Genomic DNA, 72,089 nt, shown 5'->3' on the forward strand with positions numbered 1-72,089 from the left:
GTTCTCCTGGTTTAGTACCACACCAAGGTGTATGCACTGCAGGGGACTGAGTGACTGACATCTTGATGCATCTTAGACTGGGGGGAGGGGGGGTGTCACAGGTGCCAGTTGGTGTGATGGACGGTTGAACCAATCACCTGCTGGAGTTGCATCCAGGCACTCCATTCACCTCAATTAATCTATCACTTCATTCAGTGCTCTTGGTTGTCTGTATACTGTACTGTGCTTTTGCTGTGATTCTGACCTTTTGCTTGTACCTTTTGACTATTCTGCTACCTTACAATTTTGTACCTCACTAACATATTGGTTTTTACTTGGTTTAACTGACCTCTCTCTTACCTGTCTTTCACTCTTGTTTGTTTGTCTTACTGTTCTGTGCAAGAAGTGTAGGGCTTGTGCTTCGTCTATGTCTTGATAACAAAACATGTAAGAGAACATGGTGGTCTTAAAAACGTACTATTGTCATTATCTTCATGCTGGTGTACCTCATTATTTACTATCTATTATACAATGAATGGAGCCATTGGCTTCTAGAACAGCTAATTATTATGGGATTCAAATGTCTTATAGACAAGACAACCAAAATGTCTTATTGTCAATCACAAGAATCAGAAATAATGGAACCATAACCATCTTGGCCAAATAATTTTTTTTGTAATTTTTTTCTGATATGTGATTTTTAAGAGTGCTTTCCCAAAGACTATTTTAATACAGCTGCAATTTTTATAGCCAAAAATCTTGTTGAATCTACCTGTGGTTTCGGTTGAAAGAAAAACTGTATTAAAGACCATGGTCACAATTTTCAAGAAATGTCCATAACATATATAATGCTATTTAAAACAAAGTTATAAGCATACATACCTGATGCCCAGCAATTAAACAGCATAACAAAAGTTCCCCCTTTAGCAGTTGAAGTGCGCCCTCCACTGGTAATTTGTAGGCTCAACTGGTAACGACCTATAACTGCAGTCACTGGAGGGTTGATGGTTACAGTCAAAGAGTTGCCACTGCTGGGGCCACGTACTGCACTCCATCTCGTTGAATTGGTAGAACTGGAAAGTGGCATCACAACCCTAGTATTTCCAGATTCAGTTGGCCTGGAACCTGTCAAATACAGTTATCAAAGATCCACTGAGTTCACCTGTACAGAAATTGTCCTCAACAGTCATATGTGCATGTCTGGTTTACACAGTAGAGTTTCAATATTTTCAGATGATACTAAGCACTGTAAAGTAATTAATACTGAGGCTGTAAGTATAAAAATACAGAGGGATTTGTGAAAGCTTGAGGATTGGGTGGAGAAATGGCTGATGAAGTTTATTGTAGATGAATGTAAGGTTAACAACTTGGGCCATGAAGACAAAAAGGACAATTATGTCTAAAAAGTCAACCATTTGGTAAAACTGCAGCTGAAAAAGACTTGGGGGGAGTATTGGTGGATGTAAAACTTAATTTTAGTGATTAGAGCCAGGCAGCAGCTGCTAAACCCAAAAAATTATGGGATGTATCAAGAGAGGAATTGATTCTCATGATAAGGACATATTTTTACCCTTATACACGTGACTGGTCAGACCACACATGAAATATTGTGTACAGTTTTGGGCACCAGTGTATAGAAAGGACATAGCAGAACTGGAACGGGTGCAGAGGAGAGCAACCAAGATTATTAGGGGAATGGGGGAACTAGAATTCGATGATAGATTTCTAAACTCATTACAATGTACAACTACCTGAATTGACTTTATAGCAATCTTATAGTAGACTTTTAAAACCTAGACGTGTGACCAAAACAAGGTGCTTCCTCTACACCTAGAGGAGAGGCAGTTCTACCATCACCATATGGGGGTGGCATCCTCTACACCTGGAGGAGAGGTGGTTCTTCCATCACCATAGACACGGGGTATCCTCTACACCTAGAGGAGAGGTGGTTCTACCATCACCATAGACAGGGGACATCCTCTACACCTAGAGAGGAGGCGGTTCTACCATCACCATAGACAGGGGACATCCTCTACACCTAGAGAGGAGGCGGTTCTGCCATCACCATAGACAGAGGGCATCCTCTATACCTAGAGGAGAGGCAGTTCTACCATCACCATAGACAGGGGCCTCCTCTACACCTAGAGGAGAGGTGGTTCTACCATCACTATAGACAGGGGGCATCCTCTACACCTAGAGGAGAGACGATTCTACCATCACCATCGACAGGGGCATCCTAAAACCTAAAGGAGAGGCGGTTCTACCATCACCATAGACAGGGAGCATCCTCTACACTTAGAGGAAAGGAGGTTCTATCATCACCATACATAAGGGTACTCCTCTATGCCTACACAGGAGGTGCTTCTACCATCACCATAGACAGAAGGCATCCACTATACCTAGATGAGAGGTAGTTCTACCATTGTCATAGACAGGGGTCCTTAGAAAAATGCCCAGGTACCTACACAACATCTACAAAGGCTTGAAGGGGAAATTGATGTTGGATACCATCAGGAGCAGACTTTTGACCTTCATGCTTTGATTTCATAACACATTATAATTTCTATAAGGAAACCCTTTAAGATGGATTTAGTTTTTATTGGTACTGAAGACATTATGACAGTCAGCAGTCTCAATAATTTTTTCTAGGAGAGTAGAGTAAGGTCAGGTAAGAGGTGTAGTCTGTGAAATACTGGATAACGCCTTACTGCACAACAGGTAATTATCTAGCTGCGCGGCTTGTCAAAGAATGAATTATTGGAGTCTGATGAAATGCCATTGTAGCTGTTTATAAACTATTCTAGATCAGTTTTTATTACTATTGCAATATAATGATTTATGAGGAAATGTGGGAAACAGGACTGTTTGAGACAATGCAAGGATATAATTGGTAACTGTGTTACCATTTACATCAGACAATACACATTAATGGACTACATGAAAGCTTTGCAGTACCCAAATGTGGATTCCAAGCTACCCGTTCCAGTACTGCTTCTCCTGTATTCAACATGTGACTTCTGTAGACAATCAGTAGCCATAGTGATCACATGCTTTACCATTGGCATTGTGGATCTGTGATTGCAGCCGTGATGAAAGTCAAATGACACCTGTCTCCCATGCACTCTCATTGGTTGCAATGGTCATATCATATATGCATATAATAGAGTCTGAAAGAAACCCAGAACTGGATGCAAGGTGGAACGAGTTTCCCATTTGTTTGCAGAGTGTTAAAAAAATTCAGCACTTGGATAACTCCCTTCAAATACTAATTTGTAATATAACTGTTCTGTAAGAATATTTTTTTTGTACTGTGATATAAATGGTCCAATAAATGATATAATGAAAAATACTACTAATACTACTAACATGTAATAATAACAGATGTACTATAATATTGTGTATATTGTAGAGCGGTCTAATGGGAAGCAAATCCATTGCCAGTATTTGTTACACACAAACCAACGAGGGCCTATTCTCTAATGCCTTGTTTGCTACTGGTCATATGAAGTACCCCTGTACAGGAGAGTTTTGCAAAGGATCTCGCATCCAAGGACAAAGGGAATAAGGTCACTCCGAAAGAGACCACAAAAGAACTGCTACTTCTTCAAACTCTATACTTACACCCAATTATCTGTGTAACTCCCTACTGGAATTTTTGAGTTGCACCAAATATTTTTTAAAATCGGGTTCCACACAGATTATGATTTGACTATCATATTATATCATATATTACTATATAATGATATACTATCATCATTGATAATATGTTCTTAAGACTAAACCTACTTTACACAAGGATGGTATAATCACCCTGCAAGTCATGAACTGCTGTATCCCCTCTTTATTCATGGTGTATTGTTTGTTTTGTTACCAGTATACCTTTATTTACCTCCTATGTGTATACCATATTTTTGTGTATTGGTTTTTGGGTTTGAGGACGGTGCTCATTACAGGGCTCTATAGGAGGACATTGGCATTGTCAGGTGCCCTGGCTCCTCCTACGTTACTTTGGTATAGGGTCACGGCCAAAATTTTTGTTTTGGTGAGTTGTCTTACATGTATTATTTATTAATAAAGATTACAAACTTTTTGCTACCTGACACATGTTTTTGTGTACGTTTTTCATTTGGTTGTTGTTCATGTGTGTAGCGAGCTATACTATTGTATTGTTTTAGTTTGGTTCCCATTGCCTTGTGTCTATTAATTATGATGACTAGTTCCAATCATAAATAAGAAAGTGTTTTTATTGAGAAAAAAAGAGGATGATTAACAGTCCTTATAATGCATTTCAGGTCGCTAGGACCCTTTCTCAAGTAATGGACAATTAAAAAGAGGGAAAACCCTGTATACAACAATAAGGATCACCACCGGGGGACCCAGGGGCTGGATAAATGGACTCAGGGGGTGGCATAAAGCCCCTGGTCTAGTTCAATAAGCCAGAAATTTACAAAAATTTGGTTAGTTTACCAAAACTGTCTTTGTTGTCCAATCACCAAAGCTTCCATTTCCTCAAAGCAGTGAGCTGTGATTGGCTGTTGTTCGCAACAAAGAGAATTTGTAATTTAGACCATGTTAGGATGTGGAGCTGTTTATGGAAGAATGGAAAGCAAAGTGAAACGCCTATATGCACTTAATGCTCTTTACATAGAGACCAGGTCCACCATACATAGTCCAAGCATGATTAGAAGATGTAGGTGCTCACCTGTTTCTGCAATAATGGTGAAACCATCTCCAGACTGAACAGATCTATTGAAGTTCAAGATAATCGAAAATCCTTGGCCTCTTCTGAGGACCGGTTCTGCGGTATCATAGTCGATGGTTCTGTGAGTTACTGCATTTCTACTCTGCTGGAAGTCTACATTTCTCAGCTGTAGGCCTAAGAACAAGAAATATGATTTACAAACTTGGAAATTCTTATTTTTACGTATAAAAAAACAAAATAAAAAAGCATGATATATTATGACTCTAGAACTCATCTTGGTGCAGCTGTAGGTGCCCACCACTCATGTTCATGGCCAACGTCTACAAGATTGTGGTCACACAATGCTCCATAGAACTGAGCAGTACACAGGAGAGATTGTATCTTTTCAATACACCCAAACTGTTGGTAGCAGTCGAAACTGGTGTGTCTCAGCATTACTAGGAATTACGCATCATTACTGAAACTTGGCATCAAAATCAAAGAAATCATAATTCCTGGTACTGTGTCCAATTAAAGATAACTGTTAAGGAGTTTTATAGGCTTACTATAGGTCCATTACTCAATGTAAGGGTTGTGTCCACTGAAGTCTATTCACAGTTGTACGTTCACACATACAGAAACCACATAAAATTAAATTACACAGTCCAGAAAACAAAAATCTTTAAAAAAATGTTAATAAGTCGGAGATCCTGTGCATCTATAATTAAGACTTGTTGGGTAATATTATTCCTAATATATCAAATTTGGCAGCTATAAAGAAACAAGGTGTGGTTTTTATGGCTAGGTAGGGAGTAAACATGTTTTCTGGAGCATATATGTGATTTTTTTGGTTGATACTTCTTAAAGGACATCTCCACCTACACTCTTTTTTGGTTAGAATAAGGATAAGGTGACCAAAAGTAAATACAAAGGCATATTTAGATATCATATATACATATTTGTTCAATAAATTCAAGGCATAAATATGCTCAATAAATTCAAGGCATATAAACAAAAACAGCAGAAATTACCATGTAAAATAACTGAACATGCAATAGCACATAGAATTAGAATAGAGCATTTTATACTTTTAAGCAAAAAAGCACATAAATGAATAATACAGATGATAATAGGAGACTTCCCTATATATAAAGCTTCTTTGTTCAGTTTTTTTCTTCCTGTCTTCATTATTAAGCCTAAAAAATCTTTACTTTCCCACTCACCAAGACAGCAGATAGATAGTAAGTTGTTTAAGTTTTTAACTTATTACAGACACTGGTAAGAATTAGACACTGGTCTATTATCTGTAGTAGAATTTTCTTTAGTTATGTAAGGAGTTAAGCTTTATGCTCCTCTCCTAATCCACTTCCTGTGTACCAACTACAGAACTGCTTACATATACAAGCATACTAGCATACATACTAGATAGGTTCTTTAGGTTTGTTCTTAAGTTGAATTTGTATGTACCGGTAAGTTGGAACTTTATATTTTATCATTATAGCTCCAGACAAATATTTTTTTTGTCCCTGTGACAATTGGATTTTCAAAATATTTTGCTGTAAGGGGAACAAAGATTATCAATAAAGCTTCATTACAGGCACTTTACAGCTCATTATTGCAGCCAGGGCTAATGTAAAAAATCTAGAGAACTTCGCCAGATGTTACATTGGGTAGAGTAGTCTGTCTGTAGCTGGGGGTTGTCTGTAAGCCGGGTGTCATTAAGTTAGGGACCGCCTGTACATTGATCGCTGCATATATATATTAGATTGATTACAAAGTTTACTATTATCACTTGCACGATTCATTTCTGAAATGAATAAAATAGTTGACTTATTCCAGATAACAAATGTAACTTTAGACCATTCATCAAACATGTAAATTGATTTAAAGGACATCTACCACCAGGATGAAGGATTGTAAACCAATTGCACTGACATACTGATGTGCACCCCCTCTGGCAGGATCTGCTCTTCTTTTAGCTTCTTGTGTCCTTGTTTTTAAGAAAAAAAAGCCTTCCCAATTATGCAAATGAGGGGCTCCATGCTCAATTAACACATACAGAGCCTGGAGCCTCTCAGGCTCATTTGCAGAATTTTAAAACCCTTTTTATGTAAAAACCAGGGCATAAGAAGCTAAAAGTAGGGCACACGCTAGTATGTCAGTGTGCTTGGTTTACAATCCTTCATCCTGGTGGTAGATTTCTTTTAACTGAACACATTTCAGATAAGAAAAGGTAAATCTCAACAAGTAATTCTGGCTGTAAACAATTCCTAAATATTAATTATTCATTACAAGCATTAGCAGAAATAAGGGCAGAAATGTTTCAACTGAAGTCAAAATTCTAAGGTATAACATTTACTAAAATGTGATATACTATAAATAAAATTCTAGAAAATACAATTTTGGATAATTCTACAGGTATCTATAGAGACAATAACATATACATACTAGTCATCTTGAGTCTGTATCTCTCCTGGCTTTACTGATGTTGTAGTGAAGAATGATCAGTCCTGGATGAGTTTCTAGCATTTATATCTCACAACTGTGGCTTCTTCTGACAATGACTTACATATGCAAATCATATGGGAGAGGTTTCCCTGATCATTTACATGCTATTCACATATGTGGGCACATATTGAGGTTGCTTCATTTTGGGTGTGTGCAGAACCTTGCATGAGAAGCAATTAGAAGATCCTGTCTGGGGACATGCCAGTCACAGCGACTCAGAAATCTGGAGCATTTCCTATGTTATATACAGAGGGCTAGGGGATAATTATGGAAAAAACAAGTTATTTTGCTATTAAGTGTATGCAATTACAGTATGACAAAAGATGTTGCTTGCCCCACCAAGGTATTGTATTGTGGCTTTCATATGGAAGGTAATTCTTTAGTACTATATTTTTTTTTATATAAATTTTATTACATTTTTAAAACTGTAAAAAAAGATCAAACAGAAGGAAAGGGGAGGGGATATTCAAGATGAAAAGAACATTGGTTACAAGATTGTAGCCGTTATGGGGGGTTACAAATAAGAGTAACATTAATATTCCAATTTAAAGTGCAAATACTCTTCACAGCAACAGAAAAAGGGGCGTAACTTTAGGGGGTGCAGAGGTTGTGATCGCACCTGGGCCCAAGAGGTTTAGGGGGCCCTTATGTTGTCACTTTCCCATATGAGAAGACTATTACCATAAACCTATACATTACAGTCGGGGGCCTGGCATAGTCTTTGCACTGGGGCCCATCAGCTTCTAGTTACGCCACTGAACAGAAATATAATAAATTGTCATTCAGTGGTACTGCAATTATCCAGAATATCCTCACTAACCCGACATTCTTAATTATTTACCAAAGCTAACTCTGAAATAAATGGGGGGGGGGGGGGGGGGGGGGGAAGGGGACAGAGGTGGAGGGTCACAAAGAGGAAAAAAGAAAGAAAAGGGGTGCGGGAGGATTAAAGAAGGAAAAAAAGATGGCGCCGTGCCTCCCCCTACCTGGTGCTCAGATCTCCATAAGTTCACCATCCTGCAGCCGAACCGGAACTGTACTGGTCAATTCCAGATAGCGAGGGGATGCCACAAAGATCGTCTAATGGAACCAAGTCTTTTGAGAGCGAGCGGCTCTCTTAGGATCGGTATTCAAGAGGCTCTCTATCCGGGGCAGCTCACTGACAAGGCCCCACCACTGATGCAAGGAGGGAGGATCAGGAGAACTCCAGCAGGCTGGTATACAAGCCTTTACTGCATTAAGGCGATAGCACAGCAGGGACTTTCTGTACGTCCAAAGAAGAAAGGAGAGGTAGAGGGACACTGTGCTTACGCGACCAAACAAATCATGTCCATCTATGTCACGATCGTAGAATCTGAAAGCATAGACGAATAAAAGGGACGGGGGTGCTCTAGCTCAGCAAAAGTCCAAAAGGTGCATAAACAGTATTATATGGAGAAAAGAGAAAATGTACTTTCTGTACGTGGCAAGGGAAATCTCATGATGGTGGAGCAGAACCCTAGCGGGATCATCCCACAGTTCTCTGCCCGTCAACTCGCAAATCACCCCCAGCACCGACGTTCAGTATGAAGCAAGTGAAGGACAGCTCCAAAAAATGCGTAGAAGTGTGCCCACCTCTTTACCGCAGCGCCAACTGTTTCAGGAGACCTCAGAGAACATAAGGCACCCTGTACCATCTGGTCAGTAACTTATAGTTTGTCTCCTGATAGGCCGTGCTTAGTGAGGCCTTGTGTGCAAGTTCATATATCTTGTCCCTTTGCTCAGTAGAGAGATTCAGTGTCAGATCTTGTTCCAATTTGGCCATAAAGGATGGGATGTGATCCTGCGGGGGAGATACAAGGATATTTGAAGGATATGTCTACATTTAAAAACATAATCAACTCATATGAAACATTAAAAGGGTTGTTCACTTTAAAGGGAAACTGTCATCAGAAATTGGACTAATAAACCACTAGCAGTATGTTGTCAAGCAGCTGAGAAGCTTCCAGATTCAGTTTGTTTAATGGCCTGGTGTGGTGGCATACCATGCGACACAAATTACGGGGCGTGCCATCAGACGGTCCAACTGATTCAGACCGAGCGCCGTATTTAACTTTTCAATTGTGTTGCAAGGCCTATGTTTAAGATGCACCACAAAAAAGATGGTGAACTCCGGTGGACCTGAGCGGGGAAGTGACACATTTGGGCGCACAATCTCGCTGCACAGTGCATTATAGAAGGATAATGCACTTTCAGTAAACTCTAGTGACCGGGTAAGTACATGTGCTCCATTGAAAAATGATGAACTAAAAAATAACAGTTTGTTATGCAGGATCTGAGTACGGACAGAAGACACAGACAGAGACAAGGGGCCCTGAAACTAAACCTCCTCACGAGCTGTCCATGCCGACTGCCTCGACTACCTTAGTGGAAGGGACAAGTAATCGATGTTCACGTGCAGAACAAGGCAAGAGCAGATGAAGACAAGAAAGTACAAACAGAAAGGAATACTCACCAGAACACGGGTCAGAACCAAGAGGACAAACACAGTACACAATTACACGGATTATCTTAATACAAGCAAGGTGTCAAAATGATGAGAATACATGATAACAGGATACACAACAAGACAAGGATCCTAGGACAGCGATACCATCTATGGGGCAGCACAGCGGCTTGGTAATGAACATTGCAGCCTTGCAGCGCTGGGGACCTTGGTTCAAGTCCCAGCATCAACATCTGCAAAGAGTTTGTATGTTTTTGTGTGGGTTTCCTCAGGGTCCTCCGGTTTCCTCCCACACTCCAAAACATACTGGTAGGATGATTAGATTGTGAGCCCCATTGGGGACAGGGACTGATTTGGCAAGTTCTGTGGAGCACTGTGTAATCTGCGTGCGCTGTATAAATAATGAATTATTATTATTATTATTATGTGAGTTCGAGTTCAGGAGGTTATTGTACCAGGACTCTGAAATCCAGACAAGACAGGAGAGCAAGGGATTAATATAAGTGGATGGAGACTCTGTCAGTAACAATGTGTTAACTATTGATGAACCACAGCCCAGCTTAAGGAGACTGACAGGTGTGGTGCAATTAAATCAAAGCAGTCAGGGGAAGGAATACACCAGTGTTCACACAAACGGCATGAAATATACCAACAAATCAGCGTGTCTTCAGCCATACGTTCAGAGCAGGATAGCATAGGCACATAAGTAACATAGGGGGTCATTTACTAAGGGCCCGATTCGCGTTTTCCCAACGTGTTACCCGAATATTTCCGATTTGCGCCGATTGGACCTGAATTGCTCCGGGATTTTGGCGCACGCGATCGTACTGTGGCGCATTGGCGCCGGCATGCTCGTGACGGAAATCGGGGGGCGTGGCCGAGCGAAAACGCGACGTATTTGGAAAAACTGCCGCATTTAAAAAACGAAAATGTGTCGCTTGGGGAGCGCTTACCTTCACCTGGTCCAGTTCAGATGATTCTCATCTGCGCGTTCAGATGATTTTCAGCGCAGCAGCGCCACCTGGTGGACGGCGGAGGAACTACCTTCATAAATCCCGTCCGGACCCGAATCCTGTGCAGAGAACGCGCCGCTGGATCGCGAATGGGCCGGGTAAGTAAATCTGCCCCATAGTCTCTGAACTTCACAGTCCCACTGGATAGGAAACTGTGACCACTTAGCCAATCACTGGATAGCACTAATAACCCGTATACGTTTTATATTATATAACATTTTAACATTGTAATCTTCCTTATAAGTCTTAAATCTACAACAATTAAAGGGATTTAGCAAGTCTACATTACGTAAAACATAACCTTCTCTGTTTTAATAACACTAATCCTTGGAAACTCTCATCTTCTAGGAATTTGCATAATGCTAGTGTTCCTATTATTTTGACTGGAGCACACCTTCATCTACAGACTATTAATAGACTTTAACAAGGATGCCCCAATTACCGCAACCACTACTGTCTGTTATAGAGTCTCTGTGTAGTCAGCCTGTTCGAGTACATACAGGATTGTGCATAGTCATGGAACAGAAGAACTTCCTCATGGTCAGACATGGTCTGACTAGGACCACATGGTCTGACTAGGACCACATTGTCAATTAAGAGAATGTAGAAAGGGATCCCTGATCAAGCAATGGTTCATCACCTGCCCTCCCACTGCTGATTGACAGTTTTCTCCCCATGAAGCTGTCAAGCAGAGGATAGTAACCAAAAAGAAATTCAGATGGCTCCCAAAAATACCACTCGGCGCCCAAATGTGTAAAAAACTGGTCCGGTGCATTGAAACACATCTCATAGTTCATATTATACATTCAGCGTGTTTTAACCCCTTAACGACCGGGCCCTTTTTTGTTTTTCATTTCCATTTTTCACTCCCCACCTTTAAAAATCTATAACTTTTTTTTATTTTTACCTGTAAAGATCCCTGGGTCGGCTTGTTTTCTGTGTAACAAATTTCACTTCTTAGAGACGGTATTTAATATTCCATGCCATGTACTGGGAAGTGGGAAAAAATTGTGAAAGAAAGCATTTGGGCCATTTTCTTGTGGGCTTGGATTTTACGACTTTTACTATACACCTCAAATTCTTTCGGTCGGTATGATCACGTGGCTACAAAATTTGTATAGGTTTTATAATGTTTTCATACATTTACAAAAATGAAAACCAACTGCACAAAATTTATTTGTTTTTTGATTTCGCCATCTTCCGGCGCTAATAACTTTTTCATACTTCGGTGTACAGAGCTGTGAGTGGTGTCATTTTGTGCAAATTTTGATGAAGTTTTCAATGCTATAATTTTTAGGACTGTACAACCTTTTGGTCACTTTTTGGATGCTATTTTACGTTACGGGGTTAAACGCATTCAAAAATTGTTATGATATCCTGATAGATCGGACATTTTCGGCAAAAACTTACCGGCTATGCAGAGGGCTCAGCCCGTCAGCCCTCTTCCTGTACCTGCACCCGACGTGCGCCTTGCTATTACGCCGGGAGTCATTAAGGGGTTAATAAAATTTTAATCATATGTTTATAGACACATTTTATTTTTTTTGTAAATAAAATCCACTAATTTCTTCTATGTTTGGGCGTCAAGTGGTATTTTTGGTAGCCACCCCAGTTCTGAATTTCTTCTTGGATACCAGTCTCCAGTATTGGACAAAGCAAGGCTGCCCCGTGGCTAAAAGATATGAAAAAAGCTAAATAAATTGCATGTGGTTTTTTCACAACCTAAGAAGGTGAGCATTCACTCATCTCTATACTGAATTGGACATAGTTATAAAATCACACTGCACAATATGAGCGCTTTCCTGCTTTTTTGTATATATGAATAAATCAGCAAATTCAGATGGAACATCATTGTGAACTTCAAGTTTTGAATAGTATATATCAATAAGACCTCTACAAAACCTCGCAACACAGGTGCATTAAAATTCCAAAGATACAGCAATTGTTACCAATTCCAGAGAATCACTGGAAAGATAATAAAGAGGTTACTCCCATCTTCCCTCTTCCTCTTTACTTCCTCTTACTTCTGTACAAAATGTATAAAATCATTAAGAAGTGTCCACACCTAATATGAGCTGTATGACTGTCCATCCACTACAGGCTCCTCCAATTCATTGTGACGATTTCTACTTTGTAATGTCGAAACTTAGCCAAAGGTTACAGTAGTTTTATCAGGAAATGATACTGGGAAATTCTCAGACTGCACTTCATATTAACTGCATGAAACCTCTGGATTATTATAGAGGGGTATTCCAATTATTTGTACCCCATTATAGATGAGCAAATCATTAAACATTTGCTTCTCTAAAGCTTTACCAAACTTTAAAAGGATTCAGTTTGTGTCCGAATCTATGCAGTCCAAACTGATGTTGTGCTGGAAATTTGGATATAAATCCCCCTCTAGTCCAGTAAAACACAGATTTTTCATGAAAAGCTAGGGTTTTTTATGTTTAAAAGCTAAATTTAAAAAATTTGTCCCTTGCCCGTCTCCCCTATTCTTGCCGAATAGTGGTGTTTTGACTGCAGGGATACTCAACTTAATGAGAATGGGGTGAGCTTTTACACTCCTAATGCATATAACATCCAATGCCTCTCCATTAATTTGGGCAAAGTCAACCAAGTACAGCCCTATAGAGATAGAATGGAGCCGCAGTGCGACCAGACACTCTTCTTTGTGCCATCTTTCTTTGATGGCAAGTCAATGTTTTACGTTTGGGTTTGATTAGACTAAAAGAAAGACTGAGCACATTGGTTTGGGCATAGGATGCTATATTCAGTGTAATGCTTGTGCACTGGCGTATGTATGATAGCCCTGCCAACCCCTCGGCCTCTTGATGTATTTGACAGGTGCAAAGTTACTGACTGCAGCGAGCGTGCCGGTGTGGGGACAAGAATGCTCAACATTGGCCATGTCGTGAACGTAGCGTAAAGGGGAAAATAATCGCAAGTGCTGGTGATACTCTATTGTTTATGTTTATTTTGGGGTTTTTATGACAGTGTCCTGGCATAAAAGCCCTGATAAATTTACAGCCTTTTCTGATTCAGGGTTCCTGCGCCCATTAGTAAAATTCATTCTTCTAACTCCTGAAACAAACAGACAAACATTTTCGCAGTAGCAGAAATCTGCTTAGCCCTTGTTTCTGACTACGTCTTTCATGGGGCCCTGGTCAGTAGCCTGCTGCCAAGCACTTGAGTCTGACTAGATGTGTTATGGGGGCACGGTTATAATCCTACTACCAAGCCCTTGAGTCTTACCATATCTGTTATGGGGGTACTGTTAGAATCCTACTGCCAAGCCCTTGAGTCTGACTAGATGTGTTATGGGAGTCCTGTTATAATCCTACACCCAAGGCCTTGAGTCTGACTAGATGTGTTATGGGGGCACGGTTATACTCCTACTACTAAGCCCTTAAGTCTTACCATATCTGTTGTGGGGGTACTGTTAGAATCCTACTGCCAAGCCCTTGAGTCTGACTATATCTGTTTTGTTGTCCCTGTAAGAAGTCTAATAACTCCCTCTTTCCTCTAACCCACTCCCCATCGTATCGCTGAGCCAGAAATCCATTCTTACACAGAGCAAGATAACTTGCCTCAGGGGCCAGGTACTACATCAATAAAGTTAAAACCAGATAGAGAGGATGGTAGTAGGCTTGTCTTTGGATCTACATCACTAGCACAAAGGTTGCCACGTCCGGTAAGAAAAGGGATACTGGTACAGGATCACTCGATTATAAGAAGCTTATAGGTTGCCAGCCCTTTCTTCAGAAGAACATGGATGTCTAGTGGTGTTTTCAGTAACCCGATGTGAGCATACATTCATAAACTAGATGGGACGTTGGTTTGTTTATTTAATGGTTGCTTAGGCTTGTTGAGATGCTTCACGTTGTCATGTTAATCAGTTGAACTTTAGAGTCAACATTTAGGGACTTCAGGGATCCACTTTCTGGCTGGACCTATGAATGGCATTTCCCCTCTGAGTAGCTAAAACCACTGTGAATCTATGTCCTTTACATGTAAAAATAAAGACCTTTCTTCAACTGTTTGGGACTATGACCCAAGAACCATAGAATCAGTGTGTTCTGTGAATTCTGCCCCAGCCCTCATGGATCTATATTATGCACTAATTATACAGTCACAAAAAGATTTCAACATTTTTATCATTAACATTCCAAAGTCTCTGCCCTTTTTCTATGCTCCGGGGCTCTTACTGCAAATACAGCAACTCCCTTGAAGGTAAGACAGGAGAAATCAGATTTTTTGGCAAAATAAACAGCACGGGGTGCTCCTAGGTCAATATATCACATGAAGAAAATCTGATTCACCGATGCAAAACAACTGACAGAAATTTATTAGTTTCACTGAGTCAATACTGAAAAAAATTGACAAATATGAGTCACTAAAGACAGTGATTATAGCAAAACCAATCTTTGTTTAATGAAATCCACCTACTTGTCAGGATACGTGATCAGTGGATCCTCTGGACCACCGGGGGAGGTGGTACTAGCCGCACCTGGGACCGGAATCTAAGTGGCTCCTGGAGTGCCACCAGGTCATTCCACAGGAGGTCCAGGCAGAAGATATAGGGAACACAGGAACACACAGGAACACACAGGAGCACGGGAACAGGAACACAGGAATGCAGGAACACGGGAACTCAGGAGCAGGAACACACACAGACGCACTGGCCCTTTAAATTTTACAGAGCCGGCGCGCGCGCCTAGGAGATTAGAACACGAGCGCCGACATCGCAGGGACTGCCGCTGGAGCCAGGATAGTTGGCTGGCAGGCAGGCTCCGGGGGCCGTGTAAGGCACAGGGGTGCGCTTGCGACCCACGTCCTGGGTTGCAGGGGCACCCGTGGCCATGATACTAGTGACACAATGGCTGATCTTATGTGCTGCTCTACATCCCAAAAAACTATGGGGCAGATTTACTTACCCGGTCCATTCGCGATCCAGCGGTGCGATCTGTGTGGAGGATTCGGGTTCTGCCGGGATTCACTAAGGCAGTTCCTCTGACATCCACCAGGTGTCGCTGCTGCACTGAAGTTCATCGGAATGCACTGAACTTCACCAAGCCGGGCCGGGTGCAGGTAAGCGCGTGTCAAGCAACACTTTTTTTTTTAATGCGGCGGTTTTTCCGAATCCGTTGGGTTTTTGTACGGCCACGCCCCCCGATTTCGGTCCCGTGCATGCCGGCGCCGCTGCGCCATAATCCCATCGCGTGGGCCACAAACCCGGGGTAATTCAGGAAATATCGGTGCAAAACGGAAAAATTCGGGTAACCCGCCGTAAAAACTCGATTCGGGCCCTTAGTAAATGACCCCCTATGTATTTCATATTATAGAGGCCATAATAATGTACTTTATATTTAAGTATAAGTTGACCCAAGTATAAACTGAGGTACCTAATTTTACCACAAAAAAATGGGAAAACCTATTGACTTGAGTATAGTCCCGTACTTAAGAACACCCGACTTACAGATGACCCCTAGTTACAAACGGACCTCTGGATGTTGGTCATTTACTGTACTTTAGTCCCAGGCTACAATAATCAGCTATAACAGTTATCACAGGGGTATGCAATTAAGATTTATTGCTAATCCTGGTTCTTATGACAATCCAACATTTTTAAAATACAATTTTCATAGGGACCAAAAAAAATGTTGGCTGGGGCTACAATTATAAAATATACAGTTCTTAAACTGAAGAACAAACCTATCTTGTACGTAACCTGGGGACTACCTGTATAAGCCTATGGTGGGAAATGCAGCTGCTAATAAAATGTCCAGTGGTCTCCCCTCATGAATGAAATGTCCACAGCAGCCCCTCCCATTAATACAATGATGTCCTTTAATATACTGTATGTTGGATGTCTGGCATTGTTAGATGCTGATGTTGTAATCTCTTTCTCAGTATAAGGGTGCGGCTATTATATATAATAAAATTCCTCTGAAATCTTGTAAACATAAGAAAAGTAATGATGGCATTATTGCACATGTTTTCATTAATTTTACCTGTGGTTTCACTAAGACAGTGAGTAGTTGTATCATCATACTTTCAGAAAAGTTTATTTTCATAAAATAAAACTGAAATTTCTCTATAGAAACAGATTGCTGGCAAACTAGAATGGTATGATAGGAAATCTTAAAAGGTGCCCTAAACTTTACTAGTTTTACTTGTGGAGTGATTGTAGAAAATATTTAATAGTAACATCACAAATAAGGAAAAGAGGTGCATTTTAAAATTTTCAAATTTTGTGTACAGTTAATCTGGAAACTCTGAACGCAAAACAATGTAAATGTTCGACATTCTGACGGTAAACCTGTATGTAGAGGGCTCATGGTCAGCCATTTTGATCCCTATTGTTCTCTTTGTGATATCAGATTAGTTGCTATGATAGAGTGGAGGCTCTGAGAGGTTCCCATGGCTGTTACACAGCAGTGAGTCTGCCTAACAGTCTAACAGTCTGCCAGAAGCAAGCTGTTATAGTAATGCAGTATATTAGTAATATACAGGCGGTCCCCTACTTAAGAACACTCGACTTACATACGACCCCTAGTTACAAACGGACCACTGGATATTGGTAATTTATTGTACTTTAGTCCTAGGCTGCAATGATCAGCTGTAACAGTTATCAAAGGTGTATGTAATGAAGCTTTATTATTAATCCTGATTCTTATGACAATCCAACATTTTTAAAATCCAATTGTCACAGAAACCAAAAAAGTTCTGGCTGGGATTACAATGATAAAATATACAGTTCCGACTTACATACAAATTCAAACACTTTTATGAGGGATAAGAACTCCTAGAGGGAAAAACTTTAAAACATTTTTTACAACTTTAAAAATTTGTAAAAAAGAAAAAATCTAGAAAGCTGTGACAAAACTCCCACTCTCGAGGTACGTTAAGGGGGGGGGGGGGTGCATCTATCCTAGAGAGCCTCAAATTTAGCCCATAAAACCCGCCCATCTACTCAAGATGGCACCTTTATTCGAATTTTTACCCTTAGCCATGGTACTCAATACAATCCTACTGCCAGCAACTATCGTTCTATTGATAATTAATATTAATAAGGTAAATAGGTGCCTGTCTACAAGTCCCTCAACAACTTACAGATTAACTACTATGTAAATTTTCTACATGATTGCTAAAAAAATGTATCCTGCTGCTTCTCCAGTTAAAAATTTAATATACAAAAGTACTGTGCACATATAAAAATATACAATTGTCAGATGAAAAGGTTATAAAACATAATACATACTATACTTACAAAAAAACAATTAAACACATTGTTTAGGTGAGATTATTTTAAACCAGAATTCTTTCCAGAAAATGATTATATTGAGGAAACCACCTTTAAGTGACTGGATACCTCATCCTTTATCACCATATACAAATCTTTGGGTGGCTAGGCTTAAGATTGGGAGTGTTACGTCATGTCATCTAACCCTGATAATAAAGAGCTAGAGTTCTCAAATTTAGGAGTCCTCTCAACAATAAATTATAAATTACCGTATTTTTCAGCTGATTAGGCGCACCGGCGTATAGGGCGCATTAAGAATAAAGGGCAGCTAAGGCATGTTGGTGCATACATAAGGCCCACCGTGTTATAAGGCGCAGGCGGGTCCGGGGGCGTGGTTTAGATGCCGAGCAGAGAGGCATAGAGGCGACTCAGCAGCGCCACAGCAGTGGCGGCTACTGTCAAAACGTCTACGACGGGGGACATGACGAAGATTGAATGCCCCAGGCCCCCGCAAACTCCCGAACTTGGCGCCGATCGCGCCAGGAGAGAGCAACCAGGAGAAGTGAGCGACCCCCACGAATAGCCGCAGCAAGGACACAGGGAGCAGAGGTATGCGGGTTAGGCGGCAGATGAAGAAGCGCTGTGGCTATTTGGCCCAGAGCTCTTCCCGATTCATATATTAGGCGCATCGAACTATAAGGCGCACTTTTGATTTCTAAGAAAATCATAGGTTTTTTTAGTGCGCCTTATAGTCCGAAAAATACGGTATGTCAGAGTTATTCAATAAGTAAGTAATAACTTTGTTCTTGTTGTTCTGCTTTTGGAGGGAACTGAGCTTTCCCCTTTGATTCTAGGATCAGGACATGTGCTCAAGTATAGATGTGAAAGAGTTTTCCTTGAGTACTCTAAAAAACATGGACAACCTGGGGTCTTTGAGCACCACACTGGTGTCCCTGTCTGTGCTATAAAAATGTACTTAACATTTGCACTACAACGAGTCAGTTTATGGCTGCCTATGACTACATGTGCATGTTATTAAAAATACTAATGAGTACTGGAAACAATGACTTATGGCCTGATTTCATACTTTTACCACAAAAAGCAACAAAAAAAATAAAAAATTACCAGGCTATGCCTAAATAATCAGATAAAGTAATAAACATGTTAAAGTATTTCTACTTCCTAAAATGCCTGATGTATCAAAATATTAAAAACAGAAAAAAATGTCATGCCGCATTTTTTGCCATTTCAACAAAAAAAAAAAAAATGTAATTTAATGAGATCTAAAAGTCGTACAGTCCCCAAATGGTATCAATACAAATGTCAGTTTATTTTACATATTGCTATACCTTACACAGCTCCATTCACTAAATAATTAAATGTTACTGATTTCAGAAAATGGCAACACAGAGGATTTTTTGCTACTTTTTTGACATAACAAAACTATATGAATTTGTACTACCCAAAAAAAAATTCGACCATCAAAGCTATTTTGTTTAGCTTCCCCGTAGATAACATGGAATATTAAATGGGGCTACGAAGAATCACAAATTCTCTGGCAGAAAACAAACCTTCATTCAGTTATCAAAACTGAAAAACAGCCAGCCACCCATGGTACCATTAATGTCCTTTAAACAATCCTCACATCTTAAAGGACATCTACCATCAGATTTACTGATAGTAGACTGCCCTCACTTATTTGCTCGATAACGTTTCTAAGGGATGGTACCGTTTTCTAAAATCTGGAATGGCCATATTCAGATGAGAACAACATAATTTCCATGTTATAATATATTCACGCCCCTCCCACTCAATATTCACTGGTGACGTCACTTGGGTGTCTCCAAGTCTTGGGCATGTGTGAGAAGACTTCTCTTGTGTAGCCGGCTGGATAACAGTGCATGTGCATAAGGAGTCTTCTTGCGCATGACACTAGGGTTATCTCATTGACTGCCTGCGACTCGACGAGGGGTCGTGAATATATTATAAGAGGGTGGAGCCAAGAGACGGGGTAGCGACCATGGCCGGAGCATATTTTTATAAGGCAGTTTTTGGCTGAATACAGCCATTTCAGGATTAAAGAAAAAAGATACCATCCCCTAGAAAAGTTATTGAGCAAGTAAGGGCAGTCTACCATCAGTAAATGTTATGGTATACATTTGGGGGGATTCAACAATGGGGGTTATTTACTAAGGGTAGCGCTGCTCACTTGCATCGGACTTTGCACCTTTTTCGGAGATTGCACGGCTTGGACAAGTATTTTAGACACGGCTTGGACAAATTAGGGGGTGCAGACGATCCGACTGATTTGGATTGAGTGCAGGATTTCAAGGATCAGGTTGTGTCGCAAGACAATGCACTTACATGCGCCAGGAAGAAGAAGGTGAACTCCGTTGGACCTGAGCGACAAATGCAGGATATCTGGCGCACGATCTAAGTGAATCGCGGCAGAGTAGCTGGAAAACAGATTTATCACTGTAATAATGAATTCTGGTGCAGTATAAGACTATCGGTTCCTACTTTATACCTCCTTTTAGTTGGTCTAAACTGTGCGACCGAATTTTGGGGGCATGGGCGATTTCCCAAAAGCCACTCCCCTTTCTCACAAGGCCACACCTCCTTATTCGGAGAAGTCTGGAAATTGCCAAAAAAAGGTCTAAAAGCCTTGATAACTCTGGTGCAAGGCATTTTAGACAGTACTTTGGGCGCAAAAAACAGAATTGTGGCGCCAGTGCATTTTTAGGTCCCCCCAAGTATGTTGCATGTCTTACATTGTTAGATGCTGATGTTGTAACCTCTTTCTCAGAATAAGGGTGTGTCCATTTATTAAAGCAAACTTCTTCAGAAATCTTGTAAACTTGAGAAAAGTAATGATGGCATTGATGCACATGTTTTCACGAATTTTACCAGTGGTTTCACAAGGGCAGTGGGTGGCTGTATCATCATACTTTCATGACTGTAAAAAGGGTGTGACTAACATAAGGAAACGCACATGTCAGTCCTCCCTCATAACATAATGATAATGAGCATTGCTGAGTCAGAACTTTGGGGGAAAAAAAACATCTTACTGACACGCAGTCATATGACATGCAAAGAAAAAAGTAGAAAAGTCTAATAACGATTTCACTCTTTTGTTGTGTGTTTTTAAAATCTTTATCATCCAATATGAAAAATACAACATTAAAAACATTTAATGTTTTCACATCAACATTTTCATATGCAATCCATACTGAAGGCTACATTCCCGAGGGGTGTTACCGTGTGGTCGGACATTGGGGCACATTAACTAAGGGGCGTGCACCGGTTTTCTGTCGGACTTTGCACGTTCTTTCTAGTGTAAACTGCTTGCACAGGTATTTAAGTAGTGTCCGCACCACATTTGTGTCACACACGGCCCTTTTTTGCACTAGGCATCATGCGACACACATTAGGCTGCGTTCCGGTGCTTAGTCGGACTGTACGCCTGATTGAACATGCAAAGTCCGACAGAAGTGTGTTGCAAGCCCTATGTTATAGGTGCACCAAGAAAAAGTTGCTGAAATCTGTCAGGGCAGTGCCAACAGGTGCCAGAAATCATGAATCTGGCGCCCTCTGCACACTACACAGGCAAACTGCATTTAGTGTAGTTTGCACTACTCTTAGTAAATGTGCCCCATTGTTAATAGACATGCATGGTGGGATGCCAGGTCAGTGGAAAGTCTGAAACGGGCCTAGGGTTAAGGTAAACATGGGAGTGGTAGAATCAGGCACAAGGAGTTGGAGTTAAGAGTTGGGAATTTTTGGAGGCTTGACAGGGTGAATCTAAACGCCATAGGAGTGGATATATGGTGCTTGGCAATTCAAGAGGAGATGGAAGATCCCGTGAAGGTGTGACAGGACACTAGGATTAAAGGGGTCAAACCGTTGTGTTGGTGGGTGGGGTTGGGTCATCAGAATAGTAATACTGTGGAATGGTCTTTGAGGATGGGGGTGGGGGGTGGTTAGGCTCTAAGGTAGCTACATTAGAAAATAATGATCCAGAGCCCAACACAATAGGACAGCCTGGCAGGGACAGTAAACACTTATAAATTTCGGGCAAAGTATAATTCACTGGAGTGATGGGGTGCTCAACATACAAGAATTTACACAAATCTTCATCAATGATACCTTGTGTATGTGCATCAACCAGAATACCTTTGAGTTGCATAATGTAAATTTTGGATCAGCTTTAACATGTTTATATACATTAGTATCAGAAAGTTGTTGGTGTATTTCGGCTAAGTATGAGCTGGTGTCTATGACGACAACACCACCCTTAAGGCTGTACGTAAGAAGTTATTGATAAAAAATGATGATTTGGGTACCTGTGAGTTCATCATGACTCCGTTGGAATTTGTACTGACCAACAACTACTTTTTATTTGGTGATGATTTTTTTTGTGGTGTTGTCGCAATGGGGCCAAATATGGCCCCTACATACACGAACATTGTGATGACTGTTCGGGAGGAAGACTTCATCTATGTCTCCCCATTTTTTGCCAGTTCCCAAACATTTTGTTGAGGCTGGACACACTGAGAGGCAGTTGCGTTTTCGCATAATCATATACCACCACTACGTAGAGGTGGGGACCGTGAGCGTATTCTGAAACGCAGGGAATTGAAATGGATTTTTGTATTAAACACACTTTAACCACATGGCTTAAATGTTGACTATAGATTGAGTTCGGTCTGATGCTTCTCCTCTCCAGTCCAATGTAGCGATGTCCACTGTGTCCACTAATGTAGGTGGAATGATGAATTATATGATTGTTGTTTTTTTTACATTTTTAGGTCCGTTTTCTCTTTTTTGCAGATTATGAAGTCACATATCTCAAGCGATTTGAACATATGTCTTCCTCGTCTCTGTAGTACCGTGTATACCGGCGTATAAGACGACCTGGTGTATAAGACGACCCCCCTACTTTCCTGTTAAAATATAGAGTTTTAGATATATTCACTGTATAAGACTACCCCTTTTCCAACGCATACAAAACACCGGTAAAAATTAAAATTATGCCCCCCTCCCAGAAGCCATAATTAATGTCCTGCCCCCCCTCAGTAGCTATAATGAATGTCCTGCCCCCCCAGTAGCCATAATTAATGTCCTGCCCCCCCAGTAGCCATAATTAATGTCCTGCCCCCCCCAGTAGCTATAATTAATGTCCTGCCCCCCAGTAGCTATAATTAATGTCCTGCCCCCCCCAGTAGCTATAATTACTGTCCTGCCCCCCCCTAGTAGCTATAATTAATGCCCCCCGTAGCTATAATTACTGTCCTGCACCCCCAGTAGCCATAAATAATGTCCCCCACCACCAAACAGGGCCCTATATATTTAAGCTAAATAAAAAACATAATTCTTACCTTATCCCGCTCCTCTTCGTGCTGCCTCTCATCAGGGGATCCGGCACAGGCGACGGCTGATGACGCGACTGCAGGTCAGGTGCCGGGTCATAGACCTCAGCAGACCCGGCGCAGGAAAACGCGTCACATAGCCTGCGTCAGCGAAAGTGATGGTTGTCGACGGCGGGTAAGTAGTGTGAGGTGGGTGGGACGGGGGCGGATCGGGGCCCGTTCTAATTTTGAATTATGACAGCTCCGGGCCCTCCCTGATCCGCACGGACCAGATGCAGAACAGTCCGTGCGCTGTAACAGGCAGGCCCGCGGCTGTCACAATTCAAACAATCTGCCCGCTGTGCTGCGCCGAGTTATCAGCGCAGCGCAGGGGTCAGGTGCGGGCCTCTGACTGACCGGCAGCGGAGCTCCGGTGGATCGCGGGAAAGGTGAGAAACATTACTGGAGTATATTGATCTGTACTGACCAGTAACCTATTGTATTCATGTAACTGTATGAATATGTTTCATGTATATCAGAGACCGACAGTGTAAACTGTCACTACCATGATGTGACCCTGGTCTGTGCTCCAGATCTGCAGGCTTTTATAGGTAAGTCCAGTAGAAGCGATTTTAACTGTATATTCCTTATATGATGAAAACATATATCTTATATATATGATTATTCAGAGCTATTTCAGCGATGGCCGAGAAGACTCTTGGATGTGAAGCAAGATGTACAGTAAAACCTCTGTAATGACAGATTGGGGGTCATTTACTAAGGGCCCGATTTACGTTTTCCCGACGTGTTACCCGAATATTTCCGATTTACGCCGATTTTCCCTGTATTGCCCCGGGTTGTGGCACATCGGCACTGGCATGCACACGATGGAAATCGGGGGGGTGGCCGAACAAAAACCCGATGAATTCGGAAAAACCGCCGCATTTAAAAAACAAAAAGTGTCGCAGAGCTTGCACTTACCTTCACTAGGAATAGGCCGGTGTACTTGAGTGCATTTCAGCGGCCTTCAGCGCAGCAGCGCCACCTGGTGGACGTCGGAGGAACTACCTCAGTGAATCCCGGCCGGACCCGAATCCACCGCATAATTTTGCAATATTACTTGCTTTTGCAATGTTTTACACCTGAAGTGGTTCTCAAGTAATTATGGAGAATCCCCTTCGGTTAGGTCAGTGGTGAGAAAAGTAATTTCCTCAGCAAGAGAGTCTATAAAGAGGCGCAAGGAGTTATAATAAAACATGGGGTCGGAAAACTCCTACAAACATAAGGATTCTGCTGGTTATAAAATAAGCAAAACAACTATTAAAAATTTATTCTGTAAAGTGTTAGGTTACATTATGTTTCATTCACCTTTGTACAGTGTATCATGCAGCGAATATTGGTAAATTAATATGCATGCTTTTGCAAAGCTAAACTGCCCAATTACCCAGCATACATAAAAAAATTATCATTTCGGTACACGCTGAGATGGTATTTTTCTTGGAGACAAAAAAAATGATAAAAAAGTATATACAGTACACTATCACATATTGAAAACAGAGACCCCTTATACATTAGGAGATTTCCGTAACGTAAATCTGACTGTTAAAGCATTGGATCAGCGCTACATTCACACAAACGTATGGTGGATCTATATACTGCCACAAATTTTCAGCCCTATATGCATCCCCTATAGTCGTCTATGGTGCCCGAGCTGCCGTGGCTGCAAAAAAAGAACATGCTCTGTCTTTGGAAGGAGCAATGGCCGGTCGTAGCCACGTGGGCATACGTTCCTGTGAATGTAGCCTGAAGGGGTAATCTAGGTAGTAAATAGTTGCATTTTCCTTTACTGACCACTAGAGGGTTTACTACAGTGGTCATGTGCAACCCAAACCATAACAGGGATCGGGAGTTTTGTTAGTGCTATATCACAGGATCACCCGAGATAAAACAAGGTAAAGGTTTAGGGCAAATTAACTAAAAATATAACCAGGAACACCCCTTAGGATAACTTAATAGTACTACATGCAGGTTACTATAATGGGGACACATCGGTTTGCCAAAATCACACAAGCACAAAATTCATTAATCACCTCCACCAGATCAATGGGGGTTTTGCGCCAAAAAAGGCCTTCCGACGTATTAATAAAGCCGTGAAGGCCAAGTTTGTCACATTTCTGAATTGTCCAACAAAGGGGCATGGCCTAAAGAAAGGGGGTGTAGTCTTGAGTTATGGCATGACCCGCTGGGTAATTGTTTGCTTATTGTGGCAAACATTTTAGAGCAGCTTGAAGTTGGTCTAAAATAGACGATGACAGGTATAAGGCTTCATTCACATGACCTTTGGGGGACATATATGTGGCCGCAAGTTTGGGGCTTTATACACGTCCCTTATAGGCCGGCAATGGGCACACAAAGCAGTACATGTCCTATCTTTACCCGTGTTACGGCGCCTTGTGCTATGTATCTCTATGGAGAGGGGAGGGGTCAACCTTCTTTCTTTCCATGGCATAGGACTACGGCCCGGCCGACATATGTCCATGGGAACGTGCCCTTAAACTGATAAATCGGTTGCACCAAAAGACTAATGTTGTTAAGCTTTGTAATGTCGGAGCCTGTGGCACATTACTGAATTCCCTCCATATATTCCCATGATAAGGACATAGTTTTACCTATATACAAATTAGAGCTAAAACAAATAGGGAATTATGGGGCTTATCTACTAAGGGTTGCAGATCAAACTTTAATCGGACTGTTCACGGTTTTCAAGATTTGCGCAGCTTTGACAGGTATTTAACAGGGGTTTGCACTGGGATTGTGTCGCACGCGGTCAGATTTTGGCGCAGCTGCACTGGCTTTCATGCAACAGAAATCAGGGGTGTGTCGTCAGACAAACTGATTGATTCGTACTGAGCGCGGGATTTAACTTTCAATTTGTTGCAAGACAATGCACTTACATGCACCAGGAAGAAGAAAGTGAATTCTGTCGGACCTGAGCGGGGATGCAGGATATCAGGAGCACAGTCTTAGGGAATCTTAGTGAATTATCGGCGGACAATGCACTTTGGGTGAACTCCTCGGACCGGGTAAGTAAAGGTGCCCCATTGTGTACAGTTTTGGGAAGCAGCGTAAAAGATGGACATTGTGAATTAGAGTGGGTATAGAGTAGAGTTAGGGAATGGCTAGATCAGAGTACTAGGATCGTCAAATTTGTGGCTAGAAAAGAAAAGCGACAAAGGGGTTGATCAGAGATCCTTCTACTCAAATTTTTAGACCTTTGTAAGTTTTCTGAAAACAGGCATGTTTTATGGGAACATTGGGATGGGATATTTGATCTATTGATCTACTCTGTTTGCCATGTTTGGAATCTTTTCTCAACTATGTCATGTCTATTTTGGCTTCCTCTGGATCAACACTATAAGTAAAGTAACTTGATGGACTTGCGTATTCTACTATGAACCTAAGGTAATGGCCAGGGCCGGTTCTAGACAAAGTGGGGCCCTGGGCAAAACTAAAAGTGGGGCCCCAAAATAAAACTATTTTATGACCAGTCACAGTCAGTAAGAGTAAGAGGCTCCTTTAGTATGGTAAAACAAACTATAATATGGGAGAATTTTATAGGCGATAGAAGATAAATGATCAGAGGATGGAGGATGGTGTGAAATAAAATTTTTATTCCGGAACATGTGTGTGTTTTAGCTTTATGGACATGTTCTGGGTCGCGGTGTTAATATATAATAGCAATTAGGCTATTAGCAATAAGAGGATTGAATGTTCATTGTATCAGTCAATTTTCACAAAAAAAGGGTTAAAAACATGAATATTAGTTGATATTATCCCTTATCAGAATGTAGTAACACATAAAGTGAATATTTCCATTATCTGTGAGGTGCAGCAGCTCCTGTGTGCAGCAAATTCTCCCTGTAGCCTGATTGCTAAAAATCTGGAGGCGGGGGGGGGGGGGGGGTACACTTCAGGGGGCTGTATCTCTGGCTCTGTGACACATAGAACCTCACTTCTTTTTTCCTATGAAAGAAAAGAATCTCCTCTTTTATATGATCATGTGAATTTATGTACCTTGGGAGTGATTTTTATATATAAAAATGGCACCTGATATTCTCTCTTTAAACCTGAATATCACTGGATCCATAGCACCTAGAAACAAAATTCAAGATTCATTTGAAAGAAGAGATTCTCCCCTTTCAGGGGGGGCTGGGCAATTGCCCACTTTGCCTACCCATAGCGCCGGCCCTGGTAATGGCTTTATGAGCTTCGCCCACTGTGACTCTTTCCTTGATATTTAGATGAATTAGAGAACGTGCCGAGCTTTTGGGAAACTTAAAGTAACTCTGAAAAGTAGATAAACACAGCTATGCAATATCTGCATCTTGTTCCATTGCTGACGGCTGGGTTATCATACTACATAAAGTCTTCATCCTCCTCATCCTCTTCATGTGCTTCATCCTCCTCATATTCATCACCATCTCCAATGACTATAACATCTTCTCCCTCCCTGTCTCCTTCACCTTCCTCTGGTGCTTCACCTTCTTCGAACACATTTACTTTGCTAAATCCTTTAATAGCAGTAAAATTCTTGGAAATGAAATCCACGGTGAGCTGTTTGCTTCCACTTTGATATGGCGTTATATTCACCACCATTCTATCCGATTCTTTGGGCCTCAACTTTGGTACCCTGTAAGAAGCAGTATATGGTTCATTTCAATAACATACTTTAAGAAAGACATGATTTAGAATACAAAGAAGACATTTAAAGATATTGTTGGATAGTAATATAAGACTGGGCTGGGTTCACATCACGTTTTGTGCTATACGTTGTAATGGAATGCCGGGGGGGATTCCGATGTGTCCTCACAACGTACGGCACAGACGTATCATACGATATACCTATCCTAAAGTTGGATATGTCCCCCGGGGACTTCCACTACCCTCTGAATGCGGGGGGAGGAGTGTTTATTGGTAGCAGGCGGCGATTGGCTGATGCCGATGAATGGGGCATTCCCCTACTGATGTCACTGTCCTAATATGGACCGTGGCCTCACCCAGTCCTCCCTCCTTTTGAGTGATGTATTCGCTTGGTGGGGCTGTGATGCAATATGCTGCATCTGCTCTCCATAGCGATCTATTGCCTCCTCCACTGAGCACATACGCTGTTTAGGTGGAGGCTGCAAGATATAGCTTGCTAGCCTTTCCATCCTCCTTTTCTTGGCTCATGGGAAGTATAGTGGCCAGAAGGAGGTAACAACTATGCCTCCGTCTGCAACTATTTGTCAATATATACGCGAAGCGTATATATCGGGTACTTTCCCGACGTGTACGCTTAGCGTATACATAAAACGTGGCGGTAGGACTAAGCAACTGACCATGTATGACCAACATCTCTGGAAGAAGAGTGGAGAAATCAGGCGATACCTTTTTGAGGCTAACTGAGTATATTTGATGGTGAGCTTTAGAGAATACTAGTTCTCTTCGTCAGACATGATGTTATGCACTAAACAGTGATCATCAAAGGTTATTAAAAAAAACTCTAAAACAACAGATTGATAAATACAGGGACATCTTATTTATGACAGGACGGCAATAAAAACATTAAAAACCTGTGAGGCGAGACACAAGAGCTCTGGCCCTTATCTGCTTGTGCCCTCCAGGTCACAGATAGGGGGTCATAAAGCTGCATGAATGTTAAGACCACTTTGCAAGGTGTTGAATCTCCTCATTAATTTATACTCCCATTCTTGGGACATTTTAAGACACATGTTGTAAATAAGATGTCCCTGTCTTTATCAATCTGTTGTTTTAAAGTTTTTTTTTTAATATCCTTTGATCACTGCTTGCTGTGTATAAAATGCTGTGAATTTTCTGTTTCATGCATAACATCATGTCTGACGAAGAGAACTAGTATTCTCCAAAGCTCACCATCAAATATACTCAGTTAGCCTCAAAGGTATCGCCTGATTTCTTCTTCTTCTGTTCTCCATGGCTAACACGGTACAAATCTACACTACTAGAAACATCTCTGGAGACATGAGGGCATGTTATGTTCTAAAACTGTAATTTCACGATAAAGGCTTACTTTCGCTTTATGGATTTTTTGACCAAACCACTGCCACCAAAGACTAAGAATCCATCACTCAATGGTTTAGATAAAGGATTTGTAAATGTAACCTCCACTGGCAAAGGCTTGTTTACAACGGCATTGCTGTAGATCTGTAAAAGACAATTTTCTGGTAAATCAGTTCACTGGATTTTAGCTTCAAGTCTTATCAGCTTTAGATTTTTAGCATTAATATTTCGTACGCGTGCAATTTACCATTATACCACAAGCATAAAGCTCACAATCATATGCACATACAGTATTATGGGCGCCAAGCAAGGTGCAACATCACAAGTTACCCAGAATTGTGAGATTTTAGATGAAATATCATGATAGGAAACGGATCATTTTTCAAACACAACTTTCATTTGATATAGTTTTCTTGAAAAATTAAAGCTGCAGTGTAATTGCTTCCTATGAGCGAGATTTTGATTTGGTTTTAGAGCCAGGAGTGATAAAAGTGTTGAAGTGTTAGTTTTCTGATTGTTGGTCACTATTTATCAATTATGAATAACAAAATGAAAAATGAAAAAACTAAAATTGAAGATTTATGAAACACTCTAAAAGAAAATCTCTCTTAGATGTCCATACCAACCAATCACATTGCAGCTTTCATTTAGAATTCACTTATTATAAGCAGATAGTTTTTAAACCTTGGGCTCTGCGATACACTCCCATGCAGTGGATGAAAAAAGTTTGAACCTCTACCTTCTGCGGGAGAATGAGGAGAGGTGAGTATCTGATGTGTGTTTTGGAAAGGGGGCACAATCAATGAGATGTTGTGCAGGTAAGAAGGACACAATAAGAGCAGTGTAGAGGGGGGCACAATGAGAAAGAAGAGGGCCGCAATCTAAGGGGGGGGGGGGTTAACAATGAGAAGAGGGCCACAATCTAAGGGATGGAAAATTAGAGGCCACACTGGTGGGGGGGGGGGGGAACCAAAAATATGGTATCCGAGAGGCTGTCCACTATTTGAAGAGGAGCAATCAAGTGAAAAACATGAAGGAAAACTGAGTGGGGCCACAAGGATATATGTAGCAAAAGGGATTATATGGGTGGGTGTTTAAAGTGTGAATAGGGTGGAGCAGCGAGGGGGAACACAATGAGAAGGGTGAAGAAAGGTCCACAATGAGAGGGGGCCCAATAAGAGGGGGCATCATGAGAGGAGGGCCACAATATTTGAGGGAGCAGAGAGGAGGGCACAATCAGAGGGGAATCAAAAGAGGGGCACAATGAGATGGCAAAGCTGTATTATACAGGGTGGGAGCATTCTAAAGTGTGGGTAGGAGAAGGGAAGGGGACCACAGTGAGAGGGGATACATTGAGAGGAGGGCCAAAATAAGAGGGGGTGCAAAGAGGGTGTCACAAGAAAAGAAGGAGTATTGAGGGGAGAGGTGGGTACAGTGAAAGGGGATGCAAAGAAAGAGGCACAATGCGTGGAGGCACAATGTGAGGAAGGCCACAATGAGAGAGGGTGCAGAGAAGCGGCGGGAGAGGAGGGTACAATAAGAGGAGATGCAAAGAGGGGGGGGGGGGGGGCAATTAGAAAGTAGGAACAGAGAAGGGGGCCAGAGAAGTGACACAATTAGCTGGGGAGTAGGAAGGGGGCACAATAAGAGAGGCAAAATGAGAGGGACCAATGAAATCAAGGTAAGATGGGAAGGGAAGCAGAGAGGTGACTCAATGAGTGGGGGAGAAGGGGGAACACAATGAGAGGAGGAGCAGAGAAGGGGGGTAAATGAAAGGAGAGCCACAATGAGAGGGGGTGCAAGGAGGGGGCCTACATGTAAAAAAGTATCTGTGTGGTTTGATACTTTATTTTAAATTATTTGCAAAAGTATAACTGTTTAAAAAATAATATTTTTACTATATATAATATTTTCTAAAAAAAGTCTTTATGATCTAAATTTTACTTAGAATCTAAAGTAAAAAATAAAATGTTACTTCTACAAAGTGGAATTGTGGGTATGGTGCCTAAAACCAGCCAGTTTTTGATGAAAAGTTTCTGCCAACCTAATCTAGGTGGCTAGTCCCCAGTGATTTTGTTGCTTGTGGCCCCAAAAGCATTTGTAAAAAAAGAAACAGAAAATGTGTTAAAAATGTGTTACCTTCTGTGGTCTGCATTGTTTTTTTACCTGTATATCCAGAGGAGGCCCCTCAATAATGACCACCTTACGGACAAGCATTTTCTTTTTGTTTTTCAGCTCACATAACGCCACAACTTCTATTTGATTATGTTTTGTCAATTCCCATTCATAATCGGTGGCAGGTATCATCACAGAATGTTCTGCCTCTATAAAATAAAACATCTGTTATATAGGGATCAGATCCAGAGAAGAATATATATAGGGTTATATAGGGGCCACAGGTCAATGTTTACCTGATTGTCATTGCATTTGTATCAAATTAATACTGTGTACAGGCAGTCCCAGAGTTACAGACAAGATAGGTTCTTTAGGTTTGTACTTAAGTTGAATTTGTATGTAAGTCGGAACGGTATATTTTATAACTGTAACCCCAACCAAAATGTTTTTGGTCTCTATGACCAAATTTAAAAAATGTTGGATTGTCATAAGAACCAGGATTAACAATAAAGCTTCAAATCAGGCGCCTTTGATAACTATTACAGCTGATCATTGTAGCCTAAAGCTAAAGTACGGTTAATTATTCACATCCAGAGGTCCGTTTGTAACTGGGGGTCGTCTGTATAGGGACCATCTGTATAGTATTATGTAATTTTAATGGCTTATAAAAGATAAAAAGATAAAAGAATTTTTTTTTATTCTCGCAATATTTTTGTGATATTTTTACAACTAGCTGTAGCTCCTGGCTTTGCCTGGGATAGTAAATAACTGCTCTTAGGTATAACTAAATAAAATGGGTTAACAAAAATATTTTATATGTATCTATCTCTCTCTAACTGTCTCTCTATGTGACCCTCTCTGTCACTATCCTTCTCTATCACTGACCATCACTGTCTTTGACCTTCTCTGTCTTTGACCGTCTCTTTCAGTGACTGTCTCTGTCCGTCTCTTTCAGTGACTGTCTCTGTCTGTCTCTGACATTTTCTGTCTTTGAAAGTCTCTCTCTGTAACTGTCTCTGACCATCTCTTTCAGTGATTCTCCCTGTCCGTCTCTTTCAGTGACTGTCTCTGACCGTCTCTTTTAGTGACTGTCTTTGACTGTCACTTTATCTGGGGAGATCTACCAGAAGTGTCTAACAGGCCATGGCAACCAATCAGAGCTTAAGTTTCATTTTCCCACAGATGTTTATAAAATTACAGCTGATCTCTGATTGGTTGCCATGGGCAACTGGAACAGTTTTGCCTAAGACACTTCTGATAAATCTCCCCCTATCTCTGTATCTCTATTCATCTTACCTCACACATAAGCATCTTATACTCATTGCCTATAGTAACCAATCACAGCTCCGAGCTTATATTAGTGACATGTGGCAGAACAGCAGCCAATCACGGCTCAACTTCTAGCTGCCACAGCAGCAGACAATGGCTCCTTTATATGGTGGGTAATAACTGTATTTGTTCAGTGGGAAATGTTTGCTATTTCTTACCATGCATGGGCATTTTGGTTTTTTTTTATGTCATGTTTTTATTTCAATTGCAATGTTGTTGTTTATTTTTATAAGTATTCACAGAAAAAGAGGATGATTGAAAATGTATATTTTTAAATTCTTCAGATGTGTAGTATTTTTTGTTTCTGACTTATAACTATGGTGTATGGTATGGTCTGGTGTATAATGGTGTAACTACTGTGACAGCCACCTGATTATTTTAATTATTCTAACAATCTTTTTGGGGTTGAAAATGAATGTTTTCTTTTTAAAAAATTTTATGAATTCTTCTAACCTTGCACCGCAGATAGACCTCAAGTTCTGCACTGGAGCCCTCAGTTGACATGTACCCACACTGACACCTGCAATCATAATATTTTTCGGACTCCCATTCCATATGTATTCTCTTTGGAATTTGACACTTACATGCTGTGTACAAGTAATGGATGTCCAATAGTTACACCCATTACAAACCTCTATAAAACTTCACATATTTTATAGTCTTGAACATGGCTGCAATACCACCTATCACCATAAGGTGGCAGCATAAAACCTTCATACTATCATTCATCTTTATTGCTCCCTCTGGCATTTTATGGAAATTATTAGTCGCCCTCATTATATATGTAAGTAGGGCATCTATTACTAACATTAGTGCTGGAGACTGTCGCTGCTTCTAAAGAAGTCTCAAAAGAAGCCTAATCCTTCTTCATACTGAGTTTTTAGTATGGTTTAGATAAAAAACTATATTATTTAAATAAAAAATATAAACCCTTACGGGGAGATATAGGAGCGCCTCGTATGATGCCCCCCCCCCCCCATTTTTTATTATGAAAATGCTCATTAAAGTTTGACCACCCTGGCACAGTATTACCTTTCGTTGGTGGGATAGTAAGATTGAATGCATCAGAGTAGACTTCAGAAACGGGCCGGCCGGTGTATTCAATGGTTGAGGAGCTTAACTTGACTTTAAGGGTTTGACTTGTTTTGCTGATGTTTTTTAGATGCAGCGTCAATTGTAGATCAGTTCCAAATTCAGTAGATGAATTTATTTCAAATCTACCCTGAATATCGAATTCTTCCTTCTCCTCATCCAAGTAGTCCAACTCAGATCCATTGCTCCTCTTTTTGCGCCGTTTCTTTGCGATGCTCCGCCTCCCCGGACTGTCCTTGTTGATGATGCCCATTTCCAATAACTTTTTACGAGCTTTCAGGTAAACAGATCTTTCTTTTTCTGATTCTGAAAGTCAAAGTGGTAGAGTATTGTTATTGTAGGTACTTTGTGTGTGTGTGTGTTTTTTTTACAAATATACAAAATACAAATTTACAAATATATAAGGGAATACCCCTTTAAGCATATTACGTGTCCAAACCTTTGAATCCTCTTTAAAGGCGGTAACCCCTTTTATACTAACCCTGTGGGTTAACAAAAAATGTTTTATATGTATCTATTAGAGATGAGCGAGCACTAAAATGCTCGGGTACTCGTTATTCGAGACGAACTTTTCCCGATGCTCGAGTGCTCGTTTCGAGTAACGAGCCCCATTGAAGTCAATGGGAGACTCGAGCATTTTTCAAGGGGACCAAGGCTCTGCACAGGGAAGCTTGGCCAAACACCTGGGAACCTCAGAAAAGGATGGAAACACCACGGAAATGGAAAGGAAACAGCAGGGGCAGCATGCATGGATGCCTCTGAGGCTGCTTAATCGCACCATTATGCCAAAATTATGGGCAACAGCATGGCCATGACAGAGTGACAGAATGAAGCTAGATAGCATCTAAAACATCCAATAATTGACCCTGACACTATAGGGGACGGCATGCAGAGGCAGCGGCAGCAGCGGCAGGCTAGAGAGTGGCATGGCGACATACCCTAAATGGACTCAGGCTTCAAACCAATGGGTGGCAGAGAGGAACCAAAGGAGGTGAGCAAGAAGCGCTCAAATAATATCGGTACATGATAAAAGTTTGCCAGTATATTTTGTGGATTACACAGCAGGGTGGCGACAAAGTTAACATGGAAGCCATGAAAACAACCCAAAATTCTGCCTGACACAGCTCGTTTGATAAGGGGACCATGTATGGAGGCAGTGAACTAGTAGTAGATTAAAGGTGCTGCAGTTCAAACTATGTTAGCTGGATCTTGGGATGGAGCTGGCGCTCCGCTGCCAGGCGAGCTTTCGCCAATCCAAGCCCCTGTCTCTAGGCTACTCCCCAAACAGCACTTCTAAGAACCTTTTGTATAAGATCAAGTGTAGTAGCGTTCTTATAAGTTTGGGATATGGCGGGTGAGGGGAATGTAAACATCTGCGCAAGAAGCGCTGAAATAATATCCGTAAATGAAAAAAGTTTTCCAGTATATTTTGTGGCTTACACAGCACGGTGGCGACAAAGTTAACAAGTTTGATGTGGAATGCCCTGTAATAGCTCTTGGGCAGTGTGCCTTTTATCACCTAGGCTCAGCAGTTTGAGCACCGCCTACTGTCGCTTAGCGACGGCACTGCTGCTGTGCCTAGAGCTACCGACTGATGGCGCCATGCCCACGGATGGTAATTCGGAGGAGGAGGAGGTGGAGGAGGGGTGGGAAGAGGAGGAGGCATAGTAGGCCTGAAACACCTGGACCGAGGTAGGCCCCGCAATCCTCTGCGTCGGCAGTATATGACCAGCCCCAGGGTCAGACTCGGTCCCAGCCTGCACCAAGTTAAGTGTAGTAGCGTTCTTATAAGTTTGGAATATGGCGGGTGAGGGGAATGTAAACAGATGCGCAAGAAGCGCTGAAATAATATCTGTAAATGGTAAAAGTTTGCCAGTATATTTTGAGGATTACACAGCAGGGTGGCGACAAAGTTAACAAGTTTGTTGTGGAAGCCATGAAAACAACCCAAAATTCTGCCTGACACAGCACGTTTGATAAGGCGGCCATGTATGGAGGCAGTGAACTAGTAGTAGATTAAAGGTGCTGCAGTTAAAACTATGTTAGTTGGTTCTTGGCATGGAGCTGGCGCTCCGCTGCCAGGCGAGCTTTCACCAATCCAAGCCCCTGTCTCTAGGCTACTCCCCAAACAGCACTTCTAAGAACCTTTTGTATAAGATCAAGTGTAGTAGCATTCTTATAAGTTTAGGATATGGCGGGTGAGGGGAATGTAAACATCTGCGCAAGAAGCGCTGAAATAATATCCGTAAATGGTAAAAGTTTGCCAGTGTATTTTGTGGATAACACAGCAGGGTGGCGACAAAGTTAACAACTTTGATGTGGAATCCATGAAAACAACCCAAATTTCGGCCTGACACACCTCGTTTGATAACGGGACGATGTATGGAGGCAGCTATATGGACGACTTTTGGAGGTAGCAATGGAGACAACGTGTGGAGGCTGCTATGGAGACAATTCAATTTGGATAGTGCCTGTATGTGGCAGTCCAAAAAAGTTTTCAAACCAGAGGAGCAGGTAGGTGGCCCTCCATAAAAATGGAATAGATTGAGTGCCTGTATGTGGCAGTCCAAAAAAGTTTTCAAACCAGAGGAGCAGGTAGGTGGCCCTCCATAAAAATGGAATAGATTGAGTGCCTGTATGTGGCAGTCCAAAAAAGTTTTCAAACCAGAGGAGCAGGTAGGTGGCCCTCCAGAAAAATGGAATAGATTGAGTGCCTGTATGTGGCAGTCCAAAAAAGTTTTCAAACCAGAGGAGCAGGTAGGTGGCCCTCCAGAAAAATTGAATAGATTGAGTGCCTGTATGTGGCACTCCCAAAAATTGTTTAAAACAGAGGACCGGGTCGGTGGCCCTCCAGAAAAATTAAATGCATAAAGTACTATAGCTAGAGCCAATGGGCCCTGTCAAAAAATAGCCAGTTTCCTCTGCTTTACTGTACAAAGAGGAGGAGAAGGAGGAAAATGAGGAGGAGGAGGAGTGGATAAATTATTCAGGTTGAGCTTCCTTCACCTGGTGGAGATTGGAAATTAGGAGAAATCCAGGCTTTATTCATCTTGATAAGCGTCAGCCTGTCAGCGCTGTCAGTCGACAGGCGTGTACGCTTATCGGTGATGATGCCACCAGCTGCACTGAAAACCCGCTCGGACAAGACGCTAGCGGCAGGGCAGGCAAGAACCTCCAAGGCGTACAGCGCCAGTTCGTGCCACATGTCCAGCTTTGAAACCCAGTAGTTGTAGGGAGCTGTGTGATCATTTAGGACGATGGTATGGTCAGCTACGTACTCCCTCACCATCTTTCTGTAAAGATCAGCCCTACTCTGCCGAGACTGGGGACAGGTGACAGTGTCTTGCTGGGGTGACATAAAGCTGGCAAAAGCCTTGTAAAGCGTACCCTTGCCAGTGCTGGACAAGCTGCCTGCTCGCCTACTCTCCCTCGCTACTTGTCCCGCAGAACTACGCACTCTGCCGCTAGCGCTGTCAGAAGGGAAATACTGTTTCAGCTTGTGCACCAGGGCCTGCTGGTATTCATGCATTCTCACACTCCTTTCCTCTCCAGGGATGAGAGTGGAAAGATTTTGCTTGTACCGTGGGTCCAGGAGAGTGAACACCCAGTAATCGGTGCTGGAATAAATTCTTTGAACGCGAGGGTCACGGGATAGGCAGCCTAGCATGAAATCTGCCATATGCGCCAGAGTACCAACGCGTAAGAATTCACTCCCCTCACTGGCCTGACTGTCCATTTCCTCCTCCTCCAACTCCTCCAACTCCTCTTCTTCTGCCCATACACGCTCAACAGTGAAGGACTCAACAATGGTCCCCTCTTGTGTCTCGCCAACATTCTCCTCCTCTTCCTCCTCATCCTCCTCCACCTCCACCTCCTCCGATATGCGCTGAGAAACAGACCTAAGGGTGCTTTGGCTATCAACAAGGGAATCTTCTTCCCCCGTCTCTTGTGAGGAGCGCAAAGCTTCCGACTTCATGCTGACCAGAGAGTTTTTCAACAGGTCAAGCAGCGGGATGGTGAGGCTGATGATGGCGGCATCGCCACTGACCATCTGTGTTGACTCCTCAAAGTTACTCAGCACCTGACAGATATCAGACATCCACGTCCACTCCTCATTGTAGACTTGAGGAAGCTGACTGACCTGACTACCAGTTCTGGTGGAAGTTGACATCTGGCAGTCTACAATCGCTCGGCGCTGCTGGTAAACTCTGGATAACATGGTCAGTGTTGAATTCCACCTCGTGGGCACGTCGCACAACAGTCGGTGAGCGGGCAGTTGGAGGCGGCGCTGCGCTGCCCTGAGAGTGGCAGCATCTGTGCTGGACTTCCTGAAATGCGCACAGATGCGGCGCACCTTCGTGAGCAAATCAGACAGATTGGGGTATGTCTTGAGGAAACGCTGAACTATCAGATTTAACACATGGGCCAGGCATGGCACATGTGTCAGTCTGCCGAGTTGCAGAGCCGCCACCAGGTTACGGCCGTTGTCACACACAACCATGCCTGGCTTCAGGTTCAGCGGTGCCAGCCACAGATCAGTCTGCGCCGTGATGCCCTGTAATAGTTCTTGGGCGGTGTGCCTTTTATCGCCTAGGCTCAGCAGTTTGAGCACCGCCTGCTGTCGCTTAGCGACGGCACTGCTGCTGTGCCTAGAGCTACCGACTGATGGCGCCATGCCCACGGATGGTCGTTCGGAGGAGGAGGTGGAGGAGGGGTGGGATTTGGAGGAGGCATAGTAGGCCTGAAACACCTGGACCGAGGTAGGCCCCGCAATCCTCGGCGTCGGCAGTATATGACCAGCCGCAGGGTCAGACTCGGTCCCAGCCTCCACCAAGTTAACCCAATGTGCCGTCAGCGATATATAGTGGCCCTGCCCGGCAGCACTCGTCCACGTGTCCGTGGTCAGGTGGACCTTGTCAGAAACGGCGTTGGTCAGGGCACGGATTATGTTGTCTGACACGTGCTGGTGCAGGGCTGGGACGGCACATCGGGAAAAGTAGTGGCGGCTGGGGACCGAATACCGAGGGGCGGCCGCCGCCATGAGGCTGCGAAAGGCCTCGGTCTCTACTAGCCTATAGGGCAGCATCTCCAGGCTTAGCAATCTGGAGATGTGCACATTAAGGGCTTGGGCGTGCGGGTGGGTTGCACTATATTTGCGTTTCCGCTCCAGCGTCTGGGGTATGGAGAGCTGAACGCTGGTGGATGCTGTGGAGGATCGTGGAGGCGACGATGGGGTTTTTGTGGCAGGGTCCTGGGCAGGGGGCTGACTATCAGCTGACACAGGGGAAGGAGCAGTGGTGTGCACGGCCGGAGGTGAACGCGCTTGTTGCCACTGAGTGGGGTGTTTAGCATTCATATGCCTGCGCATACTGGTGGTAGTTAAGCTATTAGTGGTGGAACCCCTGCTGATCCTGGTTTGGCAAATGTGGCACACCACAGTCCGTCGGTCATCCGGTGTTTCCTTAAAGAACCTCCAGACTTCTGAAAATCTAGCCCTCGCCGCAGGAGCCCTCGCCACGGGAGCTTCACTAGTTGACACATTTGGCGCTGATGCACCAGCTCTGGCCCTGCCTCTCCGTCTGGCCCCACCACTGCCTCTTCCAACCTGTTCTGGTCGAGGACTCTCCTCCGTCTCAGAAGCACTGTGTTCACCCGGCCTCTCAACCCAGCTTGGGTCTGTCACCTCATCATCCTCCGATCCCTCAGTCTGCTCCCCCCTCGGACTTCCTGCCCTGACAACAACTTCCCCACTGTCTGACAACCGTGTCTCCTCATCGTCGGACACCTCTTTACACACTTCTTCCAGTACGTCAACAAGGTCATCATCACCCACAGACTGCGACTGGTGGAAAACCTGGGCATCGGAAAATTGCTCATCAGCAACCGGACAAGTGGTTTGTGACTGTGGGAAGGGTCCAGAAAACAGTTCCTCAGAGTATGCCGGTTCTAATGGCAAATTTTGCTGGGAGCGGGCAGACTGGGGGGGAGGAGGCTGAGGTGCAGGAGCTGGAGGAGTGCCGATTTCGGTGACATGGGTGGACTGCGTGAAAGACTGACTGGTGGACAAATTGCTCGAAGCATTGTCGGCAATCCACGACATCACCTGTTCGCACTGTTCTGGCCTCAACAGTGCTCTACCACGAGTCCCAGTAACTTCAGACATGAACCTAGGGAGTGTAGCTCTGCGGCGTTCCCCTGCTCCCTCATCAGCAGGTGGTGTCTCACCCCGCCCAGGACCACGGCCTCTGACCCCTGCAGTAGTTGGACGCCCACGTCCCCGCCCTCGTCCTCTACCCCTAGCCCTCAGGTTAAACATTTTGAAAATGAGAGTTATAACTTTAATTTTTTTTTTAACTTTTTTTTGTGTGTTTTTTTTTTTTTGTGTGTTTTTTAGTTTTTAAAACCAAACGATGCTATCCTATTGCTATGGCTATTTTCTAGCCAAGTATGAAAGCACACTGCTATGCCAGATGAGATGACACTGAGTTATTAAAAAAATAAACGTAAAATAAAAAAGGAAATGGCAGACTGTGCCTAATCGAAATCCAACCCCGGGCCCTAATAAATTTTCCCACTTCGGTCTTTGCGATGGATATGTGCGTCACTAAGCGCAAAACACAGTGGTCGCAAGTCTCACTCCAAATTGCTCACAATTTGCTAGTAGATGCACTGCAGCAACTACAGCCACCAGCAGATCAACCAGAAATCAAATATATATAACGCTACTGTAGGCGTAAGTAAGCCGTTTGGATTCTCCTATGGCTATTTTCTAGCCAAGTATTAAAGCACACTACTATGCCAGATGAGATGACGCTGAGTTATGAAAAAAATAAACGTAAAATAAAAAAGGAAATGGCAGACTGTGCCTAATTGAAATACAACCCCGGGCCCTAATAAATTTTCCCACTTCGGTCTTTGCGATGGATATGTGCGTCACTAAGCTCAAAACACAGTGGTCGCAAGTCTCACTCCAAATTGCTCACAATTTGCTAGTAGATGCACTGCAGCAACTACAGCCACCAGCAGATCAACCAGAAATCAAATATATATAACGCTACTGTAGGCGTAAGTAAGCCGTTTGGATTCTCCTATGGCTATTTTCTAGCCAAGTATTAAAGCACACTACTATGCCAGATGAGATGACGCTGAGTTATGAAAAAAATAAACGTAAAATAAAAAAGGAAATGGCAGACTGTGCCTAATTGAAATACAACCCCGGGCCCTAATAAATTTTCCCACTTCGGTCTTTGCGATGGATATGTGCGTCACTAAGCGCAAAACACAGTGGTCGCAAGTCTCACTCCAAATTGCTCACAATTTGCTAGTAGATGCACTGCAGCAACTACAGCCACCAGCAGATCAACCAGAAATCAAATATATATAACGCTACTGTAGGCGTAAGTAAGCCGTTTGGATTCTCCTATGGCTATTTTCTAGCCAAGTATGAAAGCACACTGCTATGCAAGATGAGATGACACTGAGTTATTAAAAAAATAAACGTAAAATAAAAAGAAACTGGCAGACTGTGCCTAATTGAAATCAAACCCCTAATAAATTTTCCCACTTTGGTGTTTGAGGTGGATATGTGTGTCACTAAGAGCTAAACACAACGATAGCAAGTCCCCCTGCAAATTCCTCACAATATGGTACTAGCTGCACTACTAGTGCCAGCAAGCCCAGCCACAAGCAAATAAAAAAAACAAGTATAACGTTATTGTAGCCCTAAGAAGGGCTGTTGGGTTGTTGTAGAATCACTCCTGCCTAACAGTAAGCTAATAGAACACCCTAACGCTTTCCCTGACCAGCAGCAGCTCTCTCCCTAGCGGCATCCAGACAGAGAATGATCCGAGCAGCGCGGGCAGCGGCTAGTCTATCCCAGGGTCACCTGATCTGGCCAGCCAACCACTGCTATCGACGTGTAAGGGTACCACGTCATGCTGGGTGGAGTGCAGAGTCTCCTGGCTTGTGATTGGCTCTGTTTCTGGCCGCCAAAAAGCAAAACGGCGGGAGCTGCCATTTTCTCGAGCGGGCGAAATACTCGTCCGAGCAACGAGCAGTTACGAGTACGCTAATGCTCGATCGAGCATCAAGCTCGGACGAGTATGTTCGCTCATCTCTAGTATCTATCTCCCTTTCTCTGACTGTCTCTGTCTGTCTCTGACTGTATCTGTATTTGAACTGTCTCTGACTGTCGCTGTCTATCTCTGCCTGACTCTGTATTTCACTGGCTTTTTCTGTCTTTGACTGTCTCTGAGTGTATCTATCTCTGACTGTCTTTGAATGTCTCTGTCTGTCCCTGAAAGTCTTTGTCTCCAACTGTCTCTGTTTCTGTCTCTCTCTGCCTCTGACTGTCTCTGCCTCTGTCTCTCTGCACAGTCTATGACTTTCTTTCTCCCTGTCGGTCTCTGTGTCTCTGTCCGCCTGTCTCTCTCTCTATCTATCCATATTACCTTAGACATAAGCTGCCTTATACTCATTGCCTATAGTAAACAGAGCTCATATTAATGACTTGTGGCACAAAAGCAACCAATCACGGCACAACACAATAGCAGCCACAGCAGTACACGTTGGCTCCTGGAAAGCACGGGGTGAAAATTTGTCTCAAAACCTATTCTATGACGTTCCCTGAGTCACAGAGAGTGACTGTGCAAAATTTGTTAACTGTAAACACGATTCAGATTCCTTTAGCAGACATACACACACAAATCCATACATACACACATACCCAGCTTTATATATTAGATAGACATAACTGTAATAACCATACCTTCTGGATACTTATAGTTATCAGTAATATCTATCCGCTCATCACTCCCTACAGCTTTGGTGCTGATAAATTTCCCCACAAATTCAGTGTCTGTATATACTTTCTCCTTCAGATTCTTGTCATAGTAAACCCATGTAATGCGGTCAGCATTGACCTCTGAGAAGATAAATGGGCAGTCGTATTCCAGATCAATGTCTCCTTCTTTGATGGCGTTGACAGAGGCTGGGCCACAGCAGTTGATTCCTGTAGATAATAATCAAAGAGCGAAGTTCAGAACTTGAATGGGCTCTCCAGTTTATATTTAACAGATTAACCTTTATAGCAAAATTCAGACTCAATATGGGAAAGCCTTCTTCATCCTCATTCCTTGGCCATGGTCCCTATATCTTGATGAGCAAGTATAGAGAGTGTTATTCCCTCTGGATGACCTGCCATTACTTGTTATTCATGGCCTCCTTTATTCTAAAATCAACTTTTAAAATTATGCTTATGAGTCAGAAGGGCCCCTTGGTACTGTAGCTACACAGGCTATTACGCTGTTTCCCCCTCCCCCTCTACTCTCTCAGCAGTTCCCCACTCTCTCTGTATGCTGTAACATTAGACAGTGGGAGGAGGAAGTGGTCCTGCACAGTGTAACAGCCTATGAATCTCCAGTACAGAAAGGCTCTGGTAATGGCCCTTAGAAGCCCTTCAGACTGGATCCTTAAGTAAGTGTCCCTGGTTTATCATGCTTGATTTTGATGGTAGATTCCCTTTCAAAGTCATACTTCATCCTTTTACCTCCGCTTAGTTCCTGTGGTGTAGCATCCAGGACTTGCCATCCTCCGTAAAGTGGACCCAATTCACTTCTAGTGAACCAACTCTCATTCCAGACATGGAAATTCCTAAAAAATTACAAATTGTACTAATTAAACTTTTTATTATCTAATCATAAAAATAATTTTTAAGGGGGCAATCCTGGATATGTTGTGCCTAGATGTATTACCCTATTTCCCAGAATGCACTGCAGGACATTAGATTCATTATAAGGGAAGGCATAGCCGCCTAATGATAGTCTTGTCATTTATTGCTTTTTTTAAGAGACAATTAGCAAGTATAATTTTGGTCAGTTACTAATTGTTATCTATTGGCAGATAAGATGATATGGAACGGTCCCTGGCAAGCACAGGGTGGGGAGGAGAATGGAGGAAGTGTGAGCGCTCTTCACCACTCCTCCCTCCATAGGCAGATGTACGTCAAATCAGATGATCTGTAGGACAAGTCCTATATCTTGAAGCCTGACTCGGTGGCAGTACGATGACACAACATGTGCCCACCATCACCGGGAGTCATAGAAGTGTATGGGAGCCGTCTGAATGCACCCTAAGAGAAATAGAGACTAGACTGTATCTCCATACCACAGGGTGTCTTTGCTCATTGATTTTCCTCTTTTACTGTACAAACTATCGACGCTCAGGTTTGCATCTTTGTCGTGAGCCGAATCGAAATTGGTGACAGTTCTGGTTGGGATTCCTAGACATCGGAGAACTAAAAGTGAACACAATAAGACAAAAGTTAACTTTTTTTCTAAACCGGCATCATTTTGAGATTATTATATTTTTGACTTGTGAAAAAACAAAATGAAAATATAAAATAAAATGATCCTGAACCACCCACCACTCCCATAGCTTTTTACAGTATATACATTTTATTTAGATTTTTATAGACATGAACAACCTCCTTTGAAATAAATGGTGAAAAATATTACATAAAAGTTTGTAATATAATAAGAAGATGGAAACTTGGACCCGGGACCTGGGTTGACTAACTGCGGGCAGCCTCCACATTGGCCTGTTTGGGTATGCTGTCTTAATTTCATTTTACTACATAAAAATTTGTAACATATTTTACCTTCTTCTTTTCTATCTTACGTTGCCACCTGTTATTTTCCCTCCTTCCTTAATTATCTGCTTTTCACTATAAATTTTTTTCTAAAATCCGACATGTGATCAAAACTGATATAAACTCACTGAGATGGTAGATAACATAGAAGACACTCTCAGTCATGGCATTTGTGTGTATCTCGAAACGCGTTGACATTTTTATCACCTCTGGAATGCTTTTTTTTAAAAAAAAATGCTATAAAGAAGTCTTTCATTTTAACCCCTTAAGGCTGAGGTCCTTTTTAGTTTGAGTTTCTATTTTTCACTCCCCACCTTCAAAAATCTATAACCTATAAAATAAAAATAATAACTTTTTTCATGTAAAGAGGTGTGTGATGGCCTGTTCTCTCCCTAACAAATTGCACTTCATAGTGACAATATCTTATATTCCATGTTATGTACTGGGGAGTAGGAAAAAAATTCCAAATACAGTGAAATTGGTGGAAAAAATGCTCAGCCTGTGAGTCCTCTCTATACACCTGCAGCCATCATGTGATGTACTACTACGTCACATGTCAGTAAGGAGTTAATACTGGAGTGTCATGATTAACCATTTTTTGTTTGGCTACTACTAACTGCTGGTCCGCGCACCTAAATTCATGTTCGATATGTTTAAAATTGTATGACGTTTATTCAATGGTAGAGAACAATCTCCTTGGTACCGATGAGCTACTTTAATTTTCTATCTTTTTCTACATGTGTGCTATTACATACCACTTACACCTATGTCTACAGACATATAGCTTTATCAGACTGCCTATAAAATATAGGGATTAGGACTAGAGATGAGCGAGTATACTTGTCCGAGCTTGATGCTTGTTCGAGTATTAGAGTACTCAGAACGGCTCGTTGCTCGAACGAGTATTTCCCCTGCTCGAGATCGAGCATTTAATTAAGAAAAGACAGTGAAGAACAGTGAAGAATACAAGTAAAGCACTGAACACAGTGAACACAGGATCATTTAAGTGAAGAACACAGTGAAAAACACAGTGAAGAACACATTGCAGATGTTCCGAACATCTGCTAACTTAGCCAAAGACACAAGCGGCGACGCTAGATCAGGCATGCTGGAGCGGAGGCTGAAGTGGAGCAGAGCAGGGCTGGAGCGGGCACGGAGGAGCGGAGCGGGCATGGAGGAGCGGAGCGGGGATCACGGAGCGGGCATCACGGAGCAGAGCGGGTATGGTGGTTTGTAGCAGGCATCACGGAGCGAGTATGGAGGAGTGGAGCGGGGGCTGGAGTGGGCATGGTGGAGCAGAGCGGGGCTGGAGGAGCGGGCATCACGGAGCGGAGCGGGGACTGGAGCGGGCATGGAGGAGGGGAGCAGGCATCACGGAACGGGAAAGGAGGAGTGAAGCGGGGGCTGGAGCGGGCATGGAGGAGCAGAGCGGGGCAGGAGCGGGCATGGAGGAACGGGGCGGGCATCACGGAGCAGAGCGGGGCTGGAGCGGGCATGGAGGAGCAGAGCGGGGCTGGAGCGGGCATGGAGGATCGCAGCGGGGGCTGAAGTGGAGGCTGGAGCGGAGCGGGCTGGAGCAGGACCAACAGCACAATTAGAGATTAGCAAGCACAAAAATGCTCGAGTGCTCGTTATTCGAGACAAACTTTTCCCGATGCTCAAGTGCTCGTCTCAAATAACGAGCCCCATTGAAGTCAATGGGAGACTCAAGCATTTTTCACTGAAAGAACACATTGAAAGAACACTAAAGAAGAACACATTGCAGATGTTTGCAGATGTTTTCACTGAAAGAGCACATTGAAAGAACACAGTGAAGAACACATTGCAGATGTTCCGTACATCTGCTAACTTATCGGAAGACACGCGCCCAGGCCGGTGTTCTTCACAATAGTATATGAAGAACATTATGGAGCAGATTTACTTACCCGGTCCATTCGCGATCCAGCGGCGCGTTCTCTGCGCTGGATTCGGGTCCGGCAGGGATTTATTAAGGTAGTTCCTCCGCCGTCCAACAGATGTCGCGCTGCTGCGCTGAAGAGTATCGGAACGCACTGGAATACACCGAGCCGGGCCGAGTGAATGTAAGTGCAATTTTTGCAACACATTTTTTTTAAAAATGCGGCAATTTTTCCGAATCTGTCGGGTTTTCGTTCGGCCACGCACCCCGTTTTCCGTCGCGTGCATGTCGGCGCCGATGCACCACAATCCGATCACGTGCGCCAAAATCCCAGGGCAATTCAGGGGAAATCGCCGCAAATTGGAAATATTCGGGGAACACGTCGGGAAAACGCGAATCGGGCCCTTAGTAAATGACCCCCTATGTGTGAAGAACACATTGCAGATGTATTGAAACATCTGCAATGTGTTCTTCACACATATTGTTCTTCATATACTATTGTGAAGAACATCGTTCTGCACGTGTGTCTTAGGATAAGTTAGCAGATGTACGGAACATCTGCAATGTGTTCTTCACTATGTTCTTTCAATATGCTCTTTCAGTGAAAACATCTGCAAACATCTGCAATGTGTTCTTCTTTAGTGTTCTTTCAATGTGTTCTTTCAGTGAAAAATGCTCGAGTCTCCCATTGACTTCAATGGGGCTCGTTATTTGAGATGAGCACTCGAGCATCGGGAAAAGTTTGTCTCGAATAACGAGCACTCGAGCATTTTAGTGCTTGCTGATCTCTAATTAGGACCAATTAAAACCTAGGTTATTTCATCATTTTTTTCCACATTAGTTTTCGTGAGCCAAAACCAAATGTGCAGATCAGACTGGCCTATCAGTGGACGGTTGAATGCACTGGTGGGCCCTGATATCTGTATGGTCCCTGTCTCTGATTGTTATAGTGTTCAATGCGCCATCACCATCAACCTTTAGGAAATAGACTCTTTTAGCCTCCAAATTTGGTTGTCTTCTACTGTGGGGTCCAGCATTGGACTACACCCTGGGCCCACCGGAGAATCCTCTGGTACTTTGGTGGGCCAGTCCGACACTGTTCCCATCCAGCAGAATATTGTAGTATAACCCTTTTATTAACGTTTCCAGTCTTTTGTTTATATGAACAATCCAAGTTTTTTTTTTTTACAACTGCAGCAACATTTTAGTATTTCACAAACAGAAACTACCCACGTTTTATAGATCTGTCCATTTTCTAAAATTTACAATCCTCCCCATAAATATAATGGACGTTATAGTAGCAGGGTAACTATTAACCACTGAGTAATTAGAGATGTAATAATTATTTCTGCATAGACTGTACAAGTAGTATATAATAACTGCTCTTTATATGATCATATTCCTCTTGTTTATACAGTATATATTTTACTGCTAATCCAAGGAGGACATCAAAGCTTCATGTTTATGGCGGACACGCCTGGCTCCTTTCTGCAGGATTGGAGAGTTTCATTACTGCTGAGACTTAGAGCATCAGAAATATACAGCTGTCAAATAAATCAGAGAGAAGAAGAAGTTGTATCCTACTAAGGCTTCAGTATATGAACAGTGAGTCACTCCCATTTTCACTAGGATTTGAAGCAAGGGAGATCCTTACCAAAATGTCATAAGCTTAACTCTAGTCAGAAGAGTGTTTTCGATTGGGTTTCCTTTCCAACCTTTGGCTATGTGACCTTCACTCTTCATTGACTGATCTCAACAGTCACATGTTTTTGATATGGACAACCCCTTTAAGTGTTTGCAGTTGTGGTTGAAATATCTACAGTTATTCTATAACTTACCAGTGCACAAAACTCCAGCAAACACCCAGCACTGTCCATACTTCACTGGTTTATAACCTCCTTTGCGCCACTTATTGAGGATGTCCACACTTCCGTTCCAATCCCCAGGATGAACCCCACCTGGATATGTTGTACCCCAGGCCCCCTCCAGCACGCCTTCATCATCAAAGCTGTTGATCTGTAATAAGATGAGAGGTAGAAATATCAGACTTCTAAAATAATAAACACTTACTAACCCGGAGTTGGATTGGCCCCTTTTATATCGCATAGTCCAAACACGGAAAATAATTGCTTAACCGTTTTCAATTGTGTAGTTGACTCAGGGTTGGCCACAGCTTTATTGAGACCATAAATAATTTAACCATTTCTTTATCTAAGGGCATGTAGGGCAGTGTTACCCCTAAAAAACCACCAAAAGTAAACAAAAAACTATATAAAAAAGGGAAGAAGGTAAAACCAATAAAGAAGAGAATGAGTCACTGCTGTGCTGGGTATTTAAAGAGGAAATGTCCCCCAGATAATGTATCTAGGAGCTGCTTTCTAAAGTAAGCAACTCCCTAGCCCTACCCCAGGTGTAGCAGTGTAAAATTGCTAGCTTTATCGGAACATACCAATAAGGAAACACTGCAGTACATAGCCCTCAGAACATATTCATGAGGGGGCATTTCCCTCTCTTTATCTTTTTCCTTAGACCACCCACACTTGACATTCAGGCTTCATGCAGCAGTCACCGCCTCCTCGGACCGCCCCCCATGAATAAGCCGGATCGCTGTAAGTTCGGTCTGGTGTTCTGTGGGCTACAAAGTGCAGTGTTTGCTAGTTCATTTGTATAGTAATTTAATACTACTATTACTTTAGTAAGCAGATCCTAGATAGATTATTTGGGTGACAGGTCCTTTCTAACCCCTTAAGGACCAGGCTTTTTTTGTTTTTGCGTCTTTATTTTTCATTCCCCACCTTCAAAAATCTATAACTTTTTTATTTTTTGACGTCACGGGGAGCGACGATCGGAGCCAACATGGCGATCAAAGGGTTGCAAGCACCGATCAGCGACGGGGGTTTGCTTTATTATGAAGGAAGGACCCGGAGAGTATGAAGAGGGGTCAGCCCGTGAGCCCTCTTCATACTCCCCCATGCGCAACAAGACGTAAGGGTACGTCTTATTGCGCTATGGGGCTAAGCATGTGCTCACCACACACACCTTATTGTATTCTCACTGCTAGCCACCTTTGAACAGTCATTAGCCCAACGGCTATACGCCTGAGGCCTATCAACACGGATGCTCTTTTTGTCGAGTAAAGTTGACAGGAAAGCTCCATCAAGTATATCAAGAGATTCTTAGAATTTTTTCGGGAAGGAAATTCAGATCTGAGTTAACTAGATGTAGATGGGCCTTTTTTCAAATTTTCGTCTGAGTGTCCTTGGCCAAATCCTCTCCTGAGCTTCTGCTTCATATCGTAGTCCATAATATTCAATATAAATATTCCATCCTTCCACTTACCATGGCGCTGAGCACCCTGCCCACGTAACCAGGATCATATCTCTTAGAGCAATCCAATGCTTCATCTTCCTGATAGTTTAAACTTCTATCCAGGATCTGGATACAGATGTCTAATATGCCTTCTTCAAACTGGAAAAGTAATGGCAAAATAAATAATATAATAATCAATTCTTCTCATGTGCAACATAAAACTTCATTTATATATGTTGTGCCCTTCTTTGTAATCTTTCTTGTGCAGTTCCCCCTGCTCTTAGCTGGTCCATCTAAACTATAAAGAGGTATTTCAGGGCTACAAAATCATAGTCCCTCGGGGAGATTTATTAAAAGTTTCGTAGAGCAGAACACTTCTAGTTGACCATGGCAACCAATCAGAGCTCAGCTTTCATTTTCCTACAGCTGTTTATAAAATCAATTCTGAACAGTGATTGGTTTCCATGGGCAACTAGAACAGTTTTACCTCAGAAACTTCATAATAAATGTCCTTAATGGGGTTAGAAGTCTCTTAGAGCAGAACTGTTCCAGTTGCCCATGGGGACCAATCAGAGCCCAGATTTCATTTTCCCACAGCTATTTATGAAATAAAAGCTGAGCTGTGATTGGTTTCCATGGGCAACTAGAACAGTTTCACCTCAGAAACATAATGATAAATCTTCTTAAGGCGTTTAAAGTAGTCTGAGACACAACATAGTCTGCAGTGCGTAACTTGAAGCTGGTGGGCCCCAGTGCAAAGTCTCTGCCAGGTCCCCAACTATAATGTATTGTTTATAGTACTAATCTTCTCATATTGAAAAGTGAGACCTTATAGGCCCCCTTAGCCTCTTGGGCCCGGTTGTGACCGTACTCTCTGCATCCCCTCAAGTTACGCCCCTGGTAGTCCGATCACAGAAAAATACCTGTAGTATCTGAAGTAACCATGTAAACAATGGCGTAACTAGGGGAAACGCAAAGGGTAGCATCGGATTTGGGCCTCTGGGCCCAGGAACCTAAGTCAAACCACAAGATTTGGACCACTGTGTGAGATCTCTTTCCTGTGCTGCCGGATTTATGGCATGGCCCTCAAATTCCTAAAGAGAGGGGAAGGATGAGGAGCGCTCACCCTCCTCCCTACTCACCTGGGCCTTACCTGGGCCTAGCACACGGCAACCTGCACTGGGCCTCACTGTTGTAGGATTCAAGTAGAAATTGGAAGGGGCTGTGCTGCAGTACAGTGAACATATCTCCCACACCAGTGTACCAGAGTGCTCCAAATTCAGCTACAGTCCATTTTTCACAGTCCTGCTGCTACTTACGCCACACACAAACATATAATTCAGCCATGATCCCAAAATATAAAAGTTAATATTCACATACTTGCCCATAATTCCATGCAGCTTCCTGAATGCGCTCCTTGACACCATAATAAATTATTCCACTGTCATTTAATACATATTCTAATCTCTCATTTTCCTCCTTCATATAGACAACATCATCTGTAAAGAAATTCAAGAAGACTCTCTGTGAGGGAGAATGGCACAGACACACGCATAAGTTGCTGCAGATTTCAATAAGTTTCCTATCTTGCATTTGTTCTAGATGTACAGTTATAATGCTTAATACTGCTGTATAATGTCCTCCATGCTGCTGCTTCTATGTGCATAAGATAGGAAAGCCTGATCCCTATATTTCTGTGAGTACCTAAAAATCAGTGAATAGTTATTGGAACCAGCTTTTCACAGGAAGGGGCACTTTTTCTTCTCCACTTTGGCTTATAGAAGGGTTACCCTATCACCACCATAATTTTGAAAAAAAAAATGGACATTCTTTTTCAGTAGAAAATTGGATTCAATATTTTGTCACCTACCTTTATCCCAAGCATTAAACAATAAGATGATATCATCGAGCTTGAAAGAACTCTTTTTACTTTTGGTGGTGACGTAGAGTTTTATATTGTATTGACCGATTGGGGCTTGTGATGGGGTCTTGATAGTGACTTCTATGTCAGCAGATTTGCTGGAGTCTGTAACTGCGCTCCACGATTTGCTGTTTTTAGAGCCAGAAAGTTGAAAGATAGCTTGCGTGTTGTCCTTCTCTGTGGGGGCGGGGCCTAGGAAAAGATTTCGTATTTGACACTATGAGGAACACATTTGGGTTGTAGAAAAAACAACGAATCACAGTGATAAGCAAAAATGTCTGACCATGGGGGCAACAAAGCCAACACCAAATTACAAAATAAGGCACATATCCTCACCTGTGCCAGCGATGAATTCGACCTTGTCTGCTTTCTGGATCGGTCTATTGAACTGAAGCTTGATACTAAATTCTTGCCCCCTTCTGAGAATGAGATTGCTGCTCTCATAGTAGTTGGTCCTGTGCGCCTCCATGTTTGATTCCTTTTCCATACTAAATTTTTTGAGCTTAAGGGCTATAAAGAGAAAAGTGTCAATATGTCAATATGTAGATGTGTAGACAAGAACTGCACCCTGTAGCGTTATGTAGGACCCCGGTCAAGTTGCTATTCCTTCCCAGGAGACCCCCACTTCACTACCCTCAGTTATTATTTGTATTTACTTGTTTCACAAGCTTCAAATGTTATATTTATGTTGTTCAAAACATGCAAGGGCTTTCTTTTTGCTGGATGAGTGAATGTTTTCATGCTACCATTGTAGGGGGTACATAAGACTTCCTTGTTAGTTTTTTTTTTTAAAGAGACACACATTAGAAGTTTTATTTAATACATCCGCAGTATGATTATAGGGGGTATTTATCAGGACTTCTGTGCCTAGAAATTGGCCTTAAAAAATTGCAAATGGTAGCTTATTCCAGTTTCTTTCCCCAGTCCGCCACCTCTCTGCCATGGGGGTGCAGAGGGGCGAGAAAGGAGAAGCGCGAACGGCAGGGAGTGTGCAGACGCAGGGCGTTCCTGTTCCAGCTCCAAGGTGGGGCTGCAGGTGCCAACTTATCATGCATAAAAAAATGCTGGCTGCGCTTATTTCTCGCCAGGCAGGGCCTGGCGTAGAAATGGTGGCTGCGCAGGACCCCGGCAAATAAATCAAGAGGCTGGATCTCTTAAAGTAACTGTCTGCGTCTTATTGGCGCCGGCGCACCATTGCCGTCCTATGATACATAAACCCCCATTGCCTCTGTTAATGGAGTTATGTGAGGGCTTATTTTTGTGAAAAAAGCTTTGTTTTTATTTGTTTACCTTTTTTGGTACAAACTGCTTTTTGATCACTTTAACATCGTTTTATGGAATGTTGGAGAAGCTATAAAAGCAATTCATTTTTTTTTTCTAATTTAATTTTTTTTTTTGTAAACTCTGTTAAAGGTAATTTAATTCATTTTGATCTCGCTGGGGGCATAACAATGTAATTGGCTGTGTACAGTACCTAAGCTTTGTTATCTATCAGTAAATAAAAAAATACCGGCCAAGTAAGTAGACTGTGCCCCTAACATATCCCAAAAGGTACATAGCCAGGACAAGCCTGCGTCTTTGTTAGGCCTCTAGCTGCCAATCATGTTGTAGGTCGCTAATCTAGTGAAGAGGAAACAATTCCTCTATTTATCAAATATAGTGCAAACTGTACTAGGTGCAGTTTGCCTGTGGAGTGTGCAGAGGGCGCCAGATTCAAGAATTGTGACGCACGTTCTTCATGAATTTGGCACCCCCAGCCCTGCTCCGGCAGAATGCACCAACTCTTTTTGGTGCACCTTTAACATAGAGCACTCAACACAACTCTCTCTGGCATACGGTGCACCAGAACCGCCCTCGTGCAGAATTTCGTGTCCCATCCACACAAACGTGTGCGGACACTTTATAAATACAGGTGCAAGCAGTTTGCACTGAAAAGAACATGCACAGTCAGACGGCTTTAATAAATGGGGGCCTTTGTCTAACCCCCTAGATGCCACTTTTAACCATGACCATTACAAGCAGTGTAGGAATATACGGAACCTACTGTGAAATGCAAGTCTGATCCGTAAACCTTGAAACTTAAAGATCTATAAATGTTTTGATGTTAATGTTGTAGTGCTTAGTACCACAGGACATTTTCCGAGGATTTGTGCTGCACATGTCTCAACAGGTCTCGGTTGTTCGGGTTGTATGGAGAGGCGTATTGTAATGTACATGGTGCCTTTAGTTAGCAAACATTTCACGTGAAGTTTTCCCCTGATAACATCCACTGTTTCCTCAAGCAGTGCTCCTTGAGGGGGGGGGGGGATGTTCCTGCAGCTCCTCCACAGTGATCTATGGATGGTTCTACCATAAAGAAAGTTCCATCTATCAGCCCCCTAAAATCTTTGGCAGTTTGGTGACTCAGCTTTGTTATAAACTGCAATGAAACTAAATCACAGTATTATAAGCTGCAGAACACAAGACAAATATGACATTGTTTGCTTCTCATCTCCCATTGTTTAGTTATATCTGTATGTGGATGACTCAGGGGCCAAGCCTTTGCCTTTATTTAGAGGTAAACCTTAATCATGCGGAAAAAAGAAGCATCGCATGGATGAACTTTTATTAACTCTTCCATGAACTCGGGGCCTTGACACTACATTAAATACAGTAAAGAGAAATCTACCATCAAAATCCATCATGAATAAACCAGAGGCACTTACTTATAGATCCATGTACTGTGACTGTGGTGATCTTGTTATATTTGTGTTATCCATGGCCTCCTTCCTTCTAAAATCCATGTTTAAAATTATGCTGATGAGCCAGAAGGGCTCTGGCAGCATTTTCAGAGCCCCTTAGTGAGCCCCTTATTCTCTCTACATGACTTGTTTGGCCCATCAAACTTAGGCTACATTCACACGATGTATGCCCCCAGTACCGTAGTACGGCGGGCATACATCAGCGCTGCGGAGAGGAGCAGGGGATGAGCGCTGCTCACCCCCGCCCCTCTCCATAGGAAGATACAGGGCACGGTGCGTATCACGGGAAAAGATAGGACATGTCCTATCTTTTCCCGGGCTACGGAGAGGTACGGTGCCGCACGGTGCTGCACCGTACCGCTCCCGTACAGGGCCGTGAGCCCATAGTAGTGTATGGGGGACGTATATCGTCCGTACATATGTCGGCTGTATATACGTCCCCCATACATGTGTGTGAATGCAGCCTAAGTCCAAGATTTACCGGCCCAGGGCATTTATAGCTGTTGCTGGGAGTTCCTGCTTCCTTGCTCCTTCCTTCCTTACTTTTCCCTTACGAAAACCAAGATTGCTTCTATGTGGAGACAGGGACTTCCAGCAACATAGATGACAATAGATGACGCAAAGAATCTGAGTAACAAGTTTGCCCTGATTTTTAGGACATTTTCCTGTAAAAATTAAACAAAAACTGAAACATGAAAAAATGAAAATATTTCTATCTTTAGTCTCATTTTTTGTTACTGTTGTGTTAGCTCAGTAATAAGCTCCCCTAAAATGTATCCTATAATCCCCCAAAGAACAATCATACCCAAAATGAGAACACTGATGCATAAGAATGCAAAAGATGCAGCATTGAAGAGGACTTGTCACCCAACATTTGTAACTTTAGTAAGCAGCTCCTAGTGCCAAAATTTTGGGTGACAGGTCCTCTTTAAGTTTTATATGTAACTAACTGTAGCTCCATGGCGTTGCCCGGGATAGTAAATAACTGCTCTTAGTGGGTTACCAATAAATATTTTTTCTGTCACTGACTTTCCCTTTTACTGTCAGTTTCTGTCACAGACTGTCTGTCAGGCTCTGTCACAGACTGTGTAAGGTGCAGGAGGTGCCAGATTCTGTATTTCTGGTGCACTTTCTTCACAACTCTGGCACCCCTTGCACTTCCCCAACAGAGTACACCACTTTTTTTTGGTGCACCTTTAACATAGGGCGTGCGACACAATTTTGTCAGACTGATTTAGCAAACTCTGTGCAGCACTGCGAAATCTGTGTGCGCTATATAAATAAAGGAGTTATTATAATTACCGTCTTTCAGTCTCTGTTATTGACTGTCAGTTTATGTCGCTGACTGTCTGTCAGTCTCTATCACTGATTGTCTGTCAGTCTCTGTCACTGACTGTCTGTTAGTCTCTCTCTATGCATCTTTCTCTGTCTGTCTCTTTCTGTCTCCCTGTCTCTATACATCTTACCTGACACATGAGCTGTCTTATACTCATTACTTATAGTAACCAATCAAAGCTTAGAGCTCATATTAATGACCTGTGGTAAAACAGCAACAAATCCCAACTCATCTTCTATCTGCCACAGCAGCAGCAGACAATGGCTCCTTTATATGGTCGTTAATATGTGTATTTTGGAACGTGTGGAGTTAAAATTTTGGCTCCAAACCTACTCTATGACGTTGCCTGAGACACAGAGAGCGGCTGTGCAAAATCTAGTGATTGTAAATGTAATGGTGCAGATTCCTACAGCAGACATACATACATACATACATACATACATACATATATACATACATACACATACATACATACACACACACACTCAACTTTGTATATTAGATGCCATTCATGAGCAGAGACTCAAGGTGTGACCTGCACTGTCCAAATGAGAAATTCTCATCCATCAGTCTTAGTATGAGGCGGGTCCAGTCTTAGTATGAGGCGGGTCCACGCCTCTAGAAATTGCACCTGTAAGCATTGCACTATTATCTAGTTACACCACATTGATGTTACCTGATGCAGGTCTTATGGTGTCACACTTTGGTCTGATGATATTATTGTATGGTGGTGTGATTATCTTACTGCATGGTGGTATTGTTTGGTAACAGTATAATGTTATTATGTAATAGTCTGGTCGTGTTATTCTGTTTTGTATTGTGGTGTTCTGTAGGTAGATTATGGTAGTGTTATTTTGTTACAATATGGTGGTATTGATTTGTACAGTGGGTATGGAAAGTATTCAGTCCCCTTGGGGCGTGCAACACATTTCAGTAGGTGCATGTTTTATTGCAGCCAATTGGTAAGATCAATATACCGGTAGTTTTTTTTTTTTTTTGCTCATCAATGTTGACTTTGTGGAACTTTCTCCCATCTCCTTACTGCATCTCTGGAGCTCAGCCCCAGTGACCTTTTGGTTTTTATTTACATCTCTCACCAAGGCTCTTCTCCTAGAATTGCTTAGTTTGGCTGGGCGGCCAGGTTGAGGTAGAGTTGTGGTCATTCAAAACTTTTTCCATTTAAGGATTATGGTGGCCACTGTGCTCTTAGGAAACTTGAGTGCTGCAGAAATTCTTTTTGTAAACTTGGCCAGATCTGTGCCTTGACACTATTCTGTCTCTGACCTCCTTGGGCAGTTCCTTGGACCTCATAATTTTCATGTGCTCTGACATGCACTTATATAGAGAGGTGTGTGTCTTTCCTAATCAAAGCCAATGGGGCAGATTTACTTACCCGGTCCATTCGCGATCCAGCGGAGCGTTCTCTGTGCTGTATTCGGGTCCGGCCGGGATTTAATAAGGCAGTTCTTCCGCCGTCCACCAGGTGCGCTGAAAAGCATCTGAACGCGCCAGAGTTCACCGGCTCGGGCTGAGTGAAGGTAAGCGCGTCCCGAGCGACACATTTTCCGTTCTTAAATGCGGTGGTTTTTCCGAATACGTCTGGTTTTCGTTCGGCCACACCCCCCGATTTCCGTCGCGCGCATGCTGGCGCCGATGCGCCACAATCCGATCGCGTGCGCCAAAATCCCGGGGCAATTCAGGTACAATCGGCGCAAATTGGAAATATTCGGGTAACACATCGGGAAACCGTGAATCGGGCCCTTAGTAAATGACCCCCAATGAGTTTAAATAAACACATCTGGACTCCAATGAAGGAGTACAACCATCCAAAGAACATCAGATGGAAATGGACAGTATGTGAGTTAAATATGAGTGTTACAGCTAAGAGACTGAATGCTTATGACCAGGTGATGTTTCCGTTTTTCTTGTTTAATAAATTAGCAAAAATATCTACATTTCTGTTTTTTTCTGTCAAGATGGAGTGCAGAGTGCACATTACTGAGCAAAAAAACTAACTCTTTGAACTTACCAATTGGCTGAAATGAAAAAATGGGGCACATTTACTTACCTGGTCCCCGGAGTTCACTGATAAAGCACTGTGCAGCAATTCACTAAGATCGTGCGCCCGATTTCCTGCATGTGTCACTTCCCTGCTCAGGTCCGCCAGAGTTCACCTTCTTCTTCCTGGTGCATGTAAGTGCATTGTCTTGCGACACAATTTGAAAGTTAAATCCCGCGCTCGGTCCGAATCAGTCAGATCGTCTGACGGCCTGCCCCCCGTTCTGTGTCGCATGAAAGCCAGCGTAGCTGTGCCAAAAAAATGATCGCATGCAACACAATCCCAGCGCAGACACTTAAATACCCGTGCAAGCTGTGTAATACCCGAAAAAGGTGCACAGTCAGATGAAAGTGAGTAGCGCGACCCTTAGTAAATAAGCCCCAATGAGTGGAAAATGTAATACTTTCCATACCCACTGTAACTATGTGATCCATGCTAGAGATATGGTTGTGATATTCTGTACAGTATAGTGGTGTTACTCTGTTATGATATGGGGGTGTTCTCTAGTACCAATCTGGCGGTAAGGAGTTATCCCATGAAGGGAGTTATCAGCATGAAGGTGTCGCCAAGCCAGGAAGTTGTGGTATTATTCAATTATATAATCCAGCCATGGTATATATTACGTAACTGCAGTATAGAGATAGTTTCCATTGTTTGGTGATATTCTCCAGTGATGGTTTGGTGGTTTTATCATGATATTTGTTCTGTTGTAATGTTTAATCACTGTGGGTTTTATATTTGGGAAGTAATATTTGTAGAAAGACTCCATGTTCCGTATAGTGATGGCTATGCCATCAGTAGTACCCGGAAAACTCCAATGAAAAAATTAACTTCCATTGTCCCTGACTATTAATCCATAAAATTGTGCAGAAATCAGTAAATCAGGACAACATGACATTATATTAGGGACTTTAATAGGACTGAGCTGTAATACCAGCTGTACATGGGCAATGCCATGCTATGCTGGTAGACCGTCAGACTATGATGAAAGTTGCATACAAAGCACATAGTAAAGATTACAATCTCATCTCATCTCTTACACTATGATCAGGAAGGTAATGTATGCTATTGTAACATATAATCATAGATCCATTGCTGATTATTATAAGTACAGGTTGAATATAATTACCATCTGTCTGATAACGCTCCATGTCACTCACCTGCCATGATGATGGGTTCTCAACCTCAGATTATGGATCGTCTACCAGTGTCTTAGACCTCCTTCCCATCCAAGTGTAGACTGATCACTTCTGATCACAACTGAGGAGTGATGAACGGTGGGAGGGGAGCGTGACCCCAATTGACTTCCTGAAAACTATATGCGAGGCAGCGGTTTGCTTCGATGTTTTTCTTCTATGCATAATGAATTTGAATAACTTGTTTAGCAGGTCTGGAGGATTGAGAGGTACGGTTATAGAGGGAAGGACCTATAAACAGATCCCTGAATCATACCGAGGAATCTAAAAGGGAGGCTCTAGATTGGAAATGAATGTGCGTGTTTTCTTCCTGTGTTTGTTAGTTCTGCTTTTTATAGAGATGTAGTATTATAGGGTTGTTTTTTTGAAGGTCAAATCAGCAACAATAAATCTTGAAGGGGCTGTTATCCCCCCTCCTCACCTCAAATCCACAGAATTAGGGAAAACAATCTGATTGGTGAGGGTGTGACTGCTAGGACCACCCGCAGTTAATAAGAATGGGGTCCCAGTCTCAATATACGATGGGGTGGTTGGTACAGCACTTGTCCTGCTGCTAATTTCACAGACTTTGAAAGTGCATGAATAAATTTAACGAGACCCCCATTTCAGATGAACTGTGAGTGTCCATTCCCTGGGATTCATGGGTAGGAGTCCGAGTGCTGCTGTGGATGAGGGATAACTCTGAAACTTGGGACAACCCCTTTTGGACATTGTCCTACATTTACAACTTAAGTATCCAATCACTGGAGGGTAGTAGTAAAGCGTCCATACCTTATGTCAAATCGCCCACTTCCTAAAAGTGACAGGTACCACGCCCCCTTTGATTCAGAAGTACACGCCCCTTTGATTTAGTCCTATTTCTCTCCCTTTTTTATGGGGTTTCGTCATGTGAGGGTGCAGGGTTGTTGTAATGTGTGGGTACCTGGAGGCTGTGCAGAGTGAACCCCCTTTTATGTGATCTGTAGTAGATTCATATTATATTGGATGTCACACATGTTTAACTTTAATTGTATATTTATCTAATGCAGTGTTCTTAATTGAAGTATAAATTGAACCCCCCTGTGATTGAGTCCTATTTCCCTTTCTCCCTTTTTTATGGGGTGCCCTGTATGTAATGATGATCTGTAGCAGATTCATATTATATTGGTTGTCACACATAGTTTAATATAACTTTAATTGAGGGTGTATAACATTTATATATAATGTTTTACCATAGATAAAATGACAAAAATGAAACAAAAATGAAACAGACGCCTCAATGTTTAACGTTGTTATTGAACATAAATGTATACAGCAAAGAATAATGGGGGTTTCTGTAATGTGAGGGTGCAGGGATGTTGTAATGTGTGGGTGCCTGGAGGTTGTGCAGAGTGAACCCCCTTTTTTGTGATCTGTAGTAGATTCATATTATATTGGATGTCACACTTAGTGTAATTTAACTTTAATTGTATATTTATCTAATGCAATGTTCTTAATTGAAGTATAAATTGAACCCCCTTTGATTCAGTCCTATTTCCCTTTCTCCCTTTTTTTCTGTGGGTCATTTACTAAGGGCCCGATTCGCGTTTTCCCGACTTGTTGACCGAATATTTCCGATTTGCGCCGATTTCCCCTGAATTGCCCCAGGATTTTGGCGCACGCGTTCGGATTGTGGTGCATCGGCGGTGGCATGCACGCGACAGAAATCGGGGGCCGTGGCCGAACGAAAACCCGACGGATTTGGAAAAACCGCTGCATTTCAAAAAGAAAAGTGCCGTGGAGCTTGCACTTACCTTCACTAGGAATAGGCCGGTGAACTTGAGTGGGTTCCAATGCTCTTCAGCGCAGCAGCACCACCTGGTGGACGTCGGAGGAACTGCCTTAATGAATGCCAGCCGGACCCAAATCCACCACAGAGAACGCCCCGCTGGATCGCGAATGGACCGGGTAAGTAAATCTGCCCCATTATCCCAGATAAAAAGAAATATTACTATGTTGTAACACAGAGTTTAATATAACTTTAATACAAAGTTAACTATTGAGCAAAAATGTATACAGCAAAGAATAAAATTTTGTATGTTTTCTGTAGAAGGTCTGGATAAGAGCCTGTGAGAGGCTCAATAAGTTTGGTATCTAACGGTCGCTCTGTCCTTATATTCTGTTCTCAGCTGATAAGATCCCATTAGCGCCCGGCCCCTACATTAATTACACTGTATCATGCAATATGATGGATCAGAAAAGAAAAAAACAGAAGTAACGTGAATGCTGAAGTACTAAGGAAGTACCTGACAGGATATACTTTTACACTTACCCAATATGCTACAGCATGTATAAAACTAGTAGAAACAATTGCAATACAGAGTTAGCCCCGTAGTTTGTAATAAGGGGAGCCCCCTTTTCTTTGGGAGTAAACAGATGTGGGTAATTCAACTAAGCGAGAGAATCTGGAAGAAATAAAAATGTCACTGACTGAACCATCCGAATCCTTCACTCCCACACGCAGAGGCATATCTATTTCATCCACCCCAACGGGGATAACACAGGGGCAGTTTAATCCCAAAGAAAAGGGGGCTCCCCTTATTACAAACTGCGGGGCTAACTCTGTAATGCAATTGTTTCTACTAGTTTTATACATGCTGTAGCATATTGGGTAAGTGTATTTTGTGTAAAAAGTATATCCTGTCAGGTACTTCCTTAGCACTTCAGCATTCACGTTACTTCTGTTTTTTTCTTTTCTGATCCATCATATTGCATGATACAGTGTAATTAATGTAGGGGCCGGGCGCTAATGGGATCTTATCAGCTGAGAACAGAATATAAGGACAGAGCGACCGTTAGATACCAAACTTATTGAGCCTCTCACAGGCTCTTGTCCAGACCTTCTACAGAAAACATACAAAATTTTATTCTTTGCTGTATACATTTTTGCTCAATATTTAACTTTGTATTAAAGCTATATTAAACTCTGTGTTACAACATAGTAATATTTCTTTTTATCTGGGATATTGTTTTTGTATCAGAAAAAAGGGAGAAAGGGAAATGGGACTGAATCAAAGATGGTTCAATTTATACTTCAATTAAGAACACTGCATTAGATAAATATTAATATTAAATATTAAAGTTATATTTAATTATGTGTGACATCCAATATAATATGAATTTGCTACAGATCACAAAAAAGGGGGTTCACTCTGCACAGGCTCCAGGTACCCACACATTACAACAACCCTGCACCCTCACATTACGGAACCCCATAAAAAAAGGGAGAGAAATAGGACTAAATCAAAGGGGTGTGTACTTCTGAATCAAAGGGGGCGTGGTACCTGTCACTTTCAGGAAGTGGGTGGTTTGACATAAGGTATGGACGCTTTCCTACTGAGGGTCCACTGGTAAGATCCCTACTAATGATAACAATAGGGATTGCTTGCTCTCTATTTCAAATTAGTGCATGTGATGGCCATGAATGCATGCTTCAAGCCTTTCATAGTCTACCAATACTCTGTGATCTAAGTCCCATAGAACATCCACTAAAACAGGAATATAGAGCCCCATTTAAAGTTTTTAACCCCATTTTTAATTCTAAGACCCCCAGCAATCAAACACTTATGCTGTCAATAACCCTTTTAAAAGGCAATGTGCTGGAGTCTCTGTTGGGCCCTATGTATCTTAGCTGTATCCAGTATGACGCATGGCAATTGCAAATGCAAGTTAAAGGGATCAATATTAGAAAATGTGTCTCCACCTCTTATTGTAGGAGATTGTATCTGAATATTCCCTTTCAAATATCTCAACAGTCGAAAGCGTGAGGAAGTCAAAGCGCGAGGGAGTCGAAGCGCGAGGCAGTCGAAGCGGGAGGGAGTCGGAGCGGGAGGGATTCGGAGCGGGAGGGAGTCAGAGCGGGAGGGAGTCGAAGCGCGAGGGAGTCGAAGCGCAAGGGAGAGGAAGCGCGAGGGAGACGAAGCGCGAGGGAGTCGAAGCGCGAGGGAGTCAAAGCGCGAGGGAGTCGAAGCGCGAGGGAGTCGGAGCAGGAGGGAGTCGAAGCGCGAGGGAGTCGAAGCGCGAGGGAGACGAAGCGCGAGGGAGTCGAAGCGCAAGGGAGTCGAAGCACGAAGGAGTCGAAGCGCGAGGGAGTCAAAGCGCGTGGGAGTCGAAGCGCGAGGGAGTCGGAGCAGGAGGGAGTCGAAGCGCGAGGGAGTCGAAGCGGGAGGGAGTCGAAGCGCGAGGGAGTCGAAGCGCGAGGGAGTCGAAGCGCGAGGGAGTCGAAGCGCGAAGGGGGTCGAAGCGAGAGGGAGTCGAAGCGCGAGGGAGTCGAAGCGCGAGGGAGTCGAGGCGCGAGGGAGTCGAGGCGCGAGGGAGTCAAAGTTTGAAGGGAGTCACCTTGAGCAAGATGACTATATTCTACTAAGATTTACACTTGATAGTGATGAGGACAGTAAGTATGGATGTTTTTGTCACAACAATGTTTATTGTGTGTGAATTAATGAGCTTTTACGTGATGAGTCAATGCAGACACATCCTTTATTACAACTTTATTGCAACCTAGTATAAAGCACAAGTAAGTGTATGATATAAACTTATTCCATGAGTGACATAAAATTCATTAAAACATCATAAACAAGTAGATGATTTGGAATTACATCTCTAGTAAACACTATAAGCTGGAAGTACGGCGCCCAAGGGTCATTCCACAGCTGATATAAGGGGACATTGTAACCTATAATGTTATCGCATTGCATCCTGGGAGTAGGGATCCTGTGTTACCAGCAATTTTAAAGGGGATGTCCCATAAATTAAAAGTAATGAGGCACAAATGTCTGTGTTTGATCTGCGCTCGTCTTCTATGGGATTTTCAGGGCATTAACCCCAATAGAAGTGAATAAAGTGCACCAAAAATCCATTGACCTGGCGGGACTTCAGGAACATTAAGCCCCCTCACTATTATAATCCAGGGGTAAGTGTACATGTGCTGCAAAACCCACCTACATAATATACTCTCCTCAGTACTGCGTTTAAAGCCACACTGCTCAGTACTGCTGTGCAAGGTTCTCCATGCTGCTGCTTAAGGAGAGTTTGCTGAATAAGTCTCTTACAAATCAGGGACTACTATTGAAAAATATGGTTTGTAGAAGTCTTCGAATGGTCAAACATAGTTAGAACACATCTGGTTCTAAACGGTCTCATTCAGTAGCAGAAATAAAGGAAGTCTACCACCAGGATGAAGGATTGTAAATCAAGCACACTGACATACTGGTGTGTGCACCCTCTTGCAGGTCATTTAACAGCATAGAGCACTGAGCCCCTCGGACTCATTTGAATATTTTTTAAAATCTTTTTTTTTTTTTTTTGTAGAAACAAGGACATAAGAAGCTAAAAGAAGAATGGATCCTGCCAGAGGGGGCACACACCAGTATGTCAGTGTATTGGGTTTACAATTCTTTGTCCTGGTGGTAGGGGGTTTGCCCATTCTAAAATGAAAATCAAGCAAAAAGTAAATGACACTTACGCATAGACCCAGGTCCTGTGACTGTGGTAATCTCCTTATATTTGTTATCCTTTCTTCTAAAATCAACTTTTAAATGTATGCTAATGAGCCAGAAAGTCTTCGGGCGTGTTATCAGAGCTCCTTTGTGTTGCAGATTCACACTGTGCAGGAGCATCCCCCCCCCTCCCTCTCACTAAAATACTGAATTTCCCCTTTAATGAAATATGGGTCAGGATAGTCTCACATCGCTTGAAAACAACCACATTTTATTTCAACTTTTAATATCATTTAAGCAGAACAAGCAACAGGCAGATGCATTCATGATAATAAATAATATATAAATAACACATATATATCTATGTCATGTAACACATTACAGAAGATTAATGTGACCATAAATAGGGTATAATGACAGATTTCCTATTAAATCCACATTGCATAGGGATCATCTTACATTGTGGAAAATTGCATCTGAGGATCCCGTATCTTCATTGCCGAGATACAACATCTGTTTAAAGTACCTCACAATGTGCTAAAAGACGCAGTTTACAAAGTTCTTATCACTAGCTTATCAACATATCAAGAAAATCGCGTTTCCAGGATATTAAGAAAATTGCAGACTCAAAAAAAACATTGCTTCATTCTCCGTTTTAAGGACATGTCAGGTGGATTCCTAACAGGGTTGGCTCCAGGGTTCAGTAGGCCCCTGGGCGACAGAGCCTCAGTGGGCCCCTTTGCAGTAAACTCACATGGTGGCATTAAAAATTCAGAAACTAAAACATCCTGTTCCCTAAAATATCCCCATGGATTCCTTATGTACAAATTTATGTGGGCCCCCCAGCAGCTCTGAGCCCAGGTATGCCCAGTGCTGGTGCCAGCCCTGATTCCCAACATTTCCTTACACTGCTCATACAGTAGGATACATTGTTGTCTTTCTCCTCCCCCTGGAAGTGGGAGGAGCGAACATCAGTAGAAACCAATGACTGAAATTTAAAATCTTCTTTAAAATTTGCTCAAATACAGGAATGATTCTGCAGTCAGTTCCCTAATACAGAACAACCTACATGTACATTACATAACAGAATAGAAAATACATTATAGCAAAAAACATCATCATAACATCGTCATAATTTGTAAAATGCTATTGTTTATTAGCCCCCGCCCCCCCACCCAAAAAAAAACAATCCAAAAAATACTAGCACAAACTTTTAAAGGATTACTAAACACAGAAAATGAACCCAAACTTTTACCTCAGGACTTTCAGGAAGCCTAATGACATGGTATAGAATTCAGGCCAAACTGGTAAATCTATTCCATAAGGGACTGATTCCTAAGTGTACACAGTAATGTTTCAATGTGTTTACATCTCTTCAGTACAGTGTAGGGAACTGGTTTAGTTGAATTAAAGGCTTTTGATAAGAGTGGACTTGTCATGATGACGTAACTGGGAGTGACGACCTTCCCCAAAATGGTGGAGCGCAGGGGTTCTGGAATGTTAGTGCCGGGGCGCTTTTGCCTGCAGTCTTTTGAATGCCACTTAATGCCAGGGGCATTTAAACGGTTAAAATGCACAATCGGTGCCAGCACCGATTCCGACTTGTTGGGGGTCACAGGATTTTAAAATGACGGGTCTGCTCATCACTAGTCAGGAAGTAAGAGTTCTCCTTACGGAGACTTTGCCAAATTAGGCCTCATGCACACGACCGTACCGTCTGTTCTGTTCTGGAAATATATATTTTTATATGGCTCGCTTACGGTACGGTGAACTATAGTGCCATGTACACGAATGGCCGTATTGCCCATTGCAATGCACGGGGCCGTATATACGACCATTTTTATACGATCCGGTGCATGGGGCCTAAGACGATTTTTTTAGGCGCATGGGGCATGCAGTCTGCTACAATGAGATCGCTAAGTTTAATTTAACTTTTCTAGGTTTCCTTGAAGAGCTATTAATATTGAAAATATCTTTCGTGATCGACACTCACTGGAGCTCATTTACTAAGGGTCCACGGCCCGCACTATCATCGGAATACCCAACGATTTCCGATATGTGCCACATTTAGAAAGGGTTTTTTGTGCACGCGATTGGATTTTGGCGCATCCGCGCCGGCTTTCACGCGACACTAATCGGGGGTGGGCCGTCAGACGATCCCACAGATTTGTACTACGTGCAGGATTTAACAAAGCAATTTGTGTCACAAGATCAGCACTAACATGCACCAGGAAGAAGAAGGTGAACTCCGGCGGACCTCCGCGGGGAAGCGACACATGCAGGATATCGCGGCGTGGATTCCGGCGGACAACGCACCTTGGGGATCGCGCAGGGACCAGGTAAGTAAATGTACCTCACTATCTCTAGGTCTTCTATATAAGTGAGGCTCGATTGCTGCTATCCTTCTATCTAGAGGAGCCGCATATTCAACCTATAGTATATGAAGTAATCACCAAATGCTACATATCTTGCTTTATTGATACTATTGGGCACTGCCAATGCTAGAGCAGTACTGTATATACTCTGGGCATTGTACATCACATAACACATACATATGCCCTTCGTATACTGCTCCCTACTTCATGGGATTTCTACTTTAATGACTTTGATTCATACATTATATTACCCAATGACAATTGACATGAGGTCACTGATACTATACTGAGCAACTGCAAAGATATTTGATTATAAAATGTTACTTTCCCTTTAATAGAGTCCTAACCTCATACATGTCTAATACACAAATACAATGAATAATATAAGCGAGCGTAGTTTGGAGGTTACCAGGACTCCACGTTGAGGAGCTGGTATCCTTTAATGGAAAAATGTTTACACTTAAAATTGACGATAAGTTGTCTTGTGCCAATCCGGTAGGGCGTTAGCTCCACCTTGAATCGGATTCTCTCCCTTGGTTTCAGGTAGGGCACCCTGTGGGTGGGAATAAAAAAACATATCAGTTATGACTGTAGGGATATTGACAACTTACAGTGGCATCCATGTAGTAGAGGAGGTCCCCAGCTACAAGAGATCCCTCCATTATGTATGGATACAAGTACACCCCTACACACACTATATAATGGCAATTTGTGCCCCCCATTATGCATCCTACTGTGACCCAACAGCTAATAATACCTTCTTTGTTGTAGCCCTTTACTTATAACCCCCCCTACCTATAGCCCCCACCCATTATGCCCCATGCTGCAGTAGCTTCCATTTAAAATGCCACTTCTCTGTAGTTTCCTACGTATAACGTTCCCATCTCTGAAGCCCCAGATTTTTTTACCCCATTTCTGTAGCACTAATAGATATAGATATAAATATTTACTTTTTGTTAAAAAACACATACTTACCTTTCCCCATTAACCCCATGGCTATGCACACAACTGAAAGTCACAACAACATCACATTGACAGCCACTGCCGCACACGTCAGCAGTAGAGGCTCAATGGTGGAGCAGGGAGTCAACTGTTCCATGCTTCCCCATTGTATCCAGTGGATGAAGATAGAATTGAGGCCCAGTGAACTTTCGCCACCTTGGACAACAGGGCAGACCTGTTGATAGGACTGTCCCTATCAATCCGGGACTGTGAGACGGTATGTAACTATAAAGCATCTCCATACTTATCAACGCCCCCCTTCCCTATACACATTAAGTATGGCCAAGCATCCAGGGGAATATTTGGCTGCCAGAAAACTGCTGGTGAAAAATAAGTCTCAACAAGTATTATCCAACATCCCGATACTAATTTCTCTCAACATCTGACATTAGTGCAGAGTTAGGACACACCCAAATGTTAATCGTCTCTTTCTGGTTGAATCGGTAGACGTGTCTGACCTTCATCTTGTGTACCCGCTCACTTTAGGCTTCATATTGGTCTTTGTGTCACGTGTGAAACTCGATGTTATGTATTGTACCCAGTATTAATACTGAAGTTTCCCTGTTTTCGATGTGCAGTATAAGGTTATAAAGAAAAATTGGGGCAGGTGCAATTATGATAATAAGATCATCTCTACACATGGGTGCAGCTGCCTTTGGTGCCAAATAACCGGTTCTGCCAGTAGAGTACAGACATAAGCCTGCCCTGGTAAAGTGACTAATGGCATTTCCATGAAATAGACAGGACAATGGAGGACAAGTATTCTGTAATATTAATATTGTTATTGGTACTGTAGTATTAGTAGTAATAGTAGTCACCTACAGGTCCTTGTACTTCATATACTTACATGTACATTCGGGATTCACTGGTGATGGCTAATGCAGCATTATTTTAAGGTATCGTACAAGCTCTTATACCTCCTCTGTCCCCCTTTCATTCTCATAGACTGCAAACTCTTGTGAACGGAGCCCTAACCCTATTATTTAAACTAATGTGTTTTTACTACTCTGCATTGTACCCCATGATTAGTAATGTGCTGAAGATTAAGGCACTAAATAAAGACTATTATTTGGGATAGTAGTAGTAGTAAAGGTAATACTAGCAGAAGTATCATCTATTCTACAGTATTATTAGTATTTGTAGTAATAGTATAAGTAGGTATAAGGGATAAGATTAGTACAGATAATCGTTGGTATAGTATTTTTTTTATAGTAGATGTAGAAGTAGACGTATGAGCAGTATAAGTAATAGTGTTAGTATTATAACTAGAAGTGGTAGAAGCAGTAGTATTAACAATACAGGTAGTCCCCTACTTAAGAACGTCCGACTTACAGACAACCCTTAGTTACAAACAGACCTCTGGATGTTGGTAATTTACTGTACTTTAGCCTTAGGCTATAATAAACAGCTATAATTGGTAATCCTGGTTCTGTTGACCAGGGCTGGATCCAGGTTTTAGTGGGCCCCTGGCCAACAGAGCCTTTGTGGGCCCCTTCGTGGGCTGCCCTCCAGTGGCCACGCTACCCCCCTTCCCCCTGCGGACACACTGACCCCCCTCTCCCTGCGGACACTGACTCCCCCCTCCCCCTGCGGACACACTGACGCCTCTCTCCCTGTGGACACACTGACCCCCCCCCCCCCTCCCCCTGTGGACACACTGGGACAGATTTACTTACCCGGCCCATTCGCAATCCAGCGGCGTGTTCTGTGCGGTGGATTTGGGTCTTGCAGCGATTCACTAAGGCAGTTCCTCCGACGTCCACCAGGTGTCGCTGCTGCACTGAAGTTCCCCGAGGTCCGCCGGAGTGTACCATGCTATACTTGGTGAAGGTAAGTGCGTGTCCCGCGACACTTTTAAATGCAGCGGTTTCTCCGAATCCATCGGGTTTCGTTCCGCCACGCGCATGCCGGCGCCGATGTGCCACAATCCGATCGCGTGCGTCAAAGTCCCGGGGCAATACAGGGAAAATCGTCGCAAATCGGAAATATTCGGCTAACAAGTCGGGAAAACGCAAATCGGGCCCTTAGTAAATGACCCCCACTGAGTTTTGGATTCTGCTTCTATGCTGTGCTCCCGACGAGTGCCGCATAGAGGCAGAAAAGTAATCTATCCGGATGGTGATCATTTGTACCAGTGTCATATAGTGACACTGGTACAATTGATCTGTGTGCTCTCAAGTGGGCCCCTCCAGCTCCCTATGGCCCCAACACTTGCCCGGGTTGGCCGGGTGCTGCCGCCGGGCCTGCTGTTGACAATCCAACATTTTTAAAATCCAATTGTCAAAGAGACCAAAAAAATTTGGCTGGGGCTACAATTATGAAATATACGGTTTCTAATTACATACAAATTGGACTTAAGAACAAACCTAAAGAACTTATCTTGTATGTAACCCGAGGACTGCCTGTAGTTGTAGTGGTGTAATTAGTAGTGGTAGAAGTAGTAACAGAATCAGCATTATTAGGAGAAACAGTAGTATTTATAGATTTTAAATATACTAATATATACATAGATATTATATATACAGGCGGTCCCCTACTTAAGAACTCAGAGGTGTATAATTAAGCTTTATTGTTACTCCTGGTTCTTATGACAACACTACTTTTTTCAAATCCAATTGTCACAGAGACCAAAAAAGTTCTGGCTGGGATTACAATGATAAAATATACAGTTCCGACTTACATACAAATTCAACTTAAGAACAAACCTACAGACCCAATCTTGTATGTAACCTGGGCACTGCCTGTATATAACTGTTACATATAGCCGGTACCCCGTGTTTCCCGATGCCGGTTCGGCTCAGATCTTGAGTTGAACCGGCATCAGCTAAGCGTCTGATATATCGGACTCTGAGCGTTAACAGGTTAATAATAGTCATAGTATAATTAAGTAGTATTAATAGAAGAACTAGTAGTAGTATTAGTAATGGCAGTGATGCAAGTAGTATTATTGGAAGCTATATTATTAATACTAGCAGCAGTATTAGTAGTAGTAGAAAAAGTCATGTTAGTAATGGCATAAGTAGTAACAGTAATGGTATTAGTGGTTTGGGCAATAGTAGAGATAGTAGTAGAAGTAGGCATAGAAGTAGTATTGTAATGCTTTATGTTAGAATTACTACTCCGTCCCAATTGAACCTAGAACTAGGATGGTACATGGTTGACCCCCGGTCACTGCGGCCATGTTTGTGTAGAGGCAGTTTTATGGCTGAGTGGGTAGCACTTCTGCCTTGCAGCACTGGGGTCCTGTTTTCGAATCCCACCAAGGTCAACATCTGCAAAGAGCTTGCATGTTCTCTCTATGTTTGCGTGAGTTTCCTCCGGGTCCTCCAGTATCCTCCCACACTCCAAAACATACTGGAAGGTTGTTTAGATTGTGAGCCCCATGGGGACAGGGACCAATTTGACATGATATGTGCAGCGCTGCGTAATCTGTGTGCGCTATATAAATAAAGAATTATTATTATGGTAATACTTACATTGTGGAGAGCTGCCTGTCAATCAGACCACTGCCCTCCACCACCAGGTAGCAGTCATTGATGGTCGTATTCAGGGGGTTGGTGAACCTGATCTCCAGAGCCATGGTCCTGTGCAGAACAGCGTTACCAAGAGGCTGAAAGTGGAATAGCAGGGGACAGCATTAATATACAGTAATGTCTGTGTAAACATGTAAATGAGTAAAATGACGTGTGATACAAGAGATAATCCTGGGACTGAGCTGTTTTACAGATTATATCTCTCATTGGAGGCTACTCCCCAGGGGGTGGCGGTGATACTATACATTCCGTACATTTTTGTCTGTGATCATACTTAATAAAGTTGCTCAATTGTTTCACATTCTTGCTTTTGTCCTATATTAATATGTAATATGTTACATATAGTAAGGGTCATCTTCAATTATGGATCTTATGTTTCTATAATGCTGCCTTATGTTATTCCTCCAATATTCCTCCTACTAACTTAACCAATCCCTCAAAGGTCCCCCACCCCTAAAAAAATCACATTGTGAGAGCACTGATGGACAGTTTCAGATTACGAAGAGACACGCCCCTAACAGGGCCCCTAAAGTTTAAGAGGTGCAACAGAGGTTGTAGAACAGCACAATGCAGAGTTTAAGAACAGGTGCACGGCTCGTAATATCCCTCGCAATATGATATCACACAGGTGCACGGCTCGTAATATCCCTGGTAATATGATATCACACAGGTGCACGGCTCATTATATCCCTGGTAATTTGATATCACACAGGTGCACGGCTCATTATATCCCTGGTAATTT

At 42.6% G+C, this 72,089-nt stretch overlaps 3 protein-coding genes and 1 long non-coding RNA gene across 5 annotated transcripts in view; 1 reads left to right on the forward strand and 3 right to left on the reverse strand.

The window, feature by feature from the left end:
* The window catches only part of LOC140064809 (protein-glutamine gamma-glutamyltransferase E-like), a 21,637-nt gene extending 14,375 nt beyond the window's left edge, over positions 1-7,262 (reverse strand). Inside the window, exons 1-3 of the mRNA XM_072112052.1 lie at positions 7,109-7,262; positions 4,682-4,855; positions 862-1,104 (exon numbers count right to left, since the gene is read on the reverse strand). Coding sequence (XP_071968153.1) covers positions 862-1,104; positions 4,682-4,855; positions 7,109-7,115 — 424 coding nt within the window. The 5' untranslated portion in view covers positions 7,116-7,262. The remainder of the gene's footprint in view (positions 1-861; positions 1,105-4,681; positions 4,856-7,108) is intronic.
* Positions 7,263-23,603: 16,341 nt separating this feature from the next.
* On the forward strand, positions 23,604-51,618 carry LOC140064812 (uncharacterized). 2 transcript variants are annotated; one of them, XR_011847816.1, is made up of 3 exons: positions 23,604-23,709; positions 47,837-48,024; positions 51,218-51,618. It is a non-coding gene; the product is annotated as an uncharacterized lncRNA (long non-coding RNA). The 2 variants fall into 2 exon arrangements; XR_011847815.1 differs by lacking the exon at positions 23,604-23,709 and adding an exon at positions 23,796-23,871.
* LOC140064811 (protein-glutamine gamma-glutamyltransferase E-like) lies at positions 24,558-59,211 on the reverse strand. The gene is made up of 13 exons (XM_072112054.1): positions 58,946-59,211; positions 51,986-52,159; positions 51,599-51,841; positions 51,109-51,227; positions 49,759-49,887; positions 48,258-48,435; positions 44,039-44,168; positions 43,422-43,525; positions 42,642-42,884; positions 33,815-34,180; positions 31,505-31,662; positions 29,349-29,482; positions 24,558-27,950 (listed from the first exon to the last, which is right to left on the reverse strand). Exons 1-13 carry the CDS (start codon positions 58,950-58,952, stop codon positions 27,677-27,679), a joined length of 2,259 nt encoding a protein of 752 aa, XP_071968155.1. The 5' UTR covers positions 58,953-59,211; the 3' UTR covers positions 24,558-27,676.
* A 6,401-nt stretch (positions 59,212-65,612) lies between these two features.
* Positions 65,613-72,089, reverse strand: part of LOC140064813 (protein-glutamine gamma-glutamyltransferase E-like) — a 26,022-nt gene continuing 19,545 nt past the window's right edge. The window contains exons 12-13 of the mRNA XM_072112056.1: positions 71,291-71,424; positions 65,613-67,365 (exon numbers count right to left, since the gene is read on the reverse strand). Coding sequence (XP_071968157.1) covers positions 67,218-67,365; positions 71,291-71,424 — 282 coding nt within the window. The 3' untranslated portion in view covers positions 65,613-67,217. The remainder of the gene's footprint in view (positions 67,366-71,290; positions 71,425-72,089) is intronic.

This window comes from Engystomops pustulosus, chromosome 6, assembly GCF_040894005.1.
Source record: "Engystomops pustulosus chromosome 6, aEngPut4.maternal, whole genome shotgun sequence".
NCBI classification, from domain to species: Eukaryota; Metazoa; Chordata; class Amphibia; order Anura; family Leptodactylidae; genus Engystomops; species Engystomops pustulosus.

Coding starts and splice junctions, on each gene's coding strand:
- LOC140064811 (XM_072112054.1), bottom strand. Junction 48,436..49,758: donor GCAGGGTGCTCAGCGCCATG/GTAAGTGGAAGG, acceptor ATCTTATTACAG/ATCAACAGCTTTGATGATGA. Junction 29,483..31,504: donor GGCCTCCTCTGGATATACAG/GTAAAAAAACAA, acceptor TGTCTTTTACAG/ATCTACAGCAATGCCGTTGT.